This window comes from Melitaea cinxia, chromosome 6 (genome assembly GCF_905220565.1).
Source record: "Melitaea cinxia chromosome 6, ilMelCinx1.1, whole genome shotgun sequence".
Lineage (NCBI taxonomy): Eukaryota > Metazoa > Arthropoda > Insecta > Lepidoptera > Nymphalidae > Melitaea > Melitaea cinxia.
In genome coordinates, this window is record NC_059399.1 from 7,950,816 (window position 1) to 8,022,904 (window position 72,089).

A 72,089-nucleotide genomic window follows, 5' to 3' on the forward strand; every position below is an offset into this window, starting at 1 on the left:
CGATAACTCTAAATACTTTTTCCCAGGCCTTTGTTTACAGAATAATAACGGTACACCAAGGCAGTCGAGACCGTACATCCCGTATTCATCCCGACGTCCATCGTAAAACAATCAAGTGAAGAACTGTAATAACTTTTGTACATATTAATTACTACATATAATTACAATATTAATACAGAAGAATATAGAAGAAAAACAACCTACATATGTACTGAAACAACTTAAAATTGTTAAAAAATAAATCAAGAATAAAAATTAAAATTTATTTGAAACAATTACCTGAATGTCTTGCCAATTAATAAGTAATTACCTTTGTAAAATGTATAGGCATACTTCAATTGAGAGTATGATTTTATACGTGTATATCAATATATAGTACGTATTCAATCTTGAAAGCCTCTTATGAGCTCAGCAACGAATCACGTTATAATGAAAACTGAGTGCTTGTCGATTGAGAAATATGTTCACTTATAATAGAATCAAATTTGTTTTCCGCCAGTTTTTAGTAATTAGACAATTGGCAACAGTATATATTGTGTTAGTATGACTAATAAGTATACAATAACATACAATACGAGCAAACAAAGGATACATAGAACTTTTTTTTTGTATCCCATTTACGGGTGATATCCAGGACGCCCGGGTAGACAGTCCTAGACCGTATGTCGGCTTCAGCACTTGGGGGTGCAATACCGACCAAACTCCCGCGGGGAGCCTTCAGACGCTTTAATTGGAGGGTCCCGAATCTGCAGGAAACAGGATCTCTCCAACGAAAGGATACATAGACCTAACTTTATGCTATAGTGGCCCATGTTATCTGTAAAATTAAATAAATAGTAGAAATGAACAATTAACATACAACTAATCCAATCACACATTATTATAATTCAACTTTATAAATCTTTTCTTAACAAAAGTGCGTTATGCGTAGTCTTGCTTCGTTTTTTATTATCTATAAAATCTTTTTGGCAATCCTTATTTAATAAAAAAAACTATTCGTTTGACCTTTTTTATAGAAAGTGACTATTCGTATCTATTAAAAACTCCCACTTACGCTTCAGCCTTTATTATTCCACTGCTGGCCATAGGCCTCTTTCCCCGTGTAGGAGAAGGATCAGAGCTTAATCTACCACGATGCTTCAATACAGGTTGGCAGCTAAAAATCCTCATTTAAATAAAAATCATAGCTTTCAAAGTTTCCAAATCATATAACTAGATATAAAAGGCTAAAAGTAAATTTATGAATTTCCACGTTGCATCAATTCGCAGGCAATATTTTAGCACGTACGATGGGCTTCCGGTGATCCACAGAAAAGAGCGGATACAAAAACTAAATTTCCCAGTAAATGGAGGGAAAGTGTTCAAGCAATTTTGCAAGATGCCGCTTTCATAAAGGAATCTCGCAATTTTTTATCACAATGAATAACAACAAACCCTTGTCGGCTGTCCATTTATACTGTGTTGCGATGTCCTATAACGTTAAGCGTCAAGCTTACGCATGAATAACTATGTGATCCTGACTTCGAAAATGTAAACATAAAATATTTTTACCTGTTTTTATTGAACTATTATCGTCATGAAACCATTCATAAACTTGCTTTAGAATACAATCGTGAACATTTTTTCATTCAAAGCCGTTAAAAGGTATCTATGGGTTCAAACCTTTAAGTTTCATTGTATCTTGATTTTATAAGTATCTAGTACTTTAGATATAAAAGAAGAGATTTTGTGCTTTAGGGAAAAGATATAAGTATACCTATATTCGCTAAAATCGATCACTATCACTATCAGCCTGTAAATATCCCACTGCTAGGCATAGGCCTGTCCCTCCAGGTAGGAGAAGGATTGGAGCTTAATCCAGGTTCGTGGATATATTTTCTACTACGAAACGATCACTATCAGACATTTATGATAACAAACGGGACCGAATGCTTAATGTACTCTGCGAGCCACCATAGGGAGACCCTCAAGGACAGACTTCCAATCCGAAAAGTAATATTTGTAAATACATATATCCATTCCGGGCGGGAATCGAACTCGCAAACCGCCGGTGTGTAGGCGCCGACACGGCCGATGCACCACTACACCAGAGTGGTTATTAAAAATAAATTAACATTATTTTTAAAGAGGAAATATCTCCATCTATTCTCCCACAGTAAAGTAGCGTTGCAAATTATGAGCTAAGTTTATCTCTTTAATATGAAATGAATTAATCAAAATTTAAAATGAATAAAGGATTCTTGCAGTTCAATTTTAAATCAGCATACTTACAGGGAAATCGAAATAAATTAACATAACAATATCTTTAAAAACACTGAATATTCACACAGCTTTAGGAAAGATTAGAATGAGGAAGTTTCGGTCCAAGTTTACAACTTCTCCAATTTAATGTTTTCTTTACAGATACTAGCTAAGTAACTTTTTATTTCTAAAATGGGTGTATTATGGGATTGGAAACATTAACAGTTTTTAGGATTTTATTAACAGAATCCCCAAATGCTACAGCATTTTGTTAATGCAGCTTCCTTTGTTACAAATTATTTAGATGAGTACAAGCTCATTAAAACTTTTTTATAATAAAAACGAGATTAATAATCTAACTCTTATTCTCATCTACGATCTTATTTAAGTAGAATATACATTCCACCGCTGTTTCATTTTGTCTTTTAGCCTTTAGTTTTTATTATTATTATTTACTACAACGGCGTACTCACGCTTGAACGGAGCTTGATGGCTTGAATTTAAATAAAAGTTTTAAATCATTATTTTACGAAGTTTTCTTTTTATTCTTGGCAGTTTTAGCTCAATAAATTATCCGAATCTAAAACAAAGCTCCAATTTGAATAAAATACATAAATCTTAATATTAAAATCGTCACATTTAGGTACGTCGTAGAACATTTTATCATTTCACACAGTAATTTCTACAAAAAATGGTTTGACTTTTGGAATAAAAAGCTTTTAATATGAAAGAAATACAAATGTAGTACAAGAAAAATGAAATTTAGCCGTGTTTCTGAAACACTATTAACTACAAAAAATAATTTTCGATTTTTTTGGACAATAAAAGCAAGAGTATAGTTTCCAATTCGCATTACATTAAAATACAATAAATTACATTAAATTACAATCATTCGCGGAAAATATTTGGAGATTGAATAATACATTTGTTTAAAATGGGTATCCATCAAAATAAATCACTACGGTCGGTTCGTATCTTCATTTCTCGGTACGTCCGATTTAGAGGGACAACCCTTGGGATACCAAAATAGAAGAGATTGTACCGAACCTAACTCGAGTAGCAGCTGTAGTATCATTTGTTTAATTGCTATCGCGTATAATGTTTGAGCACAAGTGCAAATGTTTCGAGATTAAACTAATTAACTATTATTTCTTTGTCGTCCTTAGATATAATTTTACAAAAATGTTATAGTTGAAAATAAATTTATTATTAAAACAAAAACAAGCAATTTATAACTTTATTTTAACAATGTACATATATTTAATTAATATAAAAAAGGAAACAATCACTTTGTTTTTATTTTACTGCTATAAAAATAACATTAAATAGTATTATTATTATATCAATTAATTTAAAATAACAAAAGATATTTTTTCGTCATATTTATCTTATACTTCTCTTTCATACCCATATAAAAACTTTTTAGCAAAAAATTAAACCGCCGAAAAACTGAAAAGCAAAAAATAATACACCTTTTTTATTTAACCTTAGTAACTAACTTCTTAAAGTAATGAAACTATATCTAAGTATATATTTTGGTAAATAGTTGAGTTTTAACATTAATAACTAAGTTCAGTAAGTATAGCTAAGTAATTTTGAGTCGATATATTAAAATTTTAATGATATATCCAATTTTGTTATGAAGAACGCAACTTGTTAAATTCAAATTTCACGAATATAAGTTAAATAATACGAGCAATACAGCAGCAGAGCATACGAGCGCTGTGTGGTTACGGCATTAAGAATATAGCAACCCCCTCTCTTTCTTCGGGTGTCGTAAGAGGCAATTAAGGGATAACACAGTTCCACTACCACCTTGGAACTTACAAAGCCGAGCGATGGTGGGATAACCATCCAACTGCTGGCTTTGAAATACACAGGTCGAAGACGGGCAGCAGCGTCTTCGGCGCGACAAAGCCAGCCCAGGGCAAAACACATGAGTTCACTCCATTTTTGGTGTGAACTTGTGGAGGCCTATGTCCAGCAGTGGACTGTATACGATCAATATTTTTAAAACATTCATTTCATTTCATAAAACACTTCGCACTTCTTTTAATTATTAAGCCTAAAAATGAATACAAAATAACTTTCAATTTGCTTTGTTACTATACGCTTTTAAAATGATAGCTACATTCATATTATTATAGGTTAAAGCTAGCTACTTATTTTCTAGTTTAGATTTTCGATTTTCATGACCTATTCTTCTGATATGGTTATCTCTGTAATTTAATCTACGTTTTAGAAATTTCAAATATGAAGTTGCTTATCACAAACTACTAACTAACAAGCCTCATCTACTACGATTACACAATTAAAATTCATAAAATTATTTAATTTATTTATTACTAGTGAAAAACTTTCAAAGAAAAAAAAATAAAGAAACAGATGAAAAATAGCTTCATTTAATTCCGTTCTTACACAGTTATTTGATATCCACGCTCCAACGCAATTAGTGCGTAGGTATTAAATATCTTCCTAGTCCATAGCTGACAACTTATATAAAAGAATTGCTGTAATTAAAAATAAATAGGATGACACAGACTCGATTTTCAAATTCATAAAAAAATAGCTGTCTGTAAAGTGGGTTTACGGACGATAGTTTTACGCGATAGCGTCATAAAGAAACATTGATTGATTGATTGAAAATTACATATTTTAATTAGAAAATGAATTATTATCACTGAACTATTTTAAACTACTAGCTCGACGATCTCGACAAGAGAGATTAATATGTCCCAAACCAAACGCTTGAGTGGATTTGTACCTCTCTATCGTTAGTTCCTAGTATGCTGTGTGGCTACGGCATTAAAGAATATAGCCACCCCCTCTCTTCCCGTGGGTGTCGTAAGAGGCGACTAAGGGATAACACAGTTCCATTAGCACCTTGGAACTTAAAAGCCGACCGATGGCGGAATAACCATCCTACCGCTGGTTTTGAAATACACAGGCCGAAGACAAGTAGTAACGTCTTCGGTGCGACAAAGCTCACCGACCACGGTCACCAACCCGCCTGCCCAGCGTGGTGACTGCAAAACACATGAGTTCACGCTATTTTTGACGTGAACTTTTGGAGGCCTATGTCCAGCAGTGGACTGTGATAGGCTGAAATGATGATGATGATGATGATGATCGCTAGTTCCGCGCTCTAGCTTGCATGCTCAGGCTCAGGCGGAACGTGACACTTTTTCGTGCGCTGTTCTTTGTTTTATAAGACATAACACTTCTTAGTATTCTTTGAGTAAAGTGTATATTTGTGTTTATCGTTTAAAATTAAAACTGCAATATTAAGGTTAAAATATACTCGGACTATCATTTCTCATAGAACTGTAAATATTTTGACGAATAAAGAATTTTCCCTCGAGGTTTCTTCTGAGTTTATCTATCCCCTTTCAAGTGAGTTACCATACTTCGTTGAAATAACAACTTTATATCTCACAAATATTCTCACTAACGCACACAATAAAAAAGTTTTTGTACCTTTTAAAAACGAGATGAGTGTTAGAATTATAAAAGTATGCCGCATACATAATTTAATTGAATTGGTTTTTATACTTTGTAACGCTTAAAACTATTGTCAATCATACAAATACTATATTATATCAATATTACATCTATACATCTATACAAGTAAATAAAATTATCTTAATATATATATAAATCTCGTGTCACAATGTTTGTCCTCAATGGACTCCTAAACTACTTAACCGATTTTAGTCAAATTTGCACACCGTGTGCAGTTTGATCCAACTTAAAAGATAGGCTATATTTTATTTTGATATATTATGTTATTATTATATTTCAGAAAAAAATAAGGTGATACGAAGTTCGCAAGGTCAGCTAGTAATTTATATTTGTAATATTAAAATAACCACTTTTTACTAAATGCATATGCAGCAAAATAACTTTTTTTACAATTTTTGTCTGCCGGTCTGTCTGTTTGTTCCAGCTAATCTCTGAAAAGGCTAGACCGATTTTGACGAGACTTTCACTGGCTGATAACTGATGTAATAAGGAGTAACTTAGGCTACTTTTATTTTAGGAATTTATTTATTTTGTAACTCTGCAAATGGAACAATATTTTTTTCTTAAATTCCACACGGACAATGTTCTGGACACAGCTAGTTGATATTGAAACTATAAAATAAAAGAAGCTGTATTAATATTATTATCAGGGGAACATTTGGGGTTTTTAACAAATTTGAGTAATAAACCGATTAGATTTTTTATACTAAAAATATCATTTAAGGCATTTTTTTATCAAAATGGAGGAAATTTCCAATATGAACAAAATGCCGATCAATCTGCTTACAATAAAAATGATCTAAGTAAATAAATGTATGTATGCATTTAAAATTTAAATTAAATTATCAATGTATGTATGTATATAAAATTTTAAGTCAAATTATATACCAATAATTTTCCGAATTTAGGGGATTTACGCCGAGTTGCACGAAACAAAATTAAAATTTAAGTAGAGATTAAACTAATTTAATCACAAGAATTTCATATAATTCTTGCGATTAAATTAGTTTAATCACTACTTAAATTTTAATTTCTTTTCGTGCAACTCGGCGTAAGTCGTTTAATTTATTAACAAAAATAAATCTTTATTTACTAAGGGCATACATGTATACAAATTAAACAAATTATTGGGAATGTGGTTATATTAATTTTTACACATACATTACACATACTACATTTTTTTTATAACTTAATCTATAAAACGAAAACGAAAATGCTAAATAATTTTATCATGTCTCTCCAAACTAGCAAGCTGTCGGCGTCCCATCGAAACGTGATTTATGTCAAGTGTGGCGCCTAACATGACGCAAAATATTATTTAACACGGCTGCTTTACCGCTAAAGCATCGTAATTTCGAATTGACATCATCGCATTAACGATGTGGCTGAAAATAATTTGAGGACAAATAATTATTACGAAAGTATCATGGCAATTATTTTAGTTTATTCAGTGTTAATCTAATTTTATTGACATTACAAGCACATTAAAATTTTAAATCCACAACTAATATTAGCTACACATATTTTGAAATACATTATAATCGCTTTAAATTTAAAAAGCATGATTTATGTATGGTCTGACCAATGATTACAAACATCACAATGGTGTCGACGTTAGGTACGTATTGTATTCACGATCAGAAAGATTTTTTACTTATAATATACGTTTTAATTATATTTATATATATATATATATATATATTATTGTATTATTATTAGAATGTAGGATCTACTTTGTTTTTAATTTTCTGTTTTGCCTTTAGATAACCCTACTCTTTTTATTTTAAAATCTCCTCTACCCAAAGGTTGTCTGGAAGAAATCGCTTACCTAGCGATAAGACCGCCTTTGTGCATAGTATTGTTTTGCAAATTTTATTTTTAAAGATGTATGTTATGTAATATGCACAATAAATTATATTTCTTCTTCTTCTTCTTAATTTATTGCCTTCCGTTGTTAAATGTCACGAAATAAATCCGGTATTAAAATTGGGGTTCGCTGCTATCTTAACCGCACCAATCAATATCTTTCATGTTTTCGTTATTCTACTGATATTGGCATAATTATATAGATCATTTAGCATGAATAAACGCTTAAAAACCACAAAATTAGGTTGAATTAAAAATGAGATTTCAGTTATGTTAATATCTAAAACTTGGTATTAAAAAAAATTGTTAATGCGCCCATGACAACTGATTGCGTGCTAATTAATTATAATCATTGCAAATTTCGTAAAAGTATACTAAAGAGCATCTACAATAAACAAAAGGATTCGTAAATGACTAGCGCTTTCTCAAGTGAAAGCTATTAGTATTCTACACTAAACGAGGCAGTATACAAAGGCTGGATTCCTGAAACGATGTGGAAAATGGGTTTTAAAAAAGGTTGTCAAAAATGGAAAATTTAAAAAACATTACACAATAATCGTAATTATTTCGTAGAAATTTTGCTTAATTTCGAAATAGTAAACATAGTATATATTTTACTTTGTGTGTCTATAATATGGTTTTTTAATTTCAGCAATATTCATATAACCAATGAAAACAAAATTCCATCTGAAATATTAATATAGTAAGACATTTTTTTCAGTATGTTAAAATGTCAACGTTATTGCTTTTTTGGATTAATGTACGTTAGTCAAGCTAAAATATATTGAACTACGCTAACAGGCAGTAAGAGGAAAGAATATAAATATCAGATATATAAATATGTATAATATGGTTCTGCAAATTATTTTGACTAAGTTAAGGTTGCACATAACACTGGGTATATTACCTAAGTTTGTAATGTACCCAGTGTTAAGATATAATTTTTTATTTTATTGTTTGATTTTTTTGCTACCTTAACTTTCTTTTATTATTGTCGAGTTTTTTTTTAATTTATTTGTATTATTATTTTTGTAAATGACATTATTTTGACTTTCGTTAAGTGTGTATATAACCTTATGACGAAATAAATGTTTTCATTTCATTTCATTTCATATCAATTCATTTTATTTCAACATAAAAAGTGTAGGATAGAAAAATAGTAGAAAGACGATATTTTTTGTATTGAATTTTATGGAGATTGATAATCGCTTTACTATCATCAGCCTAAGGAAATATTAATCAGTATGAAAATTTAATTTTTAAACTCTAAGACTAAGTAACCAACATATAAAATACAAGTTAGTTACTGTTTCTATTGTATGCAATTTTCTTAATAAAACTCTCTATATTATACATATCTCAGAGATATTGAACGATTTCCTATTTATTTCCCGATAAACTGGCAGACATCCGATATGCAATCAGAATACATACGATAACTCTCCGTTATCCCGAGTCTCAGCTTATGACAATTCGTTGAACAGTTTACTCAAGTCGTGACTGGAGTAAATACGCATCGAACGTTCTGATTGCTTTTTGGGATACCGCAATCTTTATTTGATTAACAAGGCGACAATACATTATTGTCTTTATATAATGTAATGTCATTATTTTTTGAAGCGAAAACTTCTTTTGGCGTACCGCACACACATTTTTCCGTAGGTAGTAAAATAGGCTGATCCGTCACGCTCTGAGGTGAAAGGCTAGATCGGGTGAACTCGGGACTGCCAAGTGTACCCGAACGAGAAAGATACAGAAAGCTGCTCTTCGCCGCTGAACGGTGAAAGGCTCGATCGGGAAAACTCGAGACTTATTGCGTTATTGCTTGATTGCTATTGCCAATGAAATTTTCACTACGGCCGTGCGGTCTTAAGGACACGGTCTATTTTATTTATGTTCGATCGACATAATAATCTATATCGAATTTTTATTCCAATAAAAATTATTATTAAATATAAATAAATAAGATTAGCTTCTGTCCTACCTTATGTAGTTTAAGGTAACAGCCGGCTGATGTAGAAATATTTTTTGTTATTAAATATACATATGAATAATATATAGACATACATTACACCTAGACTTGAGTAGGAAATTCGAACCATAACTAAAAGCAAAAAGCAATTTTACCCTCACAAACTGCGCCAACGGGCCAATCGACTAGCGATTGTAAACTTTTTTCTCATTAATAATATATAATATTTAACTAAATTAACGAACTACTAGTTATATTAAAATATAAAATAAAAAAAAAATTATGTGGTGTCATGGGACACCAGGTAAGAACGAAGTTTCTTCGGCTAGTATAGAAGCAACAAACACAATTTGAAAAAAAATGTTGCATTTTATATATATTTTCTAGTTCTTGATTTTTTTTATTTTGTTGATGTTTTTTTTTATTAAGTACAAGTATTTAGGAAATTTAGTATTTTAGAAAATAACAAATACCGTAAAATAAAATAAATCAAACAAAATAATAATAATAATAATAATTCAAACTATTAAGTGAAATAAAAAAACATATCTTTTTTATTTTTGTCAACAGTATAACATTACATAAATAATTTTAAAAAAAGTTTACTAGTAATATTTTAGTTTTACAAACGTTATAATTATTATACAGTCGTGTGACTGATATTACATCACTTCCGTTATATATTTTTCATAAGGTTTTAGTGTCACATTTTTTTCAGTTCGGTCTCCCAGCCAAATGTCAAGCCTGCCGTAAGGAACTTCGTTTCAAAAAAACAATTATGTTACAGTATTATTTTACAGTTAATATCTTGCCTCGTAACAATGTACGATATATAACGCATAGTACAACAATATACAAATACATGGATATATAAATGTCTGTACAGTTAACTACAAAATGACTGCAGTTATAAATTTAATTTGTTGTGTCTATTAAAAAAATGAAGTAGGACAAATTATAGTTATATATTTTTTTTCTACCTAAAACGCTTACCTAAATTTTCTTTACTAACTATCAATCCCATTATACTTATATTTAAGGATGTGGTTTATATAATAATTGATATTTATTCAAAAGCATTAAAAGCTACAATCCATAATAAGAATCTTAAGCATGGAACAAAGTCATAAATGTGTGAAATCACATTGAATCATGAAATTATTATTAATAAAATCATCACATTATTTGAACAGTTCTCCTATCAATCTGTATTGTTTTGATTCCAATATCTTGTGATATTCTATATTATTTCCAAGACAAATAGTACGCTGTTCCGCATATATTTGCAATTGGTTACCGAGATCTTCGACCCAACTTCGACTTATACAACAAGCGTAACGTAAACATCATAATCAATAAGTAATTCTAGAAATTTGATTAATGGACAAACTTCCCTCCCGCAGCCATTTCAGACTAATAAGATCAATTTTCGGTTACTACACATGGCGACCTACTTTTCGGCTTCGGTTGAGATTTTTTTATGGATAGCTGTCTATTAATTTTGTAGGCCTTACTATGATTTTATTTGTGTTTGTATCTATAATTGTATATATTTACGTGTTTTGAAATTTTATTTTTATTTTCAGGATGGATATAATTTATACTGTTTGTAGAAAAAATAACTAACGCCTACCAATTATCTTGAATAATTACAAAAAAATCATTTTATTATGGCCTGTAGTTTATATAGTTACGAATAGACTTCAACAGCCTCCCGTAAAATAGACAATTGAATCCTGTTTAATTATTTTTTTAATATTCTCACCGCGCCTAATAACATAATTTTCAAAGTGTTTTTTGTTAGTATTTTTGCATTTTCTTAAAACAGCAATACCTTATAAAATATTTAAAAATAACAAAGGAAAACCAACGAACACGTATTTATCCCTTTCTTAAATGAAGTACAAAAACATAACCAACGGACCAATTCCGCTCCGTTTATTTTTCCTCGGGCCATAAAGCAGTCAGCTAATAATGAAAAGTGGAATTTACATCCAATTTATTTTGAATGCCGCACCTTGTGATAAACTAGCTACGGTTTGTGTCCTTTCAAGGGAACGAAATAAAAAAAATAGTTACATAACTCTATATCTCTCCAACAGATTTGTACAATCCACTCACGTTAAGAATTTGTCACTGTCTTCAGCAGAATCGAGTGTTTAAATCGATCCCACTATTTATTTTTGGTGTTTATACTTGAATCGATACAATGTTTTATTTTCAATTGCATTTATTTTAGTAAAAAGATGTCAAAACTTTATGCAAAATTGAAACATATATACATCTTTTTAAGAACAAGAAACGACTGTTTTAAGTTTTAATAAATCAGCAAGACTTACAATTACTAAGCCTACAAAGCTATAAATCATACCAAACTAAAGTCAGCATGAAGATATCGTTCAAAATATCAAGTTTCGTCCATTATCGGCTGTCTCTGAGTAGGGTCTCTCGATATGGATGACATAGCAATTTCGTATCTGCGCATGTGTCTGCATATAACGATTGCTTGAGATAAAATATTGAAAATATTTTTCATTTAAAAATGTATTTGACTGTAACCAAAATGATAGTTGTCGAAATATTTTCTTTTTAACCGAGTTCAAAAAGGAGGAGGTACTCAATTCGACTGTATTTTTTATGTGTGTTACCCTCGTTAGTTTTTACTGGGTGGATTTCGATGATTTATTTTTTAATCGAAATTTAGTCCTTGTTTTGTGGTATCATTTAAATTTAATCGAGATCGGACTGATACTTTTTGAGCTACCTCTAATAATGTCTATTTGCTAGACTGTTTTTCGTCTACCTACGTTGTATTACTGGTCGATGTAATTGAAGTTTCAAAACAAAGTTTCGAAACAATTATAATAATTTTGTTTAGCAGATTAAAAACAAACATTTTCAAAGTTGCAGAGTGTAATATAGATTAATTTAAAATCATTTTACAATAATTGTATTTAGCTGAACATACAGCATTTTACAGAATATCGTAGCTAAATAATACTGTATACATTAGTATCGTGTTTTTGTGGTGAATAAGGTGACCAGAGCTCCTAGAGTGGATTGGTGTAGAAACACTCAGTTCATTTGTATAAATAAATTAGCTATAAAACTTCTTCTTGCGTAAAATTATTAAGATTTTTACTTATTAAATTTAGTTATCCTAAATGTGTAACAATTTTATTCATACATAATATCGAAAATCTAACTCCGAATATAATTTGTTAATACAGAAAACAAAGTATCGCAACTAAACTTAACAAATATCTTTAAATGTGACAAGTACAAATTCAATTTACAGTGTACAATTTCCCATTTTGCAGGAATAAATGTTCCTTAATAGAACATTTTGCACAGAAAAGTGTTCTATTAAGAAGATAAAAGAAAGACAACTGTACAATGGCGAGTTTCTTGAATTTCATCCTAGATATGAAAGATTTTACGATTTTTCTCATAATTGCACTTTTAACTAACGTGAATTTGAACTTCTTATTTTTCGGTAAAGACCCAAACGTTTTATTTCAGGCTTTTGTCAACGTGATGTATAGAACTTTATCATTATTTCTTAAATAGCTTACAACGGGCAGAACAATTCAAAACTAGATTAGCAACTGGACGTTACAATATCCTATCAAAAAAAAAATCAAGTACATTCATATTCTGTTTCTATGTAGACTCTTCTGTTACTTTAAATTTGAAGTGTTTTATTCATATTTGTGTTATATCACAACTTTACTTAACCTCTACTTCTGGACATGGTGTGGGTTCGTGTAGCGTGTAGTTTATTGGGCTTCATACTAATTACAACCCCTTAACTCATTTTGCAGCCTTTCCGCGGTCGCAGTTATCGGCCGCACACAGTATTAATAATTACACATAATAAATATTTTATTTCAAATAGTTCACATTTATGTATTTAGTATACTACAGAACTACAAAAAGAGTAGTGCTCAGAATGTAGCACCGGCAGGTAAACCTTTCAAATTCTTCATTAGAAAATATAGACTAAACAACACCTTTAAATACATACCGCTGCCCGAATATCAAACGAGTTACTGACTATTTTTATCATAAAAAAATGACACAGATCGGAAATTTTATATCTTTTTAAAATACACGAGTAGAATATAAGAAACATTTTGAGTTAAAGATTTACTACTATGTGAAATGCTCTAGCTTTATTTAAGAACGACGTACGAATCATGTTTAAGCAACAAAGGTGTAAATACTCGTACTATTGTTATTTGCATTTCCTACCTTTTTTTAATAAGACGCCAAAACCTCCCAAGGGTCAAACAATAGAGAACACTTAAGTCCGAGTGAAATTGTGGTTTCTTCCGAAACTTTTTTACGTTTACATAATGAAAATGTACAAACTTCTTTAAATTAAACAAGTTATGAAGAAATCATAACAATTTTTCCTTATCTTTTTAATTTCTAATTAAATGTTTATAATATCACATTTCTTTTGTATTGCCAATTTAATAGCATTAAATAAAATCTGTTTTAATCATCAAAAATATGGAGGCACGTTTTTAACTGTGTTTGCTCGCAAACGAAAAAAAAACCGAATTCAATTACATCAAGTGCTACAGATGAATAAGCAATTAAAGATTTTATATCAACTTGACAAAAATACTTTAATCTAATTTATAAACCCCCAATTAATCTAATAACTACCCAAATTAAACCTATTTTAAACTTAATTTTTTGTATTATAATTAAAACTCGCATCAAACCATATCCTCCTAGTTTTAATATAATAGTAACAACACGAAAAAATAGTCAAGTTAATACGCGTTATCAAAGATTACTTAAAAAGTAGTCAGCAGATCTCAATCAAAAAAATGGGCCTACAAGACAAGCATCAACTTTCAACAACAATCGGTATACCCAGTGAAAAGCTGTGCGGTATAATACCACATTGATTGACGAAAAATCTGTCAAAAAATACGATCTAATTGAGTACCTCCTATATAGCTAAAACATTGGTCTTCGGTTTGCAAAAATATACAAAAGTGTAGTATGAGTACACAAACAAAATGAAATCATCAAACTTCAGGTCATTTACGCAAGTTGCATTCAAAATAATTTGCAAACCGCTGTAAATTGGACTGCTAACAAGGCCTCCCGCAATACACAACATTAACCTCTATATCAGATATAGGCTAGAAATCACTAAAACATTCGTAGTTAACTACTAACATCACTTACATCAACAATGAAATCCTGTTCACATCATGACTTTTTTGTGATAAATAATATGAACAATTTATTAAACGTCAAATTCTGCATTACTTGAAGGGCCATTTATTTTTAACCGACTTCAAAAAAAGAGAAGGTACTCAATTCGACTGTATTTTTACCCGACTGCCAAGGAAGGGTTATGTTTTTCGCGCGTATCTTGTATGTATGTATGTAATATTCTTTACTACCTCATATTTCCAGAACCACTGAACGGATTTACATAATTGAGGTATCGTTAGGTTCGTCTTAGCTGCCCAAGTGTTCTTAGATAGGTGACATTAAAAAAAAATCAAACGTGGCGGCTGCGCAAAGCCATTGTAGTTAATGAAAAAAAAAAATTTTCTCGAATACTACAATATGGGTATCAAATTGAAGGGCACAATACAAGGATTTTAAAAAGGTATATCATGATTATTATTTATGTATGTTACCTCAGAACTTTTTACTGGGTGGCCCCATTTAAATTTAATCGAAATCTGACAAGTACTTTTTGAGTTATATCTAAAAATGCGTATTTACTTGACTGTTTTATCGTACACCCTACGAGATCTGAAAAGAACTTTTTAAATTTTAATAAAAATTACTTTATTTCAAAAATTAATCCTCATTTCATCGAGTTTTTTTTTAAAATATGTTAGCGTACACACAACGTTTCAAGTATAAGCTTACATAAATATAAAATGTTTATTATTAAAGATGAGAATTAGTTCTAAACTAATCCTTGCTCCCCCGTAACCAAGCCAAGGCAAAATTTAAGTTTCTAACTATTAGATCAAACTTACGTAAGACGAGCTAACAGTGCTGATATACGGCTTTAACCTTTAAGAAACCCTTTTATTGGCCGGAACTAGTCCTCGTAAATATAAAACTAGACTTTGAACCGTCTCTGAGATGACTTTCATTATTATTCAGTACCAGGGTGACCGAGCTTAGCTCGGTAAATCGTGGTTTTTGGAAATAATATTTAAATATGAATTACATATTGATAAAATAAAAATAATATTTTTCGATCTTGCCGACATAATAATAAAAAATATGAACTGGTTATTTTAATAAAAAATCAAGAGTGCAATTTAAAAAAAGGGAAAAATAATCGATATAGACATGGGGGGTTTGAACCGTGGTCTTTTCAGTCGTTTTCAACCTGCCGATTTCCCACCTAAGCTATTACATCTTTAGTGACAATTGTGAAATTTACCTTCGTATTCTAACGATATTCTAGCCATTTTTACATTGCCTAAAAACAGGAATAAAACGACATTTCCTAAAAATGAATCCTGGCTATATCGATTTATCACCCCCGAAATCACCTGCATACTAAATTTCATGAAAATCGTTAGAGCCGTTTCCGAGATTCAGATTATATCAGATAGCTCATTTAATAGTATTAGATATTTATGTATACTAGTAGTCACCCAGAGGTCGAAATTTGATCATAATTAAAAATTTAAATTAAAGAAAACCAAAAAAAAAATGAAAATAATGAACCTTTTTTAAAATTTACCAATTTGACTACAGAGCTTGACAATCGTATACTATATAATATGCATATGTGTCAAATACATGGTAGTCTGTGTAATGTTTTTTATCGATTTAATATATTTTTATGCAAAATTTTAAAAAAATATTAGCAGTGTGTCCTTCTATATATAAACTACAAGTGTACGAAATTTCACACTCCTTCCGCGCAATATTCGTAAAAAAAGGCACAAGTTTTTGAAATAATAAGATTAGGAATAAATAATAAGATTAGGACTTGTTAAAGGTAATAGATAAAATATAAGTATTTCATTAATTACGATTACAATTCGTTTTAATTTTAGTTAAAATAAATATTTTACATTCAACCCTGAGAGTCTTTTAGAGAAAGTGAAAGCGGGAACATATAATGTATATTTTTTTTTTCAAAATCACAAATATTCGAGGAAAAAACATTTCAAATATAAGGTCTAAAACATTTTACTTATACAAGTACTTTTACAACGTGTTAAAATTGTCTCGAATGTACTCGTTTATATTAATGTGAACGAAGTACGGATAGCTAGGCAATACAACAATATATCAAAAGTATATATTAAAATATCGTGCGACTAACTAAAGAAATATCTGTTATAACATCTGCCTGTCGTTGTTCCTTGGTCGTTGTGTTTTTACTGTAATACTTATTTAATATGTGCCTTTATTAATTATAGTCTACGGAAATTAACTACAGTAAAATGTCATGAAAAATACTTCCTTAATGGAATAAAAAAAGAAACTCAATAATTCATCTACTTTTTCTCTTACTAACGAAAAATACTGTGCTTAACAATAAAATTGTTTAGTATTTTATTTTATGAACCTCAAAGGCAGTTCTGGTGTGTGGTATTTTGTCTGTGTAATTCAATTCTCGTAGTGCTAAAATTCCATTACAGTCGACACATTTGTACAAATATTTGTTTCTTGTTTGTGTTTTTTCTACTTTATGTTAAATATCCAAATAAATTATTGTGTACATTAACACTTATTTATTTTCGTATTTTACTATATATTTAACCAAATTGGTCACACATGCTCCATAGCTAGATACTCAATTAACAAAGAAAGAAAAATCTAACACTCGTTTAAAAAAATCGCTTATAACGAGATTTCAGAACAAAAAAAGATGGTATAAAATCTGTTTCCGAGACAAGGATCGAAGAGGGGAATTACATTTAGGCGTTTGCTTCTACTTATCTTTGTAACTGAAGCCACCCGGATCCTCTACTTGACCCCGCTATAACTTACTATTTAATGGATGTTTCGCTAAAGTATTTTATTTCTCTGTGAATTAACTTGTTTTTTTTTTCTTTGGTAAATTATCGTAACGTTTTTTAATATAACGAATAACTGTACCAATTAATAATATAACAGACGTTTTCAATGATCATATTGTTTTCTGTATAAAGCAATGATATTGACTTTAACAAACATGCAAACCACGTTTTATCTAATGATAAAAGCGAATTTAGTGTAATAGGAATCTCCCTCCCTCTCTTTCTCTCTTACTTCTCTTCTCTAAAAATTATGTTCGAAATTATGAATAGGTAACCTATATAATAAAATATATACAAATTGTATATTAATAATTGTATATATAATCTATGTTAATGAATCGTATCTTGTCCCCTCTGTTCAGTGAGTTAACTCGATCCCAAGACGTTAGTCGTAGGGCTGGCAGAGGCGACATACTGATGCAGTACGCACGCGCACGTACGCAGGCACGCGCACGTGCACTCACTCACGCTCACTTGCAGACAGGCATACATCACCAATCATCAACACTACTACTCTAAACGTCGGGGTATAAAAAACAGTGTATAAATATATTATTTATTATTATATACAATGACATTGATGTACGCACGTACTTACACGCACACACACACACACACACACACACGCACACACACACACGCACACACACACACACACACACACACGCGCGCGCGCGCGCGCACACACACACACACACACACACACACACACACACCGACATACACACACCGACATACACACACATAAACACACACTCACCATTTGTTGCCTTAGTTCTTGTATGTTCCAATCAAATAAACTTTAATCTTTTTATTTTTATTTTATTTTTTAAATTATAAACTTTAAATGCATTATTTTTGTTTAAACTAACGGAATCGTATTAAGCTGATGGAAGGGACTGGACCCCACGACACAGGGAATCCTAGTGTGGGGACCAGAGACATACTGTTCTTCTTGTGACTAAATATAACTGATGTAATATGTGTTAATATTATGTACTAACGTTTGAAGAAATAAAGATTATTATTATAAAGATTATTATTAATTGATTGTCCATATTCAGTTTTATCGTATTGAACCAACCAGCCACCAGACGATATTTATCAACGTAAATGTAATAGCACTTTGTCAAACCATTAGACCGTAATAAAAACATCGAACACCATTCCGTCAATCCCTCAAAATTTAATTACCAAAAAGTTTCCTCAACCAATTCGTGATACGTGTTTTAAATGGAAATTTAGTCGACCTTAATTTGTGGCTTTTCAGTTCTCACTCAGTTTCGCGTGGATTATGGTCAAGTCAAATGCCATTGAAATTAGCTGACGAAGAAAAGTTTTAATAACTTTAAACGAAATTCACTGGAATAAAGCCTTTTATTTGTCAAATACTCTAAAAATGAGAATACTGGCTAAAAATACTCACTAAGAAAAAAATCACTATGAATTTTTAAAACTCATTTTGAACAGAAATATTTTCATTAAGTTTATTATAAACGTACAACACGGAAAGAAATGGTTAATTTTTTAACCGACTTCAAAAAAAGGAGGAGGTTACTCAATTCGACCGTATATATGTTTTTTTATGTATGTTCGAGGATAACTCTGTCGTTTATGGACCGATTTCGATAATTGTTTTTTTGTTGGAAAGGAGATATCCCTAGTTTGGTACCATGATAAGGAAACCAGGATCTGATGGTGGGATCCCAGGGAAATCGAGGGAAACTCTCGAAAATCCGCATAACTTTTTACTGAGTGTACCGATTTTGATGATTTTTAATTTAATCGAAAGCCGATGTTTATCATGTGGTCACATTTAAATTTTCTTTGAGATCTGAATACAACTTTTGGAGTAATCTTTGATAATGCGTATTTACTTGACTTTTGTCTACCTACGTTGTATTACTTGTCGATATAATTGAAGGCGGTTTTTCTTCGTTTGCCTGCAAACACATTTATATTATTTCTTTGGTACACAAAAATTTGTTTCAAATTGAGACATTTGTCGTTTGTTATATTCTTTCGTTCTTAATAAATAAACTTTAATCCAAAGAAATAAATTATTACTATCGGGTCGTAGCAAAATAAAAAGAAGAGCAATTCCGCATATATTGATATTTTATTGGAAAGAAGGCAATGTTCTTTTAAGGATTGGTCAATGTTACATACTTTAAGGATGAAAATACATTTTTTATTAATGATACTAGAAAAATAAAAAATTCATTGACTATAGTTATACTATACATATGACTATGCTATATATATATTTAATACTTATGACAATTTTATTTAAAAGAATAACTTCGAGTTATACATAGATATTTGAAATTATACTCTTGTACGTATTATAAGATATTTTATTATTTATAAATACTACTTATTTAAATAATTAAAAATTAAAACATTATGCTTTACTCTCATCGAACGCTTCATTCTGACACTAACTTTAAATTATCATTGCAACCAATATTTAATATTAACTGTAAATAACAAATAATAAATATACTTGGGTAATTTTTCCAATGAAGTAAAAAATGTTGATTAATTGTTAATACTTAACAATATTGATTTAAATTTTAAAAGGTCTTATTATCGTAACTATTAGCCATAACATATTATAATTGCTGCATTCGTAAACACAACTGTCAGATCTGTCTGTTTTAATACAATTATTTACTTGAAAATATTTTTACATTTATAGCTGGTTGAAATGGTGAGAAGCTTTTCGATTTGCTATTTGTCTTTCATTTAATTCGATTTTAATTTGATGTTAATTAATTTATATCAATTTATGTTAATACTAAATATAAGCTTATTTTTAAAAATTAAATTATTTAAACAATTAATAAAGTTAAATAAAAGAGAGAAGGATTGTATTTTAATATTCTGAATTTTAGATTCTGAAGGACTTTATATCAAGTAGACTACATAAATAAAAAAAATTCTTCTTTAATTGGGTCACTTAAAAATGTTTTAAAATGTATACCTGAGAAAATAAAATAAAACATCTACGATTCTTTAGTAAAATCGCATTTATTGTATTTAATAGAAATATGGGGTAACACTGGCAAAACTAAACTACAAGAACTTCAAAGAAAACAAAATAAAATAATTAAAATACTTTTTCGATATCCGCCTTTGACACCAACAACTACACTTTATAAAGAAACGAATATTATGAACCTACGACAACTTTATGTGTATAATTCTTGTATTTTTGTAAGAAAAATTATTAGTAAATCCATGCATTCTAATTTGATATTTATAAAACAAAGCAGTAAACGTAGCACTCGTAAAAGCTTACTAGTTCACCCAAAAATAAGAACCAGATTTGCAAAATATATTTTAGAGAATACCCACTTTTATAGTGATTAAAATATATAAAACGATTTAATTATATTCTATTCCGTTAACTAAGTACCTACTTATATGGCGAATATTTGTATCATTACATTTATTATGTTGTTCTCATGTAAGTAATTTTTTTTGAGAATAAAATTCTTTAAACCAATTATTATTATTTTTTTTTTTTTATTTAAGTAATCTTAATAGTGTACGCCTAGTCTTCAATAATATAAAAACCGGCGTAAAGGGTCTATGGACCTCCGATCGGAACGAGGTTCTTAATATATAATAGATACATATAATATCGACGGGTGCAAAGTAAAAAAAGTTAACTACAATTTTGAGATTTTTTTTATTGCAGGAGCTAACTAAAAACTTCATATTTTACAACATGGCAAACAAAAAAATACAAATATCGCCTCATTTCATGTACTATTGTCAAGTAAAAGAAGACAACTACAGCTGTTTTGTAAAATTACACGACGTACATGCGTTCAACTACCGCTTGGCCGCTTTTACGCAGTCCGCGCGAGGGGCGCACGTTCATTCCTATTGTGTCATCAGTCAGATGTCATGTGCTTCGCCGGCCGGCAACAATGTTTGTTTGTTTTTGATTTTTACGTATTAAGGTTTGTGTGAAAGTATTATCATAATAATAAACCATTTTAATACATCACAATAGACATGGCAAGACGTTTTTGGAAATTTTTGGAATTGGAAAAGTCATACATTTTACACTTACTGAAATATATGGAACATCTTTATTAAATCCAGATTTATTAATTCCTATGTAGAAACGACCAAGTGGTAATTAATTCAGTTGTCATATTTTTAAGCACAATGTAGAGGCAGACAACTGCAATATCTCGTAAATTAAACATAATTAGAAGAAATGAAATATACAATTGTTTGTCTTTATAAAAAATATAGCAGTGATGAAAAATTCAACAAATTTGCTTTGAAATTGACAAAATGGGAGCACTTTTTCCTATTTTGCACTCTCCTGAAAAGTTGCTGTTTTGTATATAACTATTTTTACTTTGCACCCGCCGATATTATAAATACTAATATAAAAAATATTATAAATTTACATATACTTACATATATAAATATAAGCGGGTGGAGGAATACGTCCCGGCAGGGAGATCAAACGGCCGGGGGTTAGAGCTGTAGGCTGAGAAACCTGCGGACAATCCTAGCCGAGTCAAGTAACACCGCCTTCTGAATCCTGGCTGCGAGCGAACCGTCCTGGATCCCCAGTTACCTCAGATGGTGAGCGAGGCTAACCGGGATCAAACCTTTGGCAGATATTACGATAGGGATGATTTCAGCGGACTTCACATCCCACATGTCGACAATCTCGTGCGATAGATCTAGATATTTACGTTTTTTCTCAGTATCATATTATTATTATTATTAGTAATAATTCCTTATCACCTAGTCCAATGTCATGCCCTATTTTTGTCAGTAAGGAAATATTTTAAGAAAATAAAAAGCTCTTGGTTTTTTACCTTAGAAATTACAAGCATCAAAACTGAAAATAGCCACGACACTATTTAAACAACACTCCCAGCTGTCATAAGCAATAAATACCGTGTCTATTACTATATTTTTCCCTGTAAATACAAATATTTCAAAATTATAAATAACATACCTCTTTGTTTATTTTTTATTTTTATTTTTTTTACTTTTAACATTTTTAAAGCTATAAATTATAGTAAAAAATGTCCTGCTCAACGAAACATTTATTTTATTAGCATAACTGCCTTAATTGTGAAAATTTATACTAATTTTATTCTACGCACGTAGCTACATCACGTAAAGTTTAGATTTAAAGCGAAAGATTAAGCCAATTTCTATCTTCTTATCGATCTTGAACTTCTGAAAAGGTGTATTTGGATTATTTATACATACATATAACTAAGTAAACGTTCTTTAAGGATTCCCTCGTATTAATATTTATGGTTAATGTTCTGCTACTTTGAGTCATAAAGTATGTTTTATTGTCTCTTTATTTCATATTGTAACATTCCACGATAAAAATGCATTAAAATAGTTATAAATTTGACAGAAATAAACATACTTTCTTTTGTTTTAAATTTTATTTTAAACATTGTTTATAATAGAGTAATGTTTGTTACAAATCTAAATTCTTTTGCCATAATTTATGTAACTCGCTAAAGACAAGAAGGGATGCGAAAATGGGTTTACTATATAATGGCCTTTAGTGGGGTCCTAATGATCCCTTTAATTCTGTGAGGATCGCTAGAGACTAACTAAATATGAACTTCTGCAAATATTTTACTACCATAATGGCCGTAATATAAAGTCAACGATAAACGATATTCACTGGCGTACTATGTACTGTTTTATTTAAAAAGTATTATCTTATTATGTACATTATTTTAATTTCATCAAAGTCAGCCAATAATCATTTACTAGTTGTCACCCACTCACCGGTCGCACAATATGGCAACGACAAGAAAAGTATTCAATGCTTGTATTCTTCCATGCATCAACTACGGCTGCGAAATATGGTCTCTTACAAAATACCAAGAACGAAGCATGAAATAAATACAGCGCATGATAAAATATTTAAATAAGAAAATGAATGTTTCAATTATTAGAATAAGAGATTAGATTATTTTATATTACGTATTTAGCAGCAGAAAGTATTTGAAAACATGTGTACAAACATAGAATATAATGAAATAGTAAAGGTGACTTTGGGTAAGTTTAATAACAAAAATCATAAACAGCGGTTGCCCCTCGAAACCCCTTATTTTATGGGGAAAAAGTATTTTATATAGTTAGGGATGAGATACAGCTGTGACTAATAATATATCTATTATATCTACAAAATAACCATTGAATACAAATTAAACATGACATTAAAACATTACATGGAACTTAATTTATATATTTGACTTTTAACTATTTATTGTATCTTTTTCATTATTCTAAGGTTTGTTCAAAATTGATAAGCTGAAATAAACCAGTTACTTTATTATAGCTATATACACAAATGACGACACGGGGAAACTACAGGGGAAGTCTAATTACCCGTAAATATTTATTAAATTCATCGTTACTAGACTTAGTTAGCCAATGCATTAGAGGATTAAAAACAGCCTATAGCCTTCCTTGATAAATTTGCTTTGCAACACAAAAACAATTTTTCGAAAATTCGAACCGATAGTTTCTGAGATTAGCGCCGTTTAAACAAACAAACAAACTTTTCAGCTTTATAATATTAGTATAGTTTGTAACCTACGTTAATACTTTAAAAATAGTCTGTATATTTTACTGATTTTTTTTAATAGTTACAAAATATGTGTCATGTAAGATATTATACGTGAAAAATGCAATTTATTTGTTGCACCAAAAAGCTGAACATTTTATCACATTCAATTGCGAAAAATTACATTAACCATTCAATCGTGTTCAGATCATATTCATTTCTACATATTTTTGAAATTGGATTCCGTGAATAAATAATTTTTCATTTTAATATTGAATATTAATTTAAATATATTAAATATTTATATACATCTTTGTTACCTAGGAACTGAAATTAAACATAATATAAATGACAACTCGAACGAAACTTTGAAAAATATTTAGTATATGATATTAGAGAAAGACTTATAAAATGTAAACTAAGGTTATAAAATATATCCTAATGTTATTTTATCGAACTATACCAAGTATTATTATTTATAGTTACATTATGAAGATACGGTAGAGAAAATATGTGGCACCTGTCAATAATATCACATTAATGAACGACGAAGTCGTAAATAGTTGACGTCTTTGATAGGAAACATCAAACAAAGACTGTTGAGACTTATAACGGAAGCAAATGCCACAGATTTATAGAATGAGTATATATTTTTGTTTGTTAACTGTTGAGTATTTACAATTTAAAAGATGGAATTGTTTTCAAAGATTTAAAATGTTTTATCCATCATAAACATCTGGTAATCCGCTTTTGAGTTTAACGCTCCAATCCTTATCTTAAACAGGAGTAGAAATCTTTGCCCACAAGAAGGTTTGACGCAACAGTGCCGTTATGATATATTTACATCTATCACTGATGCATAAAAATTGACAATCTATATATTAATACGTGAAGCAAAAACTTTGATCCCCTTTTTTACGAAAATTGCGCGGACGGAGGAGTATGAAATTTCGCATACTTATAGTTTATATAGAGAAGGAGTGCAGAATGCAATTTTTTTTTAATATACATTAAATTAATAAATAAAAAACATTACACGCTTACCATTTATTTGACACACACACGCATATTATACTCTTTTGTTGATTATCAAAGTATGTAGTCAAATTGAAAATTTTTTATAAAAGGTTCTTTATTTTATAATTTTTTGTTTTTCTTTAATTTAAATTTTTAATTATGGTCGAATTTTGACATCTAGGCGACCACTAGTAATAATAAATAAACAATATTTATTCATAACTAAAACAAAAGTCAAATATTTATCCACACGAGACTACAAACCTCGCAAAATGCAAACAAAAAAAAGATCGACACAACAACCATTTATTATTACAAAGGATGTCATTTTCACAAATAAAATAAAAGTTAAGGCTGTAAGTTTATTGATGGCTAAATTTCAATCCCGAGAGAGGAAACATAAGAATAAAGCAATTCCACGTAAAAACTGACCCGCGAAAGGAGGTAACAAAGACCGTAACAACCGGGAGTGACCGAGATTGAAGTTTATTTCTCCAAAGTTTTGTAGCAAAGAAACTAAATGGTTTTATCTTTTCATTTTTAACAGAAATATTCCGTTTACAGCTGAAATTTTCAGACAAAAACCTTAAAGTCGTATTATATTTGTTTAAAACTTGCCGTTCTTCACTTACTGCAGTTATGTTTTTATCGTTAGATATATTTCTTTATATAGATCGATATATTCACACAGTTACCAGTTATCCCCAAACTAATATTTTACTTTATTTTTTTCAATTTAATTTTTTTTTTAAATATATGGTAGATACCCAACTTTACCAAAATATATTAGCAATATATTAAACAAGTCAGTTGCCTTTGTTTTGTGTTTATATAAAAAAATATTAATTGACCGTTAACAATAAATAAATATATCATTACAATAACAATATCTTCGTAAAATTAACGTTTAAAATTAAAAGTAAAAAGGTAGTAAATTATAGTTTAAAAAAACTACAAACACACGTTTTTATAGCTAGTCGAACTACAAAGTAGAAAATAATTTTAATTGCAAGGAGTTCATATTACAGTAGCAGAAGATCGAACAATCAATCATAATTATTTACTTCAACATAAAATTATAATAAAATTTAAGTTATTATGAGAATAATTCAATTCTCACTACCTCTTTCCCCATTTAGAAGAAGGATCAGACCTTATTCCACCACGCTGCTTCACAGCGGGTTGGCGTATATGTTTTCTACTATGAGTAACGATGGCTATTAAGAAAATAAGTATTTTCATAAAATAGTAATAGGAATATTAATAAAGTATTAGAAATATATAAAATTTTCGTGTAGCAATGTCTGAGAATCGGCCAAAATCTATTTTTCATAACCCTAAGGTATAGGGGGAGGGGGGAATAAGGGGGTTTATAACATATATGGTAAAACAACGTTTGCGGGGTCAGCTAGTGTAAATATATTATTTGAGAAGTAACTATTTGGTTTAGTAATTTCGTCTCTGTCTCTGTCTCTTTCGTCTCTGTTACTATGCTGAGCTGTCAACTTTATACTAGCTAAAGGGGACGGCACTTAAACAAGCCGTTGTTCTCAAAGATTCAATTACATACAAACATACATACAACCCAATCTAATAAAAAATAAAATCATGGTAAAAAAAAGAAATATATAGTATAAACTTTCTATTCGATAAAAATAAAAATTCTTACGTATTAAGGATACGCGAAAACTGCAAGCTTAGCAAATCTCGCGGTTAGTTGAAATAGAATACACTATAAATGAAACGAGATACTTTATATACTTTAAAACTGAAGATTCTCTGACTACCTTTAAAAATATTTTAAAAAATATATCTATTTCATTGTTATATTAGAAAAACCATAGTCGTCGTATTTTAACACGTAAGAAAAGAAATGTAGTACCTTTTCATAAAATAGCTTTAATAAGCATAAAATTCCTTTGTCTCTATCCACGACGACAAATCAATAGGTACTTTTAAAGATCATTGTAGCATACGCTAAATTATTACTTTCCGCTCGAACAGAATATGTACGAAGTGTTTTCATCATCAACATTCATCATCATCATTTCAGCCGATCACAGTCTACTGCTGGACATAGGCCTCCATAAGTTCACGCCAAAAATGGCGTGAACTCGTGTGTTTTGCCCCTAGTCACCATGCTGGGCAGGCGGGTTAGTGACCGCAGGGCTGGCTTTGTCGCAACGAAAACGCTGCTGCCCGTCTTCGGCCTGTGTATTTCAAAGCCAATAGTTGGATGGTTATCCTGCAATTGGTCGGCTTTTTAAGTTTCAAGGTAGGAACTGTGTTACCCCTTAGTCGCCTCTTACGACACCCACGGGAAGAGAGGGGGTGGCTATATTCTTTACTACCGTAGCCACACAGTAGACGAAGTTTTTTAGTTAAAAAAAATGAAGTGTTTTAGTTTTTGTTTATTCTTATTTTTATTTCTTACTTTTTTTTTGTAGTATTTTGCGAGTGAATATATGTTTTTTCAACGGGATTTTAACGTTTGAGTCGTCGTAAGATTCGTCTTGATGGCCCGAGTGCAACTGGATACATAAAGAAAATAAAAATTCAAAATTGCGGATTTTGTACCGCCATAATTCATAAATTAAAAAAAGTTAACCCTATTGAGTTAGATACTATATTAGCTGTTCGCATTCAGCCTGTAACATCACGGGCATAGGCCTCTTACTCCGTGTAGGCACTCTTTAGAGATCAAAAATACTTTTGAATTAAAAAATATTAAAGCCATACCAAATATCTCATAAAAAAAACTATATCTAAAAAATGTATTATAAGTAAAAAAACTTATTTGCTATCTCGATTAGGATTCAAAACCGAGTCACAGGTGTATGTGGAGTTTATTATGCTCGCACAACTCCGTAATTAATTCCCTATGTATTGGGATTGGTACGCGAGTTATTTTATGCCGTAATAAATGGTAATCACAGCCTAGTTAATGATGCTATGGGTGTTGTCCAAAAAATATAGTATGACCAGCTCTTCGTAAATACCAATTAGAAACAAGGGAATTTACGAAAATCAAAGAAGAATAGGTACGAATTGAGCCGTGTACGGTGGACTTTGACGCGCGTCGCAGACAAAAAAAATTGAACGGCGAATGTCGTCTCTGTTACTATGCTGAGCTGCCAACTTTATACAAGCTAAAGGGGACGGTATTCAAACAAGCCGTCGTGGACCTCAGTTCACACATATTCACAAAGGGCCAAGCTTATGTGGCTCTAAGCCGATTAAACTTTAGTTGACAACAGTAGACTGCCCAACAGTAATCTTAACAAGAAAAAGTTGTTGTATCAGTCATATGACCAAAATTCGTTAGAAGAGCTCTCGAGAGTGCTTATTTATTAATGATAAACTAAAAAGTCTTCTCTCTTATTAATAATAAACTAAAAACTCTGATCCTTCTCCTACTTGGGGAAAGAGGACTATGCCCAGCAGTATACACGCCACGCATGCCACGCAGGCATGCATATCATGCCACGCAGATATTACACGCTGAAGTGTAAGCAAGTTAAGACTTCTACATTTTCTCGACCCTAAACGTGCATTAATTACGTACTAAGAACTGAGAAACACACAGTATTCGTCGTTCTATTATACTTGTTCCAACTTAATTAACAGAAATTTTTATTCGCAGTAAAAATTAGACGCACAGTACTTTTCTATTGTATTAATGTGATACTCTGTTTTTAATTTACGATTGTTATTTTTAATCGAGAATGCTTAGGAGAAAAATCGAAGAATATTTTAGCTTTCATATTTAATATGCTTCTTAATTAATAGTTTCCTGATATAAAAACAGCTTATTTCGTCAATTTGTTCTCACGTTATATTGCTATCATCCGTACATCCAAAACGTTGACGTCCAAAATAATATTTTGAGCACAGCCTCAGGATGGCGATTCACCACAGGGATGCCGCCGTCATTGAGGGTGTGCTCGAAATGTTAAAATTGTAGCACACCTTATTTGTAGGAATAAATTGTAATTTAATGTAAGGAAAAAACTTAGGAGTAAGTAAAAAAAAAAAAAATAAATAAAAATAAAATACTAATAATAATAACATAGGTTAAGTGTATATTGTAAGTAGGCCAAGTAGGCCATAAGTGTACATATACGTTAGCTAGACAATAAGTGTACATATATTATAGATAGCAAGTAAGTGTATATATAAACAAAGATAATAATAATTATTATAATAGTGACAACAATAATTAAAGTAAGGCGCAATATAATTCTATGTCTTTTGGCATGTAAGATATCAATTAAGTTTAGCATAATTTTGGTCGGTGGACTCACGTCTGCATTAGGGATACTAAGATAGAATAATTAGGTCTCTTAATGTAAGCTGCAGTAGTGTAACAAGTAAACGATCAGTAATAAAACTAAAAATCGGAATAACAAAAGCATGGGCACTTTAAGCCTGTGGACATAACATTATTTATAAAAAAAAAAAAAAAAATATTTTTTTAACCAATTTTTTTTTAGTATTTTTGATTGACTGATGAATAAAATCTATCAAAAAAAATCTTCAAAGGATAATTAATTTCTAGCTTAATGCGTATTCTGTATAAATGTGTGTCATCATCATCATTCATTATCATCATTGGCGTTAGTCCGTCTATTGCAGACGATTTAGACAGTGTCAGACAGACACTGTGTTGCCTAGGAGACTCTTCAGGAAAACGCAGAGTTGCCTCAGCTCTGCGCCACCCTCTCGACCTCACTGGCTAGGGCCACAGGAACGACGAGTCAATACGTGTGGAGCCAGTTCGGCTGCAGGAGACTTTCGCATTTTAGAGCTATGCCAGGAATGCTTGACAGAGACCCCTTTCCGGGTTTCAAATGAAGTTTTCCTTCTCCAGGACCCTGATGATTTTGAGCCAGGTTTATCCCTCGGTCGCCTTTTACGACCCCCACGGGAAGAAAGTAGTAGTACTGTACACGGGTAGTGGTGTAGTTTATAGTATATTAATTCATTATTATAAAAATATAATGATTTATAAGTAAACGCTCTCCGTATTTTACACATCGTGAGAGTAATTACTTTACTCTCACGATGTGTAAAATATATATCTTTATATATCCTTCTTTGGAGGCGTGCAAAACCTGTACTTTGCCAAACTAAAGTATGTTATTTTTAACGTAACATAAATTCAACATAAACGACCTTAATATTAAATGAAATTCAACCTAACCGCTTTACTAAACTAAAGGCTGTTGTTATTTTTAATGTAACTTAACCTTAATTTAAATTCTTCTCCTAAATGGGGAAAGAGACCTATGCCCAGTAGTGAGGTATTACAGGCTGACGCGAGCGAGTGACGAGCAGTTGTGGATATATATAGATAGATAAAAACTGAATTGTAGTTGCTACATTTACTTATAATGATTTTGATAAAAACATGGGTATCGAAATGGTGGAATAAGGAGATCTACGTAACGTTGGAGCAGGAACAATAGGTTCAATCCAAGTGGGACTCTTCGTTTAAAAATATTTATAAATACTTTAAGATACTCGTAATATTTTAAAAATCTTTGTTTTCAAAATATCTTAAAAGTTAAGGCTTAAACCCCTAATAAAAAACAAATCTCCTAGACATAAAGACAGTTAAATAAATTGTAAGAATCTGTATGTAAATTTTGCGAGCTCATGCGCCAGTCTAGAATCGAAGCAAGTTGTGAGTATTAATTTTTAAGAACTATAAAATACTAGCTGACCTGGCGAACTTCGTTTCACCTTATTTTTTTCTGAAATATAATAATAACATAATATATCAAAATAAAATATAGCCCATCTTTTAAGTTGGATCAAATTGCACACGGTGTGCAAATTTGACTAAAATCGGTTAAGTAGCTTAGGAGTCCATTGAGGACAAACATTGTGACACGAGATTTATATATATTAAGATAAAGCAGTAAGCGTAAAGAAGAAAAATATAAGTTAATTTTTACAAACTGATGTAATTTTTGGAACGAAGTTCCTTACGGCAGGCTTGATATTTGGCTGGGCGACCGAACTGAAAAAAATACGATACTAAAACCGTAAAAAAAATATATAACGGAAGTGACTGACGTAATATCAGTCACACGACTGTATCATATGACGTTTGTAAAACTAAAAGATTACTAGTAAACTTTTTTTAAATTATTTTTGTAATTTTATACTGTCGACCAAAATAAATAAAGACATGTTATTTTTATTTCACTTAATAGTTTGCATTATTATTATTATTATTATTTTCTTTGATTTATTTTATTTTACGGTATTTGTTATTTTCTAAAATACTAAATTTTCTAAATACTTTTATGTACTTAATTAAAAACCAATCAACAAAATTAAAAAAAAAATCAAGAACTAGAAAATATGTATAAAATTCAACATTTTTTTTCAAATTGTGTTGCTTCTATACTATCCGAAATAACTTCGTTCCTACCTGGTGTCCCATGACACCACATAATTAAGTTTTACAAAATTGTTTACCTATTTTAGAAATATATTATTTCTTCGTCCAAAAAATAAAGTCTTAGAAATATAATCTATCCAATCCCGAAGTACTTATGTATTTGTAGGTAACGCACAGTAGGAAATATCCTGCTCCAAATCTGGAGCAGTCCGACTGGGAAATTAGAAGATCATACCCAAGTACCTAATACTGCTTTCAAGCAGTTTTATGTTCCTGTGTTGAGTAAGGTGTTCTTGGTGGGGTCTGGTAGGGTCGGCAACGTGCTTGCTATACGTCTGGTGTTGCAGGCAGTTGTAGACTTATTTGATGAGCTAGTTGTATAAAAAAAATCTGTTCCATAAATTATTCGACACCTTGTTGATTTATGGCCCAAATACTTTTACAAAACGGACATTAAGAGCTCCCCACAGGATAAAGTCAAGGAAATATAGTTATATATGCCAATATAGTTAAAAGTCAGTATATAAATTAGGAACTTAAACAGAGCAGTAGAACGTGTCCCCACTTAAATTAACTTAAATGAAGCATACTGTTGGTACATGTAGCTTTTAATTATATTTTTTTAATCTTGAAAATCTTTACTGTTAACAAATCTGTGTATATTAGTGTGCGTATATGTGTGTGTTACATAGTAATTTTTCGCAAAATTATTAAAATATTTAGCTCCAAATTATACATTTTAAATTTATTTATTTTTATAATAACAAGCGAGAGTGACTTAATGAATTAATATACATACGTAAACCTATATAATAAGAAAACCCAAATGTAACATATTCTTTTTTCAAATTAAAGATTTTATTACTTCTTTAAGTTACCCAAAAAAGCATTTAACGTAACATTCGATCTAAAGAAAAGGATTTGATATACGAAAACATAAGCCGCGACAAGTCGAATCCTGAGTGAATTATTAAACCGAATGCGATCCGGGCGGTAGATTCATATAAAACTCCCAGGACAGATTTCTAAATTGAAAGTTCAAAAGTGCTTATGAAAGCATGTTGGAATAGTTTAAATTATTTTTATTTGTACCATAGTGTTCCTATAAAGTTCTTACAAATATTTTTGTCTCACATGTTGATAAGATAAAAAAAACTGTTGAAGAATAAATAGGTAGACTTTCTACGTTTAACAAATTGTCACTACACTTTAATGAAAAATTACATTAACGATTTAGCGAATAAAAAAAACGGTTGACAAATAAGACATATTTGAAATAAATTTAGTTACGTAGTTTAACTTTTTAAAGTTATGTCTAAACCAGCTTTCATTAAAATAATAATGGGATAAATGATAATGACGTTTTGTTCGGAAAATTGTGCTTAAACTGCTTTGATTCCGAGAAGTTTTAGATCTGCGGGCCGGGAATTTGATATCGGCGCGGTTACGCAACCGTCATATAACGATGCATTCGTATAAACTAATTAATTAAAGAGCATCGAGATATATTCCTATCACCACGTTACTGTACATACCTATGTGTAAACCGGTACCTGATTTTAAAATAATATTTACAAGTACTAAGACATTTACAAATTATATTTTTTAATATTTCATTTTCGTTTCCTAAAATTAAATTTTTAGATGGTACATTTTATTAAATTAGATCATATATATTCTTAAATTACTCAAATAATCAAAACTTACTTTATTATTTATGATTATCTTACCTTAACTTTTGCACCCTTAGATTACGACACGGACTGGAAACGCATTCAAATTCACAGAAACTGTTTATCAGTCCATGTCCATTTAAACGGCACGCACAGTTAACTGAAAGTTTATGTAGTCGGCGCGGAGGTAGGAAGTTGCGGGCGGGCAGCGAGTGGTTGTGCCGCGCGCCACCCGAATAGTGGCGGTACGGCCACGGTAGGCGGGGGATGTATCGAACGCATGCGTTTTTCCTCCATGCCCGGTCCCGCTGACGTCACTCGGAATCAGACGAGGGCAAGTCAGACCTCGGCCTCGATATCCTCGCACCGCACGTCCTAACCCCAAATTAACAAGACTCGTCTATTCTCTACGTCTCTGTCTAGCTCAGCATTAAGCGTTCCTAATATACTTCATTAGGTTTTTTACAATTTTGCACAATGGTATGAAATGATTTTTTTTTTATTCCAACATATTTTAATATATTTGTAGATTTATCTACTAATAAAGTTTTAAACGCTTCACACTCAACGGCCTCCAGTAGAGCTTTGCCCTATGTCGGGGATCCGAAACATACGCAATATACTAGCACTAACGACTAGACTACGACAAACATATAATATGGCCTATACAAGTGTTCGTCATGAACCCGCAACCGTAAGTACAACAGAAACAGCCAATGGTGTGACCACTGCGTCATCGCGTCTTCAACCGTCCATTGATGTTTTTTAATATGCTGCTTCAGCCTGTAATATCCCACTACTGGACATAGGCCTCTTTCCCCATGTAGAAGAAGGATCAGAGCTTAATCCACTACGCTACTCCAATGCGGGTTGGCGGATATATTCCCTACTATGAGTAACGATCCCTATCAGGTGTACATGATAACAACCGGGACCGATGGCTTAACGTGCTCTCTGAGGCACGGTGGGGCCACCCATATGGGCTGCACAAACACCCAGACACCGGCAAACACCTGTACGACCAATACAAATGTTTGTCATGTGCAGGGATCGAACCCGCAACCGTTAGCGCAACAGATACAATTCATGGCTGTGACCGTTGCGCCATCGCGGCGTCATGTAACGAACAAACCCCCCATAGTGATCACCCGTACTCTTTGCTAAGGCCCCCCATCCCACCTCTAGTTTTCAAGTAGTAATTCAGAAGTATGGTTATAATTATTTATGCAAAAAGAAAGCTAAAAAAAATAGAGTGTGTGCTAAAGACCGCACGGCAAAAGCGGTAGCTACAGGATTTTTCTCAACGTCTATCCACTCCACACTTTTCCCCACGACACAAAAGACCTCTCGTGTTCTCCTGAAGAGAACCCGTAGAGGTCTCACGTGAGACACTTCGTCTACTGCACCAGCATGCAACTTTTTTCGGTGACTGTTCATGCCAATAGCTCGAAAAAGCTTGAGATATTTTTCTAGAGGACATTGACTACGTGAGGAAAATCTGAAAACGCCCACCACCCCTGTGACCCAAGCGTATTATTTTCTAATGGCACCCCCCCCCCCCTAAACGGATCACGTAGTATTGGTACTTTCCCTAATGGAATACACTAGATATAGTCTATAAAGTTCTACTTAACTAAAATACTAAATCGTATACAAGGTCGTCGCCATTAAATGGGCTTCGCTTAAAAGCGTTGAGCACCTCGGTATCACAATAAGAAAAACTTCGCTGAAACATCGTGAAACTTGTTCATTGGGTTTGTTTGATCCTCAGCACGCCGTCTCTAAGGAGTAGAGTCACGTTAACTGCCTTACGCCGAGTTGCACGAAAAGAAATTAAAATTTAAGTAGTGATTAAACTAATTTAATCGCAAGAATTATATGAAATTCTTGTGATTAAATTAGTTTAATCTCTACTTAAATTTTAATTTTGTTTCGTGCAACTCGGCGTTAGAAATATAACTATTTAAAAAATCGCAAGTTTTCCTCGAACTATAAAACAAATAGTTTAAAATATATGTATATATATATATATATATATATATATATATATATATATATATATATATATATATATATATATTATACTTTAGCCTATTCTTACTCCCTTCTTTCATATGTATATTTGCATTTTTATATATATTTTATATATTATATTTATATTAATGTGAATTTATGTGTATAATCATACACAATATGTTTTATAAGTACACCTCCCTGCCAATATAAAATTATAAATTTTATCTCTGCTTAGAAGTCACTTTAATTGACTATAAAACGAATATATTTATATGATTTGAATTATTAAACACGATATTTTTTTTAAACTACATATTAAGTAATGTCAAAGCCATAACTTTTCAAACTGATTTTGGTATTACTTATGTGTTGTTTTAGTCAGTATTAAAATTTAAAAACATTATTTACAATATTATGTAACAGCTTTTTTAATGTACTTACTAATTTATTATCAGTATGATGCAAAATAACATCTGCATAAACATTTATTTGCAAATAACCGTATTTAGTGATTAATAAAAGGATTACTAAATAAATCGTTACAAGTAATTTTTTAATTTATACCGGACATAATTTTACCCGATATTATAACAGCTTAAAAGATTAACAGAAACTTATCTACAAAGAGGTGCTATAAAAGTCTAACTGACCTCTCCTATTAGTCGTATTTTAGAGTTAAACTTAGCAAACAATTTGTTTTCAATAAAGTCACAAGTATTTAATTGCCGCAAATTGTTGTAATAAAATATGTAAATCGAACTATAGGACCGTTTTATTATCGAAATATCAACTAAAACGGATTAGAATTGATTTATCTGAATAATCCAATTGTATGCGTACTCCATAAATAATGCACTTGTCCACAATGTGATGTTGGCAATTCATCAAGGGACTGCTATTGATATAAATGGACGTTGGTTGCGTAACCAAATCTGTCCATGTTTGTTCTCTACTCTCAATTCTCTTATTTTTACGCATTCTTATTGAAAACGCATTCAGTGTTGTAAATACAATAATTTCAAGTTGATATTAGTCTCTATTTTTACAATATTGCAAATTATTGACGAATACCAACCTTGCAATAATGATTATAAAATAAAAGGATATCATAAGAGTAATGCAATTGTAAAATTTAAAGTTTAATTTATTCTTAATTCAATATTTATTCTTATATTCCTAGTAGTGGCTTACATTTCTTAATCTATTGCGTTAAAAAATCATATTAAATTCTTAATTAAAAATCGGAAATCTTCTGAAGATGATCATTCATATTCGCTTCACTGAGCTTTACTTTGTAACATACGAGGAGAGTGGCACGGCTTGGTCTTGCTTTTTGCACGTCAGAAAGAAGATCGTGAATGAAAGTGAATAATGTAACGCAATATGTTTAGAAAAATCCACTTTGTAAGTAATCTTTAGCAATCCACAAATATAGTATATAATTTATAATATAATATAATATAGTATATAATTATTTAAGTAAAAATTAACATTTGCGAGAAATTAGTTAACCTGTCTTGTCAACAATATTATAACTATAGCCACCCCGCCGAAAAGCCGGTGGGAGTGTGGGGCTCCTGGCCCGGTGAACAACCCAGACTACCCACTAAAATCACATCTTTTCTTTTCTCTATAACATACTCCATGGTTAAAATTCTCCCTCCTACCTTCGGTCCCGTTTCCACCTTTTTCACACCATCACATCGATGCTTGAAGTCCCCAGACATAACACCAACTTCTTACTCGTTTCCTTCATTATATGTGCTGCTACGCTTTGAAATCGTTTACCAAAAGTGATCCAAGAAAGCACTTTAATTTATGCTTTTAAGGACAAGCTAAGAAATCATCTTTTCTCCGAATTTAGGAACCTCTTATAATGGATATACTCTCAATGTATGTATGTTTTTATGTATGTATGTACATGCTCAAGTAAGTGTGTATGTAGTCAAGTATACATGTATTTTATATTATTAATTCTGAATAAGTTTATAGATTTATAATAATTATTATTAATCATTCTTGCACTTCTGTGTCCCGCGATAAAACCAATTCTCATTACCATAGGTAGACGGGCAGAGATCTCATCTAGAGATAAGTTTGCCCTTGCCAACTTTCTTATAAATAAATAAATATAATATTATATATATAATAGTAAATATGATTTTTACTTGTTTCTTTTTTTAAGTGCAATAAAGAATATGATAATAATAAAATCCAGCGGTGCCCTCATCTTCTACGGGATCGTTAACGCATGCTACCGTGGCGTCCCGACGGTTGGCCTGCCATGTGCGGGCTGTCTTCGTATAGAACGCCCACGGACATAGTGAGCTCTATTATCCCAGTGGTGAGTGGGAGGAATGGTGCCCTTCTCTCACTCTATTGCGAATAATAATAAAGGTAAGCGCATCTCCTTCCCCCCTAGTCATCTTCTACGGAGTGGGTTGGTGTGAGCGTCGGCCTCGCACTGTCGCTCCGCAGCCTCCTTTAATGCCATGACCTCCTCGCAGAAGGAGATTACGGCCAACCAACACCTGTCGCTACCGAGCATGCTGCGGACCACGCTCGACAGTGACATATCTTCACCTATTAACGCCACCAGAGCGCAGCGCTGGAGCCCCCAAGCAACACAGTCCTCGATAGTGTGACGCGCTGTATCAATCAGTTCGCCCCACGCGTGACAGGAGTGGCCTTCCTACCCGCAATCTGATGCAGGGACTTATCGAAGCAGCTGTGCCCGGTAAGTACCTGTGGCAGTCTAAAGGATAGCACCACGTGCCGTCTTTTGACCCAACAATGTAGGTGAGGACGTATAGTGTCCACCGTTACTAGGTGCTCCGCTGAAGACCCCAGATCCTCCAACCTCCAAATGAGCAGTGCCTTCTGAGCCTGAGCCCTTAGCCCAATCTGGCCCGCACTCGGAATTTTTCCTTGAGTTCGGAGGCTCAACCAGCACCGGTACACTTCCGCAAGCACCTGCGCCTGGAGTTTCCAAGGCGGATCACTGGCGAGAAATAACACCGCCGTCCATGACACCGTACGGTATCCACGTATAGCTCTCAACGCTAAGACCCTCTGTGGTCTCCTCAAGAGGATTTTGTTTCGGGCATCACTATAACCCATTAACTTAACCTAACATACAGTTAAAAGTGTTTTATAATAAATGTCAAATGTGAAATTATGGCCTACTCTAACATAATATAATACTATTTTCGGACTTTTTTTGTACATATTTTTTAGATTCTAATAACGTGATTGCATCATAGTACAACTTGGGCTTAGGTCCTGTCCGTAATAATATTGGTCCCTGATTTAAACTTTCTTCTGAATTTGCAGCCCTTTAAACATGCACACGTTCCATAGAAACATGAGCAGTTTAAACTGACTTTTTGTACTTAAAAATTCTTCCTTTACCTCGTATTTTTTATACCAAACCTAAAGAACAAATTTTATAAATGGTTTTTCTTGTTACTGCTGGCAAAGGCTATTTTTTCAAACACTAACCTAAACGTAAAAATAGAGAGTATGTATAATAACCTAATTTTATAGCCTCCTGCCAATCGTTTTACACGTTAATTAAGTAAGTGAATTTTATTTAAATAGAAAAAGTAACTATTTTAAAGTTTTTATAATACTAACATTCGATTTTAAGAAACAACACTAACAAAATAGCTTGTCCCGAAATAAAAAAAATGTATAATTAATGTTATAAGATTTGGGAAAAGCGACATCTAGCCAAATTTTTGTAAACAAATACGATTGTCTGAGATTAAATAAGACTAACTTTGAATGAACCTTGAGCTTGCCTAACATTGGAAGTGAATGAAACATCATGTTGTAAGCGACTGCTAGGTGGCGCTGAAACCCATTTATTTTGCTTGTAAATAGAAAACAGCTACCTATTCTGAATTTTCGTAGCGTCAAATATCGCCCACGAAAATAAGACGTTCCTTCGGAAAAGATCCGTTATCCGATTTCGAATCGACATTCCCACAATATTCCACATTACTATATTATATATAATAATTTAGAATAATTTTAGTAAAGAAAAACGATTGACATATAGGTATTTACGCGTGCGTCCAAAAAAAATATTTGTGTTATCTAAGGAAAATATATCCAGCTACTTAAATATACAATAAATGACAAATAAACAAGTGTCTTAGTTACAAAAAACGTCAAATCGATAGATCATATCTCTATCATTTTAGAATTTTCTATCAATCCAGTCAAAGAAAGTATATTATATATAAATACTTACATCGCGAAGGTTTAAAAGATATATGTTTTATACACAGTCTGGCAATAAACACTGCTACAATTAAAAATAAACAAAATATTACAAATTAATTTGGAATCTGTTGAAATAGCATTACACAAAGTAGGTATGGAGCCAAATACTTTTTTTTTAAACTCTCCATAACCTTGGTACAAGTCAAATGTTTGTGTACCGGGCTATTGGTAGGTACAATGAAACCTCCTCTGTTTATGACACAAAAAGAACTGGCCATCCACGTAGTGTTCGTGCGTAAAAAGCGATCAAAGCAGTAAGGGATACAATTCGAAGAAATCCTGTCCGAAAGCAAAAGAATTTATCTCAGAATATGAAAATAATACCTAGAACCATGTCGCATATTTTAAAAGATGACTTAAGACTTGCAGCCTATAAGAGATGCACTGGTCATTTCTTAATTAATAATTTCAAAAAGAATAGGGTGTAAAATCAAACTACTTAAGCGGTACGCAAAGGGAGGTCACAAAAAAATTTGGTTTACGGATGAGAATTCTTTTTACAATTGAACAATATTTTAGCAAACAAAATGACCATATTTATGCTTAAAGCTCCAAAGAAGCTTCCCAATTAGTTGACAGAGTACAACGTGGGCATTATCCGACTTCAGTCATGGTTTGGTGGGGTGTTAACTATGAAAGAGTGACTGACCCATATTTTTGTGAAAAAGGTATCAAAACATCGGCACAAATGTATCAAGATACCATTCTTGAGAAGGTAGTTAAGCCCCTTAACAATATCATGTTCAATAACTAAAAATGAACCTTTCAGCAAGACTCGGCGCTGGGTCATAAATCTCGATACACCTAATCTTGGTTTGAAACCAACTTTCCGAACTCCATCAGAGTTGAAGACTGGCCGTCATCTAGTCCCGATCTTAATCCGCTGGATTATGATATATGGTAAGTTTTAGAGAGTATGGCTTGCTCTAAATGCCATGATAATTTGGAGTCCCTAAATGATGATGATGATGTCGTCCACACCGTATCCGGTGACGGCGACTCCTATAAATTACGCTGGTGGGCTCTAATATGGCTAGCGAAACCGAATTTAGATTTGAAGACTCGGTTGCAAGATGCACAGTATAGTTGGCCAGCCGAATCGTATGTGTAAATGTAGGAGGGTTTTGGCCTAGTCTTCCGTACTTGGCGTTTCGCATCAAGGTCTTCTAGACGCGCAGATTCAAAACGGTCGACACTTTTGTGAATGGTTCGACGCCATTCCGGTCTTTGACGTGCCAGACTCTCCCAACTCTCAGTTGGTATATGACAAGCCACAAGATTGCGTTTGAGCACGTCTTTATAGCGAAGGTATTGCCCGCCTTGTTTTCGCTTTCCGTTTGAAAGCTCAGAATAGAAGACTGCCTTCGGTAGTCTGCTATCGGGCATGCGTAGGACGTGACCACTCCATCTCAGTTGACTTTTCATTATGAGAGCTTCAATTCCAGACATACCTGTACGACGCAATACTTCGGTGTTTGAAATTCGGTCCTGCCACTTAATGCGCAATATGGATCTTAGACATTTGAGGTGAAATGTGTCTAACTTCTTGATATCTGCTTTATAGCAGCACCAGGTCTCTGAAGCGTACAATAATGTGGGCAGGACAATCGCTTTGTACACTAATATTTTAGTTTGCAATTTGAGGTCGTGTGAATTCCAGACACGGGATTTAAGTTTGCCAAAGGCCGCTGCAGCACCTGCTATTCGGGCTGGTATTTCTGATTCTAGTGTGTTGTCGTGCTTTAGTCTGCTGCCTAAGTATTTGAAGTATGGGACTTCCTCCAATGCAGAGCCATCCAAGTTGATAGCGGATTGGTCAGCAAGACAACCACGAGCAGGTTGCTTTAAAACCTGAGTTTTGCTGGTGCTTATAACCAGGCCAAACCTGCGGCACGACGTGTGTAAGGAGTCCACATAGGCTTGAAGAGACTCTATTGAGTCGGCCATAAGGCAAACATCATCGGCATATAAAACGTCTAGAACAGAGAGCCTGGAAACTTGTCTCTTAGCTCTGAAACGGGATAGATCGAATATGCTCTTGTCTGTTCTGGAGCTAATTTCAATTTGACTATTGCAAGTTCTGACCACATCCCGCATGACAAAGGCAAAGTATAGAGAAAACAGAGTGGGAGCCAAGACACAGCCCTGTTTCACGCCACTGGTTACTGGTATTTGGTCTGAAAAGTCATTTTCATGTCGAACTTTAACCGCCATATTGTCATGAAACTGACGTATCAAGTTTAACAACTTTCCAGGACAGCCAATTTTCTTTAGCACTATCCACAGGGCTTCACGCGGGACTCTGTCAAAGGCTTTCTCCAGATCTACAAAGCACATATAAAGAGGACGGTATTGTTCCAGGCTCTTTTCTTGGATTTGCCTTACGACAAAGATAGCATCCACCGTACCTCGGCCTGGCCGGAAACCATACTGGGTCTCGGAAAGTATGGTTTCGGCGTGTTGGGATAGACGGGTGTTTATAATATGGGATAAGATTTTCCCAGCTACTGAGAGAAGAGAGATACCTCTGTACGAGCTGCAATCAGCGATGTCGCCTTTGCCTTTCTACAATTTACAGATGGAGGCATTTCTCCAATCTTGCGGAACTACTTCACTCTCCCATATTTTCAGGATAAGTTGGAATAACCTGTTTTTGACATGAGGGCCGCTGTATTTGTATAATTCAGACGGCAAACCATCTACCCCAGGTGCCTTGTGATTTCTCAGCCTATCCAGTGCCTTCATAAAGTCATCAAAGGATGGTGGTTCTGCCAGGTCTTCAAGTACCGGTAAACTTTCGAGGGAATCTATAAACAACAAGTCAGCTGTCTGTGCACTAGGGTTAAGAACGTCATTAAAATGCTCTGCCCATCGGGCAAGAACATCTTTCTGTTCAGTAAGCCGTTGAGTCTTGTCCTTGTTGAAAATTGGAGCTACTTTCTTAGATCTTGGGCCGAAAATAGCTTTGAGACCCTCAAAAAATCTACCAGTCTGATTTGTATCAGCATAACGCTGGATCTCATTGGCTTTGTCTACCCACCATTTATCTTTGAGAGCACGCACTTTTACTTTTAGGCTACGATTAGCAGTTCTCCGCTCGGAGACATCTGACGAAAGAAGGGTACGTCTGTGGTCCTCAACGAGCTTCTTGATTTCCACTTCGGAATCATCAAACCAATCTTGATTTTTCTTTTCTAGTTTCCCAATAACTCGTGAGGCACAGGTGTGAAGGTTCTCAGCGTATAAACGCCACTCCTCATCAATAGACATGCCCTCTTTTATCTCCGGCATACTGGTGCAGAATGCATCATCTAGCTCTTGACTTAAATGTGGGTCGCGAACAAGCTTTTCACAGTCTATTTTTGCCGGGATCTTGTGAGGTGCTCGACGTGGTGCTCTTAAGTGGAAACGTAGTTTTGATCGGACTAGCCGATGATCGGTCCAGCCCTGAGCACCCCTCATTACTCGAGTGATAAGTACTTCACTGAGGTCTCTCTTGCGTACTATGACATAGTCTAAGAGGTGCCAGTGCTTATATCTTGGATGCATCCACGTGGTCTTGAGCTTTTCTGGCAATCGGTAACAGGTGTTAGTAATTGTAAGATCAAATTCGGCACAGAGAGTGAGAAGATCGAGGCCATTGGCGTTGCATTTACCAACACCGTGACGACCAAGAACCCCACCCCAAGCACCGAAATCGTTACCAACTCGTGCGTTAAAGTCTCCGAACAAAATTATCTTATCTGTGGATGGTATCTTAGTCAGGACTTGATTCAGCTCGCTGTAGAATTTGATTTTTTCTTCTGCTGGAGAGGGCAGCGTGGGGGCATATATACTTATGAGATGTAGGTACTTCTTTGACGACAACTGAAGTCTAAGTGTTATAATTCTGTCATTTATGCCTTTCGGTAGTTCTTTGAGTGTTTTTGCCAGCTGATTCTTTACGGCAAACCAGACTCCACTAGCTGCTCTCTCAGTACTTGGCTTCCCGCTCCAGTAATAGGTGTAGCCTCCCAGTTGTTCGCAAAGCTCTCCCGAGTCACTAAGATGGGTTTCGCTTATTGCGGCTATATCTATGTTATATTTGGCCAATTCTCTCGCCGTCTTTCTCTCCGGACATAAGTTTATGTCATTGTCTAATAAAGTACGAACGTTCCACGTTCCTATTATAAGATCTTTTATTTTTTGTTTAGGTTTCATTTTTCGACCGCATTAAGATGGTGAACAGATGACCGCGGTTTGCCATCTGCTTTGAGGATGAGACGGGCTATTTTTAGGCCACCTTTTCTAGGCCCCTCCCCGGATTGGGGAAAGCAGAGCGCTCCCTGAATAGGGCTGCTTTGTCATCGTCTGAGCTGCCGAACCTGTCCCCCGCCTCGATCGGGACCCAGAACGACCATCACCAGACAACCGCCTACGTGCAGATGCCAATTAAGGTTTGGACACACCGATCCTCCCCCCACCATCGGCTCTCCATCGCCGCAGGGCTTGCGCTCGAAGACCAGGTAACATGCAAGAGTCATCTGCGCGTGAATATATTTAAGTGGATAGGCAGTTGCGCAGGTGCGGATCCACTCTCTCGACCTCGGCCTCCCAGTGCCGGTGGACCGGATGGCCGATACGACCGGCAGAAAGCAGAGGTTGCAGGAGATTGGCCATACGCCACTGTACGGATCCTGGCGTGCGCCCTTTGAGGCACTTCCCCTGTGCCTTGCCACATCGCTGTAGAAACCGGGTGCGTTTGTCTACGGACAGTGCTCGCCTCCTACACCGAAGTGGTCTTGTGTAAAGGCATGGCGGATCAGCCATAGACTGACTGCACTGGTAGTGTGACCTACCAGCGGGCGGTGGGGTCGTCACTTCCCTACGCCGATGGAGTCCCTAAAACAATCCATACGATTGTCAGTGAAGAATTTTGCCATGGAAAGAGTTGCGTGCTTCTATTGATAACTGACCTCGACGTTTAAAGGACTGTATTGCAGCCAATACAGACCACTCTGAATAAGCTTTATATATTTGTAGTAATAAATGTTACGTGCAAACACTGTAATAGTAATAAATGTTACGTGCAATAGAAAAAATGTTTTTTTTTTCCTTTGGAACAATATTTAGGGCATTGAATGCTTGACAGAGACCCCTTTCCGGAATTCAAATGAAGTTTTCCTTCTCCAGGACCCTGATGATTTTGAACCAGGTTAATCCCTCGGTCGCCTTTTACGACACCCACGGGAAGAAAGGGGGTGGTGCTATTCTACTCGGCCGGCACCACACGGCAAAGATTTATTATTTAGGGCAAGACTATATATTATATACAAAATAAATATTATTTAGATAGCATTTTGTCAAAAATAAATAAAATGTTTCTCAAAAAATTTCCTCATTAAGCACAATGGGAAAACAGCTGTGAGCAGCAGGAGTTAATATATAAGATAGTAACACGTTTTCACAGCGTTCGCAACCGTACGATAATTATCTTACATGTACGACAATTATGTCTATCCTGCTGAAATACCGAACGTATTTTCACGAATTTCCGATTTTATCAACTTAATATTTTTTCAACTTAGACGTAAATACTCAACATTAATTGTATATAAATAAAATTAGACAGAAATGAATTGTTCATTTATTCTTTCTGTAATATTTAAGATCAAATGCAATACAAAAAAGTGAAAAATAACACTCTTGCAAAACTAAATATACAAGCGACACTAGTATTTCGCTAGTAACCGGAGACTGGACAACTTGAAACCCGTCAAATATTATATCAAGGTCACAGAGTTCGAGATTATTTTTTTATTTTATTGGCGTTCGTATTTTTATTGTAGGTCGTTTTATATAAATCTATACATGTAATAAAGTGTTACGGGGCCGTTTCTGTCCATGAAGTATTGTTGAAATATTGAATTAAATAAAGACAATTCAAAAGGAAACAATTATTAAATAAATTAAAATCACGTATGTTTGTTTGTCGATCGTTCAAACAAATGTAGGTAGGTTATATATATGTTATATATATGTCTGAATAATATGTAGAGCACTATTTTTTAATTTTTCTCACAAAATTACATGGTTTTTTATTACATAAAATACACAATAGATACAACATAGGTAGTTGATAAAATAGTCAATTAGTGCTCGTCAGATCTAAGTCGATAAATTTTAAGGCCGATCCACATTACAGTGTTGATCTCAGTTCGTTCTCGGTCCGATCTCGAGATTGATGATGTAATCTGGATCGGGCCTAAATGGAACCACATGAAAAGTACCAATTATTGATTAAGAAATAATTGGGTCCAATAGCAAACTAAGAAAACCAACTTCAATTACATCGGCAAGTAAGTAATACAACGTAAGTAGACGAAAAAAATTAACAAACGCACTAGTCGTCACTACAATTTTGGAGGGTTCCCCTCGAATTCTCTGGGATTCCATCATTAGATCCTGGTTTTCTTATGATGGTACTTGAGACTACCTACTTACTACTACTACCCTTGAGATATTTCTTTTTCAACACAAAAAGAATTATGAAAATCGGTTCATAAACATACATAAAAATATGTATACATATATACGGTCGAATTGAGTAACCTCCTCCTTTTTGGAAGTCGGTTAAAAATGAGGACCTCGTCCTTTTTTTTTTGAAGTCGCTTAAATAAAAATCTTAAACAAACTAATCATCATTATTTGAAACACAAAAATATGTATTAATAATGAATATTAGGATCAGTTAAAGCTCATCAAGAAACCCCTGTCAATTGTTTTCCAACATAATTCTTATGAAATCTGTTACCGGTGAAGGTAATTATAATGACCTACCAATATTATGTTACGACAAAATACGACCGAAGTCGTGTGCTCGGTCTCATATTTCAATAATTCCTCGAACAAGCGTGGTTGTCAGGTCAAGTGCATCTAGTTTACTTAAGATTATTCGAAAGGGACGTTTGCCCCTAAACAAATTAATACTATTGTTGATATATTTCAAATAAGTAAAGACTGCATTATCGAGTACTCTTAACTGCACTTTCATCGTATCACTCAACGTCGATATGAGTATGCTTTTATCCAAACTCATTTTCGGACTTTCGAGCAATACTGAAACGAAAAATACACGGTATTAAACTCGATGTAAACTCAAAATTAGTGCATTAAAACTGTAAATTTATAAAATGTGGATAAATAAATAATATTAAGGGCAGTAAGCGGGTTCTTCAGTCTGGAGCCCTAATTACCGATAGCCTGGGACTCAACATATCGTCGGGGGGAATAACTGTTATTTTTTTGTATTTTTAAATTATTTTATTATATGCGTGTTTTTTATATGTGTCTATCATTACATAGTATAAAACAAAGTCGTTTATGTATGCATCTGTATGCTTAGATCTTTAAACCTACACAACGGATTTTGATGCGGTTTTCTTTAGTAAATAGAGCGATTCCAGAGGAAGGTTTATATGAATAATACATGCATAATACCGTAGAATAACATGGATAGTTTTTACAACTGTGCAAAGCCGGGGTGCGTCGCTAGTATTTTTATAAACATATTCAAAAATGAAAAAAAATGGGACAAATATAAAAATCCATTAAAAGTGATTAATAGTGATAGTCTTATCTCATCTCACTATCATCATCATCGTCGTGTCATAACACGACACCCAGTAAGATGAGAGCCTATTTCGGAAGGCAAAAAACACTCATACAAACCCAAATTTTCAGACCACTACATACATCTACGTGGAATATGCTAACGCCTTAGATACTTGTATTTTGCGGTGAACGTGGGTTGAACTAACTCGCGATCGCTAACGCTGCAGCCATTTCCGGTCCGCTCGTGTAACTGATCGTTTAAATTAAATAAATTATTACATACATCTGGTATTTTCTTAATATTCCATAAAAGTATTTAAATAAAAAGTTACGTGCCAAGCACACGAAAGTTCACTTCTGAAATGTACTTGTACAAGCATAGGGAAGTAAAACATAACAATAAAAAGATCTGTTTGCCTGTTGAATTCGCACACTAGCGCGTTCGTGATATCGAGAAATAGCAATGAAGGAATAGAATGAACCTCTGTAGATAAATAAATTTGTGCCTAAGCCGTACTAAAGATCATAGCTACCTAAATAACACCTAAAGCAGAGACATTTGGGTTGCCAAAATATTGGGAATTTTAAAAATGACGGTCACCGTAAATCCAATAAATATACAAGTGTTGATAATGACAATAATAGATGAAAATTGTTATCGAAAAACCTATTGTAAACTTGTATCTGTTGTATACCGTTATGCCTAAGATAGCTTTCATCAATAGCCTAATACTAGCTGACCCCCCAAACGTTGTTTTGCCATATATGTTGTTAACCCCCTTAACTTCGGGGTATGAAAAATACATGTTGGCCGATTCTCAGATCTATCCGATATGCACACAAAATTAGATGTTTTCTCTCATTCGATCTTGTTTGAAATTTTAAACTGATTGGGAACGAGTAGTAGAAAATTATCAATAAAAAAGTGCATGCATAAAAAGTACACATGTCAGAAGTGAAACTTCTTTGGCAAACTAATTTTTAAGTCTCGTTTATATTTATACAAATCTAAAGCTTTAGATTTACGTTCCAAAGCCATCGACAAAAACGTTGCCGTTTCATCAAAACGTTGCCGTTTCATCCGTAAAAAATTTACCCTCATACGCCTAACGAAATTTCACTCCAAAAATAAACTTAATACATATTTCTATACTTTTTACGTACTACATAAGTAATACATGCATTGTATATGCAGGCCACTTTAACTTTTTATAATGATACTGTAGTTTTGTAAACGTATTTATATAATGAAAAAAGGATGTTGCAAAAGCATACTAGCGTAACATTTATTCTCCTTACATGAAAAGTAATACTCGCCTAAAATTTCAATGAACCGTGACCGACGTTTTACGCAGCAATAACATAATTTTATCCCACAGAAATATTGTTCATCGTCTAAATTTTTATAGTTAATGCAACGAAAGGAGAGACCACTATTTTTCTCTCTCGCGAACGTTAAGATAGAGCCGTCGCTGGTGCGCGGGCGCTGCAAACGAGGTCTCAAGCGAACCACCTAGAGCAGCAAGATTCGTAAGTAAAAGTAACTTTTAACAATACCTTGGCAGCGCCTGCGCGCTGCGTATGTCAGTTTCGCTTACTCCTACCGTGCGGCAATACGTGTTGCTCGAGCGTATCCAATCGACTTACGAAAACGTCGCTTGTCCCATTTTCGTATTTTTGTCTTCAATACGATACATTCATACTATTTCCCCATGGATTGGTTCAAACTTCAAAGTGAATGAAAACTATTTGGGTGTATAATTTGTATGTCCACGACCGTTAATGATAAATTAAAGTTACCGCCAGTTTCGGATGTTACATTCTGTCAAACGTAAGTTATTTTATTTTATTTACAGTGCTGAGATATGTTATAATTTATTACCACACACATTTCTTTAGCGCAATGGTTCGAAGTAGAATATGTTCGAAAGTAATTTTATTATTATTCGTTTGTGTTTGTGTTAAACGAATTACGAATGAAATGTCGAAAGTGGATGTCCATTTGCCGCTAGTAAGTGGTTAGCAGGCTAGTCAATAAGCGAGTGATTAAAACCAACTTGCAATCGAATCATTAAAACTGGTTCCACTTATTGTAGACACGTGTTGTCTTGTAACAGACAGAAACCAGTATATCACAAATGTCGCACAGTGCATAAACCTGATATCTATTATGCATTCGTGAGCTGTAAACGAACACGCAACGAGACTCATCTACTTGTTCTAGTAGTTCTTAAATAAAAACAATAGAGAACGTCTTCAGTGACTGTTGTAAATATGAGTACTCGTTGATTATTTAATTTCATTATGTAACTGCAATTATATACGTAATTGTATCGTCCTTACAAAGATAATGACCAAAATATGTAATAAGGAATGGATTCTTGAAAGTTACTACTACTATTTACATATATAAGCTGCACAAAAAAGGCTAGTTTTCAATGACAGAGGATTGAAAGTAAAGCCTTATTAAATGCCTGGCGTCTATTTTGCTCACGATATACCTATACGTGACAATTTGCTTTCCCCTATCTGATTTGCCATGCAGAAGACGAACCTCCTCTATATTACTGATACAACTTTTGAATTGACAAAGCTTTTTTGAATAATGCATATCCAAATAATACACATTTTAAAAGTATCTATTTGATAAATTGATCTCATGCAGGTACATTCATACTTTCATAATAGTACTTATTTTTTAGCTAATTAATTTATGTGAAGATAATAAGGAAACTCATTTCGCTTTTCTCTGTGTGATCTTTTCCTACTGTTAAAGTTTTAATAGTCCATTCTTAACGCATCTATTAATATTAAATTTATATAACATCTTCAAACACTCGCACAGCTTTAAAATTAGATGAACATAATCACAAGTGTCAGTAAATTGTTTCAAGTAAGTAAATTATACACAATGTATTTACAAAGTTAAATTTACTAATTTTTCGTAGAAACTGTGTATGAATATTAAGTCTTATCTATCTAAATCGCTAAATATCAAGCGGTCTATTAACGTTGAACGCCTGAGCAAAGTTTTGAGTTAGTAAGTCCAGTCACGACGCAAGTTGCCTGATGGTAGTCACAATATAACATTCTTCTCAGTTTGCATTTACGATCACCTTAATTGGTGAAATACTTCGTTATATATGTGGTGTGCTTAAAATATGAACGCTATGACACTATTTCATGAATAAATTAATAAATAAACTCAATCATTAAATTATATAATATTTTTGTTTTGATACAAATCTCATAACATAATTATTATGTAAGGTGTATTCTAGAGTGATGACTAATAGAGCAATTACTAATTATTTACATCAATTTATACGAATAATTTTATTTTTGGGGCAATAAATATCGATTTTATTAATCGATTCGTGTTCGACCTTTAAATGTGGCGCAACTATTAACGTGCTCGCGACTCGCTCCAACAAACACTTTCGAACCGCCGTATATTCGAAACAACTCGCTCCTTAAAATTTATAATATTTATAATTTTAAGGGTTCTACGAGTTAATGAATACTAATTTAAATTTAATTATAATCTATACTAATACTAGAAAATTGAAAAGTTTAATCATCACGTACGTTTAGTCATTGGAAACTGTTCTGGTGATGATTTTCCAAATGTGTGCTTTTTTTTATAAAAATTATTATAAACTGCTTGTTTCCATTAAAAAAAATAAAAAAATAAGTATGTACTAAATGACACCTTCAGAAAATAGAAGAAATATAAAAATGTGCTTTCCATGTTTTTATTCATAGCTTATATAAATTAAATTTAATTCCTTTGTTTAATCTGTTACATTTTATGTATTTGTTGTTTACGTTTTTTTTATAATAATAACAAATCCCAAAACATTATGTATATTTCTGGATGTCTTTGTTACTTAATAATATAATTAATAAACAATATTATGCTTTAGCGATTGAATAAAACGAAAAATAATACTATGTTTGTATAATTTCTCAACTCTAATCTTCAAACCGATTAGCTAACTTAGTTTTTCGCAGGTGATCAATTTTAAATGTTACTATCATCTTAAAAGTTCTTTTGTATCATTAGCCTTCCTATACTCGCGCATTGGTCTGTGAGACCGACGAAACACATATTCGTCGTAGGATCTTTCTTGAAGGCTTAGCATACGACCTGATCAATCCGAAACTTAGACGTCGATCTCTCACTACATCCTTGCCGAGAATCATAAGGCCCAGGCTCGCCGTAATATGTAAATTAGATGGACCAGAGTCCTCAACAAAATCTAACAATAATAAAATTGGTCGTTGTGGATACTGCTCATCCAAAACAAAACGCAAGACACGATACAACTACGCCACCTGCAAAAAATACTTTTGTTTGGAACATGCTCTAACTGTATGCCAAGATTGTTATGGTGAGGGTCCAAACTAAGTCAGACATAGATAAATATGTCCTTTGATATGTTATTTACTACTATTAAGATGTTTATTTTGTTTTTAAAAGGAAGTACAGATTTTATTTTTGTTTTCCTAGTACTTAAGAAAAATATCTCAAATTCGAAGACTGATTTGTGATAGACGGAAAGTCAGTTAAATAATGAATAAATTAAGTATTATTTATACTATTTTATTTCATTATATCCTAAATTTTGAAATATTAATAGTACTTTTTTAGCTCCATAATAAAAAAAAATATGTTGTAGGCGTAGAACTATCGGTCTGTGACACCGTGCGCGAGTATAGATGTTACAAAAATTGGCGCGAGTATAGGAAGGTTAATAAATAAAAATAACGTAGATATTATCTAGTTACAACATGTACCTAATTATTATACAATCATATAGATTAAAAATACAGCTGTTTCGGGTCAAGATTTTTTTTTTTTCGTTTATATTATTATCTACGCCCCATAATATTATAATAAATATTTCAGTTTATACAACAGACTATAATTAATTTATAATTATCGTAATTAGCCGTGTCCATAAATGATATAAATTGATCAAATAAAACTCATTAATAGTAGCATTTATTTTTTTAATTAGGTGTTTTTTTAAATCGTAAATCATATTCAAATTTAGCTTAGCGAAAATAACACGAAGTAAAACAAAAACAACACGTTTTAATAGAGCCGTTCCTATTTACATGATAACATATTAGAAACGTTTTATTTAATATACGAATTTTTAAAGTTTTGGATTTGTTGAGTACTTACAACTCTACTTTTACTGATATCGTCTTACAGTCGCTTTCATGACCTTACTTTAATTTACATTATTATGTAAAAATAGTTATAAAAGCAGATCAATGCCATTTATAATGGCTGCGTTAACTTGAGTAAAATGCCGATTTTCATAAACTTAAAATAAATCGTTAATATTTATATAACGTCCTTTTTCAGAAAATGAACGACGACATAATACGAGTATTTTAAAAATTCTAACTGATAAAATATTAGCCAAAAAGTGGTGATTTTAAAAATATCTGTAAAACTAGGTTTATATGTCGATTGTAATAAATATTGATATAATTATGTAGGATCTGTAATCTGTATCTGTATGTAGGATTATGTAAAAATTTCTTCGGTAAACTAGCGCTCGCATGTAGGTACCTATAAAATCTATTTCATTTTTGGCAAGCGTTACATTATCAATTACATCTTTGGCAACTGTTAATAACAACACACTATTTTTTGTACTTGTTTCTAGACCAAAAACATTATAAAACAGAGAAAAAAAATTTTAGTACTTCGTAAAGCTATGGCTACTAAATACCACACAAGGTTATTAAAGAAAACTTTACTCAACCTTTATTATATAATTAAGGAACAGTTGATTCCAGACTTTAATAATCCACTCATTAATGTATAAATCATAAATTTAAGCATACAGTCATAGAAAAGAAATCGTGATTTCTTGAAAAAATTACGTGATAGGATTCTTAAAATCCATATTATTGCTGTCGTATTTCCACAACAGAATGAGGAAAACAATATATTGCTGTAGTTTTTATTGTATATAGCTATATTCAATACGTAGTTGACTAGTGCAATGTGTGTTTCCCAGCCAATTGGATAATGAGGTGTTTCGACAGATGCTTAACATTCGACCGGCCTCTGACATACGCTTTGCCCGACAGGTTTAACACATACCGACCTTCACATTTGTAATAACCAGCATCATAATGCATCATAGACGTAGCATCAAAGCGATTCGGCAAACTACAAAATACTATCATTAATTCATTACATCATTGTAATACGACAATTAACCAATATTTTACTGAATGTTAGTAAGTATTAATGTGGCGATCATCAATTCTAAGTTACATCGCTTATCAATTTTGAATGTTTTTTTTTTGGTTCTAAAGTTGGATGATCGCAACTACTATTTCAGATATTTCGTTTTAAAAAACGTATTGCTTGTTAAACAATTGGTAAATTGTGTAAGAATAATTTCCCGGAACAATATGTCTATTATCGTAGTGTTACATCTGAAAGTTTCTATTTATTCTAAACAACGGCGCACTTTGCTACGCCTCGCCAAAATTGTAACCAATGGTATGCTTTATGTAATCAGTTGCCCGCCTTTGGGATATGTGTATATTGTATGTATAACATAATTATAGCATATTTTGTTCTCTGATTAACATTCTGTATTACGATAAAATCTTTAAACAAGATGGTAATTATACAAACTTATTTTATGTTGTTGCTAAAAACAAAACATTAAATCATGAACGTGTAACAAGTTATAAAATCTGAATGTCAGATCCTTTTAGATACTCGTAGATATTTTAATTAATTAAAGATAAATTTAATTTTTTAGCTAATATGCATGAACATTATACATTTATAAATGACACTAAGTTTTAAGATAGATACTTAACTTACTTATTATTAACTTACATATTTAAAATAGCATGGTGTCGTCTCCTTTCAAAGATTTTCATTGTAATATGAAACTTTGAATAGTTACGGGTTTCTGTAAAGAACTCACTATAGACGGCGCCACGGTTCGCTTAAACCGAAAAATAAAATCATCATATCAAAAATTTCGATCTAGCTGGTACATCGTTCCATAGCTTAATTGGCTAGAGCGCCGACACGGTCCGTCGGAGACGCGGGTTCGAACCCCACTGGAGCGGTCAATTTTTGATATGATATTCAAAAATGTTTAGAATTCCTAATGTGTGGGTAACACAAAAATAAAATCGTACATATTAAAAATAGCATGGTGTCGTCTCCTGTCAAAGATTTTCATTTTAATATGAAACTTTGAATAGTTACGGGTTTCTGTAAAGAACTCACTATAGACGGCGCCACGGTTCGCTTAAACCGAAAAATAAAATCATCATATCAAAAATTTCGATCTAGCTGGTACATCGTTCCATAGCTTAATTGGCTAGAGCGCCGACACGGTCCGTCGGAGACGCGGGTTCGAACCCCACTGGAGCGGTCAATTTTTGATATGATATTCAAAAATGTTTAGAATTCCTAATGTGTGGGTAACACAAAAATAAAATCGTACATATTAAAAATAGCATGGTGTCGTCTCCTGTCAAAGATTTTCATTTTAATATGAAACTTTGAATAGTTACGGGTTTCTGTAAAGAACTCACTATAGACGGCGCCACGGTTCGCTTAAACCGAAAATTAAAATCATCATATCAAAAATTTCGATCTAGCGGGTACATCGTTCCATAGCTTAATTGGCTAGAGCACCGACACGGTCAGTCGGAGACGCGGGTTCGAACCCCGCTGGAGCGGTCAATTTTTGATATGATATTCACAAATGTTTAGAATTCCTAAATGTGTGGGTAACACAAAAATAAAATCGTACATATAGATACTTAAAATAACAACAACTTTATTTAACATTTTTTTTTTATACACGTGGGTACTGTATATGAAAAAGGTGCGGATGTTATAGCATTACGTAATATGTATTATAAAAATAAATAAATTTGGTACATATAGGTATGTACCTACTGTACCTGTACCTGTAGTTTTTGATTAAAAAAAGCATTGAAAACAGACGTATACGACTACAACTACCTACTCAGATATATACGTAATATTTTTGTTTCTAAAGTATTTTCTCTATAAATTAGACTTTTAGTTATTTCATTATACACAATACAAACATATACAGTAAAATATACGGAAAAAAATATGCAAAGGTGTTCTAATAGGCAAAAGAGTGATTTCTTCCAAATAAACTTTAGGGGTAGAACACGATACAGTAGTAGACATAACTAATAAGTTTTAATACCTGTTTTGTCTCAAAAAATCATAAGGGTCGTTGAATTGTCTTTGGCAGTCGCGATGCGCGGGCGCAGTGTCATCGCGTGCGAGTTGACGCAAGCAGTGAGGCAACGGCGCAAGTTACGTGACCGCGGATCACTGCTATGATGTAGGTATATTTATACTTTAGCTGCATTGAAAAACATTTTATACACAATTTTTTTTTACCTATAAAGACAAAATTCCTTTTCCACGATAACGTAAACAAACAAACAATATATAAACAATAAGAGGTGTAAGCTTATTACTTTTTGTCATAAAAAAATATTAATCATAAATAAAATATCTAAAACGCGACTAATTACATTTGTACTTAATAATAATATAATATAATATAATATTTAATTTGTAACATGTCTTGAAAAAGTATCTATCTACTTTTGTATATAAAAATAAATAAATACGATAACATAAATCGGATTCAACGTTTTGTAAGTTAAAAAGATATTGCAATACAAAATTACCTGCACTTATTATCATTTGTTGTTAGTGCCTATTAATAACAAGCGATAAATAATCGTGGCGTCTCTCACGCGACATCAATGCCCGGGTCGTCGACCCGTCTTGTATCGGGCCAGTGTGATCCCAGTACTCACTTTAAAATTGAACGCGAAAGCAAATTTTTTTATTTCAACTCATGCATTAAATATGCATGTTTTATTAACCTATCGAGATATTTACTTAAGACTTGAGAGACGACGTTTTTACCTCCTAATTAACCTATTAATAAGTGCTAAACATAAACCGGTTCACTCACTTTTAAATAACACAATTAATCTTTTTCTTAAGCATTTATCACATTATTTATATTCAAGCTTGAAAAAGTCAATGCTATAACAATCCAATTTTAAAATTAGATCCTACATCCTTGGTGTCACTAAATTTTATTAGGTTATCGAAAACAGAGTCTGAGAAGACTGTCAGAGAGATAACATTTGAATGTTAACTAAGATCCCATAATAATTATCAGTACAGAGACAAGGAAAGTCAGCATGTCGTACAAAATAATAAAAATATCATTAATAATTATAAAACAAATCTCATCGTGAATGTAAATATTTTAACTTCAAAATCAAAATAAAAAATAACTTTATTCAAATAGGCCCCAAGAGCACTTTCGAATCGACATTTTACAAATTAAAATTTTAAGTTGTTTATTATTTTTGTAAAAGTAAAGCTACCAGTGATTCGGAATGTAGATTCTGCAGAGAAAAATCAGCAAGAAACTTCACAGTCACTCTTTTGAAAATAATATAATAAACTGTGTTTTAGTACAAAATTAGTAATATCTTTCATGAAATACAGCGTCACTAAGTTAATTATTTGAAACATTTCATGTAAACAACAATAAAAAAATTAATATTTTATTTATTTAATACAACAGTATCTAATATGCCCTTTTTAAATTCGTTTTTAGACAGATAAGAAACTCTTATATTTTCATGCAAATAAGTAATCTTAAGTAATCTTCTATTTGAGATATGTACAAATATTGAATAACAAAAATTATTCACGCGCGTACAGAAAAATATTACTTAGTTCTTTTGAAAGTTGACCGTGATTATATTTAAATGCTTAAACTTATTTAAAATTTTGTATATTTTTATAATGAAGTAATTAAAAATATTACCCAAGCAATATCAAAAACAAAATACATCATACCGACTTGAATCACGTAACAATAACGAATAAATTGATCATGATGAAAACTGTTCCACGCCGTCGCATGCAATGCCGCGATACTATTTGAACGAAGTTAAGTTACAAAAGACTTCACTATTACCAAAACCTATTTAAAACTAGAAATTAAAACAGACTTACTTTAAAACTCTAAGAATAACTTTGCTTCATTTTGAGGTTTTTCTTATCCTCTTTGAAATAATTCACTTCAAACTTAAATCGTAAAATGTTTGTAACTTAAAAATATAACATCAAAATAAGGTCGTTATTCACAAGTTCGAATCATTTTATTCAACTTTATCGACATTTCAAAATATGCGTGTCAAATTCTTTATTGAGTTATTTTGCTGCATCTTTAAAATTGATGTCTTTATTGTGTCGTTCACAATATCGAATCTTCACGAATCATAACAGAACAAGTACATTGCGATGTCTTCCGACTGTATTCAACAGTTCGCATTACAATCCGTTGATTGTGACTATTGCGAAGGCGGTCGATTGAGCGCTGTGCCTTTGACAATGTGATAAGTTATCTACATCTTCGCTGGTCACGATTCACATTGGTCACTTGTTTGATCTAAGATTTCTACATGAATCGAAACATTATAAAATCGACAACGATTTGTTATGTCGTCTGAAAATGTCACTTAATTGTGACATTTTGCAGACGGTTTAGTCTCGATACTTTTTATTACTTTGAGGACAAAATTGTGGTAGAAATAGTCTAAAGAGAGAATCTTAATTATTACTCTGAGTCACACAAGCGTATTTATGTAAAATATAGTTCGATCTATTAATAAGTAAAGCACTTTTGAATGGTCAAACAAATATTATTTGTCTACAGATAAGCTATAAAGCAATTCGCTAAGCTAAAAAGCCTCAAGAAAAACTAAATAAAGACCTGTTAATTTAAAAAATATATTACAACCTTAAACATTCTGTTAATAATTAAATGTCTACACATAAATTTATTAACTAAAGTGTTTTGGACTATAGCATTTTTGAAAGTTAAATATTAGTTTTTAATTTATTCGATGCCACTACCTGTGAAGTATTTTATAAAAACGAATACTTTCTTTCAGAAAGCAGACATTCAATTTAAATTCTAAATCTCGAATAGCTGGATCGACATGACTGCTGAGCTAAATCTTCCCACAAAGTATGACAAATGAGTTTTCTGTCGGTGCTTTGAATCCAATTCGATCCCTAAGTTTATATAAGTAATAGATAGTGTAAGTAATTTTATTGCCTAACTTCATATTTTAATAATTTTATAAATAAATATTTTTATGTATCATTTTATAATGACATTATCGTTATGTTGTTTTGCTAGAATGTTTTAAAGGTATAAAAGAAAAGATTTTTGCGTTTTAAGAATTTTGATTTTTCTGATTAATTTACTCAAAATGTTATACCTATTTCACGGTCAAATCAATATCGTTAACGTTAATCTTTCATTACATTTCCAAGTTGAATATTAATTTTATATTTTGGTACCGATGGATAATTAGAACGATGTATTTGTACCACATTTGTAAATATTTTCCTGTCATGTTTTGTCAATTGTATATAAAAAAAAAATCTTGTAAATACCATAGTATAACAACATCAAGGTTGTCTAGACGCTAGACGACAATTTTGCTGTTCGACATTAAGCGAATCATCATTTCGTTTCACGCAGTCTAGATATAAGATAATTTAATAAAATAAACAGGTAAGTTATTACTTTGTTTGATACAGGAGCAACACCTTATTACCTGTAGACAGCTGCCAGCACAATATGGTTTGACGGAATGGATACATTAGAACGGATACTTGTCATAACTGTCAGACTGCTCATTACACCTTTGACCTTGCACGTTCCACTTTCAAAATGCCGCATTCCTCGCTGTAACGCGGCATATTCACGATCTACCACAATGCTATTGTTCCTTACTAAACTTAAACACTGCTATTCTTTAACTCGGCTCTAGTAACTCACGTCTTGTACATGCAGAAACAATTATCGGTTACAATGTAGGTACTCGTGAGCGACCTTTGATCATTTTGAAATTAAATCCGCTCTAAGTAATATGTAGCATACGTATAAAATAGACTTGCTTAATAGGTGACGTATTTATCAAGTTTTTTGTTACTTAACGTACATATAAGTTTATAGTAGAAGTATTAAAGATAAGATATTTTTATAATGACTGTGACAATACGTTTTGTAAGGTTTGATACGGGAAAAATTGTGATGGAAATAATTGGTGTCTACTTCTGAGTTATTTTGAGTTTTTGAAAAGAATATTTCAAGTATACATATTGAATTAAGATATTTTATACTTTTTTTGTAAGAAAGGTACTTGTTTAATTTTTTTATTTTTTATTAATGAAATATTATACATATTTACAATTCACAACTTAAGAACTAAATATTTGATATTTTGATTTGATATATTTGATATTGTATAAAAAGGCAAGATATGATTACCTATGCTTATGCTTGTCTTGCTTGCTTATTTGGCGTGACTTTGAAAGTATTAAATTAGTTATAATAATTATTTCGTTATTAGAAATCTGTATCATTCTAATGTAATCTATTCAGTAAAGCAACTCTAGTCTAGTAGAAATGAACGATTTGTCTTTTAATACTTGAAAATTTAAGCTATTTTCGTATAATTAACATTATGGAATTAGCTTCGCTAAATAAAATGCTGTTCACTATTTTTCATTATGTGGAATGTAGTTTGAAACCGGTCCCTACATAATTTTTACTCATATTTTGCTCTACATTAAAGTTATAGAAATCGTAAAACGATTCAAAATTTATATAAAACACGTAATTTGTTTCCACATATATAAATGTTTTAAAGTCTAATGTTAACGAAAGTTTTCGGTGATATAACTCAGATATTGTTTTTATTAACAACGGTAGTTCTAATATAAAAATTAAATAAATAAAAAGATTAACTTAAAAATTATCTTAAAAAAACAACCAATATTACATAAAATAATAATAATAATAAATCTCGTTTCTGAAACAAAACTAATAATTTTACTTAAATGACAAAATGAATATTAACACTCATTAACTGTAAAATTTTTGCGTAGTCAATCTCCTTAAAAATGAACAAAAATCTACGAATTCGTGCTGTTTACAAATAAAACCTCGACGTTCCAGGCTACTGGGCTTAATAGCTGTATCGTGACGTGACGCTTGTGTTCCGCCAGGTGCTATAAAAAAATTAACAAAACAATTCACTGTTGATCGATTTTATTCTAAGAGTTCCGTGTTGAATTATTATTAAGTTTAGTTCAACTGGAAAAATGAAAGTGCTTAATATGCAGTAATACTTGTTAAATAATAAAATACCTAAATACCTAAAATATGATAGATTTTTTTAATACCAGGTAGGCAAACAAGCTTATAAATTCCTGCAACACCTGAAGTATCGCTAGCGCGTTACTGTGCCTACCTCTAATGAAACAGGCAGTTTGCGAAGACTTTTTCATTATTATTATAATAAATGCCTCACACTCAATGGAGATAGGGTTTACTCCTATGTTGGGGGTCCGGAAACACCTGCAATACACAAGCATAAACGGCCAGACCATGGCAAACATATGTATTTTTTTCTTTTTTTTTTTAGTATCGCAGGGCAACCCATGATTGTTACCGATTTTTGTGAAATGGCTCTTAACAGTCAAACAACAAACATGTACAACAGCAGTACAATGCAATTAATTATGTTCACGCAAATACATACACCATTACCTTTTTTATTTTTCTCAATATACAGATTAAATTCAAATTCATTTTGTACAAATATAAGTACTAATATGCCGTTTGGCAGTGACTGGGCGCAATGGAATCATGACCACTTATGTTGAACCCTAAAACTAGAATAGCAGAAAAGTCGTGACTGTAACTGATGCCTGGTGAAATTTGTGGCGGGCGAAACGTTGTCTATTATTATATTATTTTATATGTCGTCAGAGTTGTTTAATTAAATTAAATTATATGACACGCTTAATTTATATTCCGTGTTTTCTCGGTTTTGGTTGATGAAATATGAAAACTGATATGTTCTGTTATACTCAACTTAAATGATATGATTAAAATTTTAGGTTTATGGATACCAAACTTGATCGGTTTCAGTTGCGTATTCTAGTGTTAACAAATTATAAATTAAAAAAAGATTTTTTTTTTTGTCATAGTACAAAAACATGCATGTACCAATTTACGATGTACACACGTTTCAACACGTTCACAACGTTTTCGAATATTCATGTACAAAATTAAACATATTTGACGTTTTGGAAATAATTTCATTAGACATAAAAGTAGGCGAAGTCTGAGATCAAACCAGCGATTGAGTTGAATATAATACTTACCCATCCTTTCCAAACGGAAGCTAACACACGGGTATCGCGATTAAATTTTGATATTAAAATCTGTATTACTTAGATATTAACACAGACTATAAAGCTTTACGCTAAAACTCATAGGCACGAAGCAAAATCCATAAATATTAACCTATCGTATGCTTCATCATATGTGTACTAATAAAAAATTCCGAGAATAGTCAGTACCTTAAACATAGAAAGATTTTTTTTTTACCAAAGCAGGAAATATATAACAGAAGCCGGATTTGTTTTTGTTAACTTTTAAATCTAGTATAATATTAAAAGTCGTGTTGTCATGACTTGTTACTTATTTTCAAAAGGTATTTCGTCCTGTTTCGCACTTATCAGTATTTCCTTAGCGTCACACAATAAATATTCACGCAAAAAAATAGATGTTGTCCCCTTCAATGTAATGCCTTGTGAAAACGAGTGTGCTTTAGACCACACGACTAAAGTAAAACTTCCTTAGCAATACGCCTGCACAATAGGCCTGCACTCAGACTTAGACGCCACGTTGGCGCAACGGTCACAGCCATGGATTGTACATGTTGCGCTGGCGGTTGCGGTTTCGATCCCCGCACATGACAAACATTTGTATTGGCCATACAGGTGTTTGCCGTGGTCTGGGTGTTTGTGCTGTCCTTGTGGGTTAAGCCGTCGGTCCCGGTTGTTATCATGTACACCTGATAGCGATCGTTACTCATAGTAGAGAATATATCCGCCAACCCGCATTGGAGCAGCGTGGTGGATTAAGCTCTGATCCTTCTCCTACATGGAGAAAGAGGCCTATGCCCAGTAGTGGGATATTACAGGCTGAAGCGTAAGGCTTAGATATACGAAACTGGCTGTGAGAGAAAAAGAGAAAGAAAATGTGTGCTCGCACCTCTCCCTCTTGTTCTGTTCGTCTGGACCGATCACGCTCTTGGTAATGCTCTCGTCAGGCATTCACAAGCTTACTCCCTCGAGTAAGCGGGCGTAAAAAAGTTTTCCTTCAAAAATATAATAGTAGACTAATAAAAATAAGTTATGTAAATTTCGAACTAAAATTCCACTATTTTATAACAGCAAATAAATTAACTAAAAATATAAAAGCTAAGTAACTTGTATTATATATTTACAGGATTTTATAACACACACACACATACACAGCTGTTTCTTATGTCACTGTCACTTAATGCTAGTATTTTAGACAAGAACCGATTACTAAATAAATCAACACATATTACAATCAGATTTTTGGCAGGAACTTATTCCACAATCCTCTAGCGCAGGTCACTGGCTTTTCCCCAACGGGACAGTCAAAATGATTCTCATAAGTCAAAATATCATTTTTTTCTTATAGGGGATAATACATCGAAGCTCAGAACCCATGTGAATGTAATCAAATAAAAGTTACGCACAAAAACATTGTGTCGTAATAACATTGACGAGCCTATAATAATTATTATATGACGCTCATATTGCGTGAGCTTAATACGGGCTTTATATTATCATTAAAAGGTAATGAACACGAATATTACGAGATGAACCAGTTTGAGAAGCAAGATATCTAACAACAAGTTTATTAACTTAGTGACCCACTAGTTTACTAAGTTATTACTGCTAAATCTATACTGATTAAGCAGCTGTATAATAAACTCTTTCAGTTGCTTTAGCTTATAATATTCCACTGCTGAACATAGGCCTCTTTTCCCATGTAGGAGATGGATCAGTTCTTATTCCACGTTGCTCCAATATTGGTTGGCGGATATATTCCCTACTATGTGTAACGATCGCTATTAGGTGAACACAAACAGCTTAAGCGTGCTCTCCGTAGCACGGTGGGGTGATCCACAAGGACTAACAACCAGACCCACAGCAAGTGGGAATCGAACTCGCGACCGGTTCAGTGTTTAGGCGGTGCGGACACAGCAAACGTACACCAAAGTGGTCGTCAGTCTTTCAGTATCCTAATAAAAATATTAAAGTTAAAAGGCGGTCATTTAACTGATACTGGTCAATACTGGTCATATTATCAGATTTTGCTTGTATGAACTTTTATAGATAATATAATGTTCATTATGATATGATAAAAAGTATCAGTAATTAACATTTCAGTAATAAGGGTGACGCTTACACTTTACTATTAAGTAATTTAATAATAACGTAAGATATTACGTCAAAAGAGTGAAAATGAGAGTAATTAATGTTACTTTTTATTAGATTCAAAACAATAATTTCATGTAAGTTAAGAAAAATTTCGTTGCAAGTAAACGTGTTAATTTATGGAAACGCTTACCTTAAAAATAGAGTTAAAATAAAAATGGCTTAGATCAACGTAAGTAGGTATATATTTAATGATTGCTAATAATATGTTGAACAGTTACCACTAACGTATATCCTATATATTTTTCAAAGACTATAAAGTATTTACCCAAGTATATAATATATATGTACTTCCCTATATTTATACATACAACTTCCCTATTTTTGTACATATATTATAGTGTTTTAAATAGGCGTATTAATCGATTTATAAAACGTAATAGCCTAATTTATAGATACATTCTAGTAAAACCGTATCATAATTACACAATCAGTATATATTTTCATTATTAAGTAGACACAAAAAGAAACTTAAATTGCTATCGTCGGTGTCAATGCCGCTTGGCCATAATTTGATTTAATTTACCGCTATGTTAACCGCATTCATTTTACACTTGTAGTGTACAAAATTATTTCGAACCATAAATAGATTATATAGGTAAATAACCGCAGTACGAAGCACAAAATGTCGAAGTGTATAAGTTTTTCTTTTAAGGACAAAATTGTTTTTGTTTTATTAATGGGCCAAAGAATATATAGATGTAATTTACACATTTTTTGTTTCTTTTATTCATATACCTTACAACAGAATATCCAAAAATATCCAAAAATTTACATAGCTAAAGATACGAATATATGCAAGCCTTGTAATTGTTTTTTATGTAAATAATTAATACACGTAAATGTTACCGGAATTCTAAAGAGTAAGATATAATAGATAGTTCGCGAGACACGAATGACATGCAAACTTCTATTGGTAGCTATTAAAATTCAAAAATTGTATAACTGTCTATTGGACATTATTTTACGTTAGGTAGTTTAACGGTTATGGTATTATTTGTCCTTGCAAGGCATTATTTATTAAGTGGACTGCAAAAAACTACTCATACTAATAATTGTGTAAAATTTATTAATGACGTAATTATTTCATTCGCTATAACCATAATATTTTAATTTAATTATTTATTACCATGTCGTTACATCAATCCCCAACATAAAATCGAAAATCTAAACTTGCTATTTTACACAAAATAAATTATTAATTTATAGTATAATTTCTTCTGCATTCACAGTCAACCGATAGTTGTCCAAAATAAGAAATTTCTAGCATAAATTTCTACTAACATTAACAGTTGAAAACAATTTCTTTTTTTTAAGTTAATACTAACCATTTCGTAATGTCAATTATGTTACTACAAGTAAATATGTTACAATATTATTTAGCAATGGGTTTCTCTCTCATCATACAACTCAAAACAAATAAGTATAAAAAACAACATTGTGTGATCAATTTCTATATAATTCTTCATGTTGTTATTAATTAGCCATACCCCTTGTATTTTTTTTTTTCGCTTTTACATACAAGCACAAACAATGCACACAAAAGGTCACCCATAGTAATTATAGTTCCATAAATACAAAAAAAAATATTTCAACTACAATTTATAGAAAACATTGCATCAAAGTGTAATTATGGTATAAATGATTAGTTAATTGGTCGTATAAACTTTCGTAAGCTACCAAACACCGTAACACCGTAAAATGTCAGATGTCAGACTTAACACATTACCTTCCTTTTTGTTTGGTTAAAAAATACTATGGGACTTACGTCCCACATGGTCTCATCCGGATTGACATACTTTTAAGATCAATTATCATTTTATGTTACTACTTTTGCCTTTTTCCCTTTTTTATTACCAGTGTGGTAGCAAATAAGCGTAAAATCTACCTAATGGCTGACGTCATCAGAATTTTGGCAGCCCTGAAATAAATTGTATGTATAAGATAATTCCCGAAAATGTTATTATTTAAAGAGTAAAAAAATAATTTGCACGTAAATTCTTTTATTATACAATTCTTATTTGCGTATTACATAGTAGGTAGCAAGGTAATTTATATAATTTATAATATTATATATATATATATATATATATATATATATATATATATATATATATATATATATATATATATATACTAGCTGACCCCGCAAACGTTGTTTTGCCATATCTAATACTATTAATCGAGCAATTATTGTATATATCTATCTATAATATATATAAACGCGAAAGGTCATTCATCACGAAATCTCCGAAACTATAACACCTACAAACTTGAAATTTGGCAGGTAGGCTCCTTATAGGACGTAGACATCCGCTAAGAACGGATTTTACGAAACTCAACCCCTAAGGGGGTAAAATGAGGGTTGGAAGTTTGTATGAGAGTCCCATGTTTTTGACGTAAGAGACTTGAAATTTAAAATGTGAGCTCTATAGATAGATGGTGAAAAGGTGTCCAAATAATGTATCTTTAGAAATCAACTCCTTTTTGGGTTAAAACGGGGGATAGTAGGTCGGCTCACTGATCACGAAATCTCCGAAACTATAACAGTTACAAACTTGAAATTTGGCAGAAAGGCTCCTTATAGGGCGTAGACATCCGCTAAGAACGGATTTTACAAAATTCGACCCTAAAGGGGGTAAAAAGGGGGTTGGAAGTTTGTATGAAAGTTCTATGTTTTTGAAGTAAGAGACTTGAAATTTAAAATGTATACCTTATAGATGATGAGAAGGTGTTCAAATAATGAATCTTTAGAAATCAACTCCCTTTTGGGGTTAAAACGGGGGATGGTAGGTTTACTCACTCATCACGAAATCTCCGAAACTATAACACCTACAAACTTGAAATTTGGCAGATAGGCTTCTTATAGGGCGTAGACATTTGCTAAGAACGGGTTTTACAAAACTCGACCCCTAAGGGGGTAAAATGGGGTTCGGAAGTTTGTATGAAAGTCCTATGTTTTTGAAGTAAGAGACTTGAAATTTAAAATGTATGCTCTATAGATGGTGAGAAGGTGTCCAAATAATGTATATTTAGAAATCAACTCCCTTTTGGGGTTAAAACGGGGGATGGTAGGTTGATTCACTCATCACGAAATCTCCGAAACTATAATACCTACAAACTTGAAATTTGGCAGGTACGTTTCTTATAGGGCGTATACATTTGCTAAGAACGAATTTTATGAAACTCTACCCCTAAGGGGATAAAACGGGGGTTGGAAGTTTGTATGAAATTCCTATGTTTTTGGAGGAAGAGACTTGAAATTTAAAATGTATGCTCTATAGATAGTGAGAAGGTGTTCAAATAATGTATCTTTAGAAATCAACTCCCTTTTGGGGTTAAAATGGGGTATGGTAGGTTGACTCACTCATCACGAAATCTCTGAAACTATAACAGCTACAAACTTGAAATTTTGCAGATAGGTTCCTTATAGGGCGTAAACATCCGCTGAGAACGGATTTTACGAAACTCGATCCATAAGGGGATAACACGGGGGTTGGAAGTTTATATGAAAGTCATATGTTATTAAGGTAAGAGACTTGAAATTTAAAATGTATGCTCTATAGATGGCGAGGAAGTGTCCAAATAATACATCATAATCTATATATATAAAAGAGAAAGGTCACTGATTGACATCACGAGAACTCAAAAACGCTGGATGGTCCATCCATCCAAGATGGACAAAGATGAAATTTGGTAGGGAGGTAGATTATAGTTAGTAGACGTCCGCTAAGAACGGATTTTGCGATATTCCATCGCTAAGGGGGTTTAATTAGGGTTGATAGTTTGTATGAAACATATACAGTAGCAACAAGTTCGCCTGATAGGTTATTCATACTGCAGCCTGAAAATAAAACTAAAAATGTGGTGTATAGAGAGGTTTTATAAAAATAACTATTAAATTATACTAAATTGTGCCTTTGAAAAAGTTACTCAGAGTGATAAGCATTTCAAGTGACTGAAATAAAAAAATAATTTGCGTTAAGCATCTTAATAGTAATGCATATCTTCATAATCACGCGGACGTAGTCGCGAGCAACAGTTAATGTATTATAAAACAAAGTTCCCAAAAGCGTATGTGACCGATTCCCTCAAAATCTACTTAAAGGATTTTCATGCGGTTTCACAAATGGAGAGAGGGCTTCAAGAGGAAGGTTTACGGAACGGCAAAGCCGATTTTGATGAGAGTTTCACTGGAAGTTTGCCGGGAAAACTTTGTGACACACTGATTTCTACGCGGGCGAAGCCGCGGGCACAGCTAGTGTATATATATATATATATATATATATATATATATATATATATATATTCCAGTGAAACTATTATCGAAATCGGCTTAGCTTTTCCGTAAACCTTCCTCTTGAAGCCCTCTCTCAATTGGTGAAATCGCATGAAAATCCGTTCAGTAGATTTTGAAGGAATCTTTCACATATACTTTTGGGGACTTTGTTTTATAATACACTAACTGTCGCCTGCGACTACGTCCGCGTGGTTATGAAGATATGCATTACTATTAAGATGTTTAACGCAAATTATTTTTTTATTTCAGTCACTTGAAATGCAATCAAAAAATCAAACTGAGTAACTTTTTAAAAGGCACAATTTAGTATAATTTAATAGTTATTTTTATAAAACCTCTCTATACACCACATTTTTAGTTTTATTTTCAGGCTGTATATGTTTCATACAAACTATCAACCCTAATTAAACCCTCTTAGCGGTGGAATATCGCAGAATCCGTTCTTAGCGGACGTCAACTAACTATAATCTACCTCCCTGCCTCATCTTTGTCCATCCTGGATGGATGGACCATCCAGCGGTTATTAAGTTCTCGTGATGAGTGAGTCAGTGACCTTTCTCTTTTATATATATAGATTATGATACATTATTTGGACACCTTCTCGCTGTCTATAGAGCATACACTTTAAATTTCTTTTACTCTTAAAACATAGGACTTTCATACAAACTTCCAACCCCCCGTTTTACCCCCTTAGGGGTCGAGTTTCGTAAAATTCGTTCTTAACGGATGTCTACGCCCTATAAGAAGCCTTTCTGCCAAATTTCAAGTTTGTAGGTGTTATAGTTTCAGAGATTTCGTGATCAGTGAGTCAACCTACCATCCCCCGTTTTAACCCCAAAAAGGGGTTGATTTCTAATGATACATTATTTGGACACCTTTTCATCATATATAGAGCATACATTTTAAATTTCAGGTCTCTTACTTCAAAAACATAGGACTTTCATACAAACTTCCAACCCCCGTTTTACCCCCTTAGGGGTCGATTTTCGTAAAATTCGTTCTTAGCGGATGTTTACGCCCTATAAGGAGCTTTCCTGCCAAATTTCAAGTTTGTAGGTGTTATAGTTTCGGAGATTTCGTGATCAGTGAGTCAACGTACCATCCCCCGTTTCAACCCCAAAAAGGGGTTGATTTCTAAAGATACATTATTTGGACACTTTCTCACCATCTATAGAGCATACATTTTAAATTTGAGGTCTCTTACTTCAAAAACATAGGACTTTCATACAAACTTCCAACCCCCGTTTTACCCTCTTAGGGGTCGAGTTTCGTAAAATCCGTTCTTAGCGGATGTCTACGTCCTATAAGGAGCCTACCTGCCAAATTTCAAGTTTGTAGGTGTTATAGTTTCGGAGATTTCGTGATGAGTGAGTGACCTTTCGCTTTTATATATATTATAGATATATATATATATATATATAATATATTAACAAAATGTATACCAAGCGACAAAGCAATAAAATCCAATTGTTTCTATATTCATGACAAAAATCATCTTCGACAAAAAAACAACAACCTCTATAAAAAAAATCATCTTTTAATTACTTGATGCCAAACATGTTTTTTATCGAACTAACTTGTATGGTATGTGTGGAAGTCTTTGACAAATATTAGTAAGCGTTTCTTAATATTTAGGATCGTGTAGAACCTTAATTGGGGTCTTTAACTATCAGGCCTAAAGGGCTAGAGTATTCACCAAGTATTATCGTACATAAAAGCTTAAAAAATCAGTTGATTAAACTTACAATTTCTTAAACAAAATGAGAACGGAAAATTTTACGTTCACATTTGACAAAACTCTGGCTAGAGATATTAAAATATTTAGAAATATAAAATTGGTTGCTGAGGTGGAAAGAACAACGTTTTCAACTAACTAATTTTCAAATAAAATCTAATCAAGTGCGTTTTCAGCAATGTTGTAGTTAAAATTATACTTATTATCCTCTAATGTGGCACTTTGCCCAGACATAGGTGTGTAGATGCTACGCTATATTACAATAAATACAAGTTTCTAGACACATTTCATAAAATTGATACGTGTGTACCTACAAAAGCATTTTGACCTGTCTATTTATCTGTATTGCAACCCTCGAACAGGTAGTACTTTACTCTCACAAAATGAAAAATACGGAAAGCCCTTACTTTTAAACCTCTATATTTTTATAACAATTAATTTTTTCTATAAAATATTACACTTTCATGCATAAAACACATCAACATATGAATTAAATATTATTTGAAGTCTTTTTTTAAATACTATTCTGATAAAAAGAATCGGTTAAAAAATATTATGATGGACGTCAACGTTTTGGATATACTGTGTAATCTACATTCCTAATCGGCGGTAGCTTCACTTTTAAAATAATAATTACCTTAAAATTTGAATTCATAAAATGACGATTCGAAAGTGCCTTTGTAGCCTATTGGAATAAAGTTGTTCTTGATTTAGATTTTTGTTAGCAAAATAAAGCGAGAACCACTTGACGAAATAAGCTGGCTTATTTTTTATTACATTCTACCACAATAAAGTAATGAACCAGAGTCATCTATGACTATCTACAAGAATAAAATCGACAAATCGAACTTATAATTGCTGTACGGTCGATCATTAGTTCCTAGACAAGCTACTAAAGGGTGTGGAGGCGTGCACTTTTGGACTTTCAAAAAAAATTTTTTTTTCTATCTGTCTATGTTTTTCCTGCATCAAGCAAGTACTACGTGTTATTGGATGGAAAAGTTTATAGTTGTGATCGTCGAAGCCAAACTTAAAACCTGCTATAGGTTTTATCTTAATTTAAGGGTTTTAATTTTAACCTAGTGTATCCAAAGTCGTTTTTTAGACACATAGCAACGCTGATAAAGTGACTAGTATCAGCTAGGAATTACCTAAAAATATAATAATTAGTAGATGTATATTTCAATAATAGATATATATGTTAAAAAATCGATTAATAGGTCTGGCGCATGGCGCTAGGCACTATTTTAAAAACTTACGCATTTATTTAGCAAGTTGCTTTAAAGCAAAAATATAAATTTCGTGGATAAAATAGCTGCTATGAAAAAAAAATGTTTATTTTACGGATAACGCATACCTAACTATAGGTTACTACTTTTCTCTTACTTTCGTGCTACTTTCCTTCCTGCCAAATTTCTTCTTTATATGTACAACGGTTTTTGTGATTTCATAATGAGTCATTGACCTGACGATTTTAATATATTTAGATCTATCAATTTAATATTCTGCTATGATATTTAAGACTGGTTTACACAGCAGTGCCAGCGTCTTACGTACGAATTAGGTAATGAAGATGCGACCAAAGCTTGTCGCGTAAATGCCATCGCTTTTCCCACGAGTCGGCGACTATCATTGTACGCAGACTGTGTCTAGTTCAGAAATAATTAAGCCTAATATTTATGTCTCTGCGTGCTCTGTGTATGTGCTCTTGCGGTATTTCAACTTAGAATGCGTTTATAATATAAAGTAGTAATAATTTAAGTGAATTATATTTGCAGGCCCATAACGCAGTGCATACCGCTTAGTTTAATATATATGTAATAACACGTACGTATTTTGTAATAAAATATATTTAAAATAAAATCTTTTTTAAGCTTATTGTTGCACAGAAATTATATTTAATCTATACAATTAAAAAAAATTGGGGTGTTTGTTTGTAATATTAAAATAACCACTTTTTACTTAATGCATATACATGTATAAACAAACGGTACATATATCAAAATAACATTTTTATAATTTTTGTCTGTTTATCTGTCTATCCGTCTGTTTGTTTGTTCCGGCTGATCTCTGAATCGGCTGAAATGATTTTGACGGGACTTTAACTGGCACATAGCTGATGTAATAAGGTGTAACTTAGGCTACTTTTATTTTTGAAATTTATTTATTTAGTAACTTTGCAAATTGAACAATTTTTTATTAATTCCACGTGGATGAAGTCGCAGGCACAGCTAGTCTTTCTTTATAATTAATATTTTACGTATTTTAATAATCCGGAAAAGTCAATTAATGAACGTGAAATATCTTTGTTAAAAATCTATTTAATTAA